The sequence below is a fragment of the Nyctereutes procyonoides genome, unplaced genomic scaffold, assembly GCF_905146905.1.
Source record: "Nyctereutes procyonoides isolate TBG_1078 unplaced genomic scaffold, NYPRO_anot_genome, whole genome shotgun sequence".
NCBI classification, from domain to species: domain Eukaryota; kingdom Metazoa; phylum Chordata; class Mammalia; order Carnivora; family Canidae; genus Nyctereutes; species Nyctereutes procyonoides.
Genome location: NW_026575159.1, coordinates 34,310,765 through 34,382,853, shown reverse-complemented (window position 1 = coordinate 34,382,853; position 72,089 = coordinate 34,310,765). Strand labels below are relative to the sequence as shown.

The following is a 72,089-nucleotide window of genomic DNA, read 5'->3' as shown; positions in this document are numbered from 1 at the left end:
TCACCAGCCAGGGTGATTTCTCGGTTTACAATTATTTCTCCCATATTTGGGAATAGACCATCAATAAGCAAACGTGGGAGCTTAGTGACCATATGTGTCATATGTGTACTCTGAATATCTGGGGTTAGACATCTGACCAAATGGGCATACAGATTTGGTATCCTTGGAATCCAAACTTTAAAAGAGACAGACACAAAGGCTTCCTGGGCATTTTACCTTTGTGTGCTAATAAATGTCAACACCTGGAGGAAAAGGTGTTCCTTCAACTCTTTTAACAGTTGCTGTAGTCCCTGCTCTTTTGATAAAGTATACTGTTCAGTCCTTCATTAAAGGTATAATTTAAGGGACACCTCAACTCAGGGTGTGATCCCGGGGTCCTGGGATCAAGTCCCATATTGGGCTCCCTGCGGGGAGCCTGCTTCTCCTTCTGCCTGGGTCTCTGCCTCTCTGTCTCTCATGAATAAATAAAGTCTTTTTTTAAAGGTGTAATATAGTATTAAATACAGTATAGACCCATAGTGAGAATCTACCACGACCTGATCCCTCAACAGAAGATACAAAAATAAGTTGAGGATGTGTTTTCTCCTTTATTATCCCTTAAAGACTTTGGAATGAAACTTTTATTCACAAAATGTACATGATTTGGACTTTGGAATTTTACTTCATTTGGAATTTTATGCCAAAGTCCAAATCATGTACATTTTGGGAATAAAGTTAAGTTGTATGAAAATTTTGGTGTGTAAGCATCATTAGAAAATAATTTTTTAGAGATCCCTGGGTGGCGCAGCGGTTTGGCGCCTGCCTTTGGCCCAGGGCGCGATCCTGGAGACCCAGGATCGAATCCCACATCGGGCTCCCGGTGCATGGAGCCTGCTTCTCCCTCTGCCTATGTCTCTGCCCCTCTCTCTCTCTCTCTGTGACTATCATAAATAAATAAAAAAAAAAAGAAAACAACTTTTTAAATGAAGTTAAATGTGAGTCTCAGAATTTTATTGTAAAGTTCAACCCATTTGTTTTGTATCTCTTAACCATTTGTTTTCCTTATTATCAGAGCTCTAAGACTGATTGTATGTTCAGAGTTACTTTTTATTGTCTATTCTTTACAACACACCTGTGAGTTAGCGAAATATGATTATTCATACTGTACAGATGGTGGGACTAAGGTATTATGACATCTAAAAGCTGAACGGCAGAGTCAGAACCAGAATTTATGATTCCCCAAACCTTTACGTAGAGCCATATTTCCAGTGATAGCTCTGCCCTCTCTTCAGTGTTTGTGAACAAAAGGCTGCATATTATTGTAATCTCTAACAAAATGCCAACTACTTTTTTACTTTAAATGGAAATATAGTGTATTGAAATATAGATAATGGTTATTAGTAGCATTCAGATATCTCTAATCTGGTATAGATGTTACAGTTTTCCAAACTTGGTCACAAACATAGCATTAATTAATCTTTATATCATCTTAGTATTTTTTTTAGTTTGATATTTGTCTTTTCTAAAGAGTGTGTCAAAACATAAGGTTGCTTAATTCTTGTTTAGGGTATGTCTATTATCAAACAATGATCTCTGATGGAGAAAAAAAAATGTGTTGTTGAAAATAGCATGGGGCTAAGCATTTAACCCAATGTGCCATGTTTAGAAAATGCCAGCTTAGTCACCCAGAGAAAATCACATTTTGTGACAAAAACTATAAAAATTCAGATTAAATTTATCTTACTATAGGTGAAGAAAGGACGGAAGGAGAAAAATAATTTGGATGGACATACTTTTGTTCTTATAAAGAAGCTCTATGTCCATGTTAGTAAGAAGAGTTTTTTCCTCTTTAAAAAATAACTTCAGGAAGAAGACACATTGGCCTAACTTAGTACATGTTTTTCCCAGGGCCAATTCTGAAGTAACTGGATTAATCAAACACAGGATAATATCACAATTGATTTTCCATAATACTGAAATAAAAATAAATCTTTGCCAGTTGTATCATCCATATAATATCTAAATTAAGATCTCTTCCAGGGTTCCCAGAGTTTAGCTTCCATGTCATTCAGACATTTTTTCTGTCAGTTAATGAAGCGCAGGGGCTAACCTCATTCATAGGATTCCCATCTGTCATCACCACAGCAGTGATGAAACCCAAAATGAAATTCCATTCTTCATTTAATTCCTGTAGCTTGATATTAGTCAGGTAATCAAGCACAACTTCTGGGCTCTTGTGTTTTCAGATGAAGAAACTAAGGTCAAGTGACTTGCTCTGTGTCACACAGCAAGACATTGTAAGAACAGGGAAAAGATCCAATAGCCCTGGACTTTTTTCAGGCGTTACCAAGACCACTGAACCATATTACCTTCTCAGGTAATTGCCTTCTTTGATATCAAGTGGGTCACATGTATTAGCTCTTTTTTTTTTCTTTTTAAATGGAATACTGTGGGTTTTTTTTTTTTTTTCTCCTTTCTTTCTTTCTTCCTTCTTCTTTTAAATGGCTATTTAGAAATGCTGTTCTCTGCTTAGTCTTTCTGGTAATTATCTTCAAGGAAACCAGAATACAAATTTAAAGTACTCATTAACATGCTGATTAGAAATTTCTCGCAAAGACTCAAAAGGCTGGAAGAGACCCCCAGAGATCATCTGATCCAGCCCCTGACTTCAGGCATGTTTCACCTAAACAGTCTCCAGCAGATGGAAAACTATATTTATGACCCCCAAGGAGAGAGTCTCCAACCTCCTTTGGTAACACAACCCCTTCCTTAGATCTGCTTTACTATGTAATGGATTATAGGCAAAATGTAAAAAAACAAAAACAAGAAAGCTGCCATCTCTTATAATGTCAAATATTATTAGCCAGAATTTATATTTGTATTCATATAATGTAATTGACCAATATTTCTGATTCTATTTTGGAAAAGTCTAGTTTGTCATTAGGCATTCTCTTGACATAAAACCTTTTGTAATTTATTTTTTAGTGTAAAAACATATCCTAAAATATGCTAAATCTTTGTAATTTTGGGTTAAAATGTAAGCCCATTTTATTTTTGTGCTTTTAGCTTCTACAATGCAGAATATGTGTTCCATGGAAATGCTAGCACTGTCTCTCAATCTTTACCTCACTGCCCCAACAAGCATTACCTTAGGCCGGGTTTGAGAAAACTGTGAGAATTAAGAATGGCCTTTGATGGCTTAGAAATTAAATGGTGAGTATATGTGTACATCCTGACTTGTTCATGAGAATTGCCTCCACCACTTTCAAATTTCCTTAGCAGATTGTGGATAGGGCTTTAAAAATTCCCATCTCCATAATCCCAATCCCATTTCTGCATCATTCCTTTTACGGACCAATCTCATCTCTGCCCATATATGCTTCTGACCTAGAATAATTTTGTCTTCATTAAAATTAGAATATTTTTATAAAAATATTAATGAGTATTCTCCTGAATCTACATATTGAATGGCAGAAATTATTTGTTGAAAGAAAAAAATCCTAGCTCAAATGTACCAAAGAGAATGAGAAGTTTATCCAAAGGTCTGGCCCCTCATATCTACACAACCGGCCTTAATGAATTATATTCTGGGCACTGATGTTGGGTGGGACATCCTGTCATTTCCTCATAAATTAAGATGTTTAAATGTACCAACAACTGCAGATTTCTCATATTGCCTCCCAGGATCTTCTCTGTTCTTGTGTCTTTCTTACTAAGACAGATCTGTGAGACAGGTCACGCATTGGCTTAAGATTTGGGTCATCTGGGTTTCTAGCTATAAATCTCTCACTGGCCAACAGTGAGGTTCAGAAATTCTTTGCTATGGGTCCCTGATACTCCAGGATCACGCCCTGAGCTGAAGGTAGATGCTCAACTGCTGAGCCACCCAGGTGCCCCAAGAAGCAGAGACTTTAGAACAAAGTATTAAACCAAGTTTGTTTTAATGGAAAATTTCATGTCAGGATATACCCAAATATCTTTTACTCCCTTTTCTAAAAATCTGTTAGGGCTGATATGAGAAAGCATCAAAAATACTCCTGTCCAATGAAGGCTATATAGATGACCATTTTGTACGCATCTAACCGTGGCACAGTAGTAGCAAAGAATAGCATATGCATGTCAGTAAGCTCAACAGTGCTTTTTATAATGATATGGGAGGTGTTAGGTACCATTGAAAAAAACTGTACAACTAAAAGAGCCCAAAGAATGTTATGCAGAACCAATAATTCACACTTTATTTAAAAATTAGTCTCACCTGTGGCAGGTAGAATGCTTTCCCTTCAAGATATCCACATCCCAAAACCTGGTACCTGTGAAAGTGTTATGTTAAATGGCAAAGAGGAATTAAAATTGCAGATGGAAAATAGTCAACTGATTTTAAAATAAGGAGGCAATGTTGGAATATCTGGGTAGGCTCAATGTAATTACAAGTAACCTTAAATGTGGATAAAGGGCAGAAGAGTCAGAGACAGAGACAGATTTAAAGATATGACATTGCTGGATTTGAAGATGGAGGAAGGTACAAGAAGCCGAAGAATTCCGGCAGCTCTAAAAATTGGAAAGGCAAAACAGAAGAAAAAATTTTTAAAAATTAAAAAAATTAAAAATCGGAAAGGCAGAAAGCAGATTTGCCCTTCAAGCTTACAGAAGGAACACAGTCTGATAAAACTTTGATTTTAGTCCAGTGTGATAATTTTGGACTTCTTGCCTCCATAAGAGTAAAATAATACAATTGAGTTGTTTTAAACTACTAAATTTATGGTAATTTGTGACAGCAACAATAGCAAACTCATACCACATCCTTCTGGTAGTAAAACAAAAAGGTGGACATTCCATAGAGAGACCAGGAGAAAATAGTTAATCTCTGAATTGTACCTGAGACTCTCTGCACCTCCAGAGGCAACAACTATTGTCATAAAAACTCTCGTAATCTATAGTCTGTTTTTTTTTTTAATTTTTTAATTCATAGAGGCACAGAGAGAAAGAGAGAGAGAGGCAGAGGGAGAAGCAGGCACCATGCAGAGAGCCTGATGTGGGACTCGATTCAGAGTCTCCAGGATCACGTCCTAGGCTTACAGGCGGCGCTAAACCGCTGCGCCACCGGGCTGCCCTGTAGTCTGTTCTGATGTGACTGATCAACTTGCTCTTGTGAACTACAAATTTAATCCTCCTACTACAAGTCATTTGCTTGAGGGTTGGTTGTCATCATTCAAAATGGATTATTCTTTCTTAGTCAGAGATCCTATCTTTTTAAAAAATGTGTTTTATTTATTTATTCATGAGAGACACACAGAGAGGCAGAGACACAGGCAGAGGGAGAAGCAGGCTCCACACAGGGAGCCCGATGTGGGACTCAATCCTGGGACTCCAGGATCACACGCCCTGAGCTGAAGGCAGATGCTCAACCACTGAGCCACCCAGGCATCCTGGCAAAGACCCTATCTTAATACTTCTCTATATCTCTTTAGGCTGTACCTAGAGTAGGCCATTACTAAATATGATTATTGATTATGTGATCATAAGAACCATGTAAAAGTTAGTCTCTGGTAGAGAGTAATCCCAAAACTGGGTATAAATACATATTAACAAGAAGATTCCAACAAACAATGTCCAGGTCTTTGTTTATGAATGATTATCTGAAAATTTTATAATACAAATGTAATATTAAAATTTTAATGTTTATTTTCTGTTTTGAAATGGTAGCCTAAATTATAATTCTTGTAGTCTATAATTATAATTGTCTTATAGCCTAAATTATAATTCTCACAATTCCAGTAGAAGTAGGAGGGTAAAGATAAGCAATCCTCCTACTAAACCATGTAAATACAATGCAGTATTCTTTAGGAGTCTGAACATTGTATACATTCAAGTATTATTTATCATTGATATTGTGTCTACCAACAATTTCAGACTTCTGCCTTTGGACTTTCTTATATTTCTTTGCATCAAGAATGTCTAAAATTATTTTCAAAATTGCTTTAATGTTTCATCTGCTCTTAGGCATCTTTGAACTTCTGAATCATCTCCTTGAATGTAAGAGAAACAAATTTAAAAGAAAATATATATTTAATTTATTTTTAAAATGAAGACAAATTCTAAATTCAATACATTAATTATAGTCCAGCTATCTGAATGATTTCCAAACATCAAATTTATAGTTATAAATTCAATTAATTGCATAGTTTTGTTAGTGTCCCCAAGTTTTACAGCCACATATTTTTCCTTGTCATCTAATTCTTGATGTATCTTTAATATTTTTACTGGACTTTTAACTTCTTTAGAACAAAATTCATATCTACTTCCTTTTTACATCCCTCAGAGTTACTAACAAGTATTACATATTTTCTATAGTAGCTGCTCTATAAGTCTTTGTTACAAGACTGAACAAAACAATGATGAGAAGACCATTTAAATGTAGCTTGAAATGGGCCTTATTAAAAGGCTACCTTATCTGTATAGAAAACACAATGCCTTTGTTTTAGTAAATTATTTATACTTACTAATTTACCAAGATCTTTTTGTTTAATTTACCAAGATCTAACATTCAGAGCCTCTCTTAATTTCTATTCATTTGAAATAGAAAGTGAGATAGCTATTAAGGTTTACTTTATTGAAGATTCAAATCCATTACGCATATATTGAAGTTATTTTCTATTTTGTGTGTAGTAGTACTTCTGCACTCTAGAGTCCTTATTGGATTGAAGAGCAAATATATACATATGTTCCGTTGTGCCAGGGGGCACAAATTCTGTCTTGATTTACTCATGTGCAACTACTATTAACACTGTGAGGAATTCAGGGCAAAGTTTATTTTATTTTTCAAAAAGGATCATGTTATTACATATTCCAAATAACACATGAACTCTCATAGACTATAAAACCAATGATGTGCAGCCATACACATTTAGGGTACTCATTTAGCTTTTTCATTGACTAAATGTCTGACTAGTTTGACTCATTCTTTATGACATATATTTTTAAAAGCAAGACTTGACAAAGAGAGAAGTGAGGTGAATTTCTGTAACTATAAAGCATGGATTCAGAAATTATAGAAAAAAATCCTTTAATGTTAAAACATACTGAACATGCTGAAGCATAGGACAATGTTGCATATTTTATTTGTCTTTAAAAACAAAAATTATCCATATGTTTGAGATAATCTCATTTGAGTGTTGTTCTTTAGTCAAATAGAGTAAGTGCTGCCTAACTTCTGGATTTGGAGAGGTTGAGAGAGGGGCATCCATATGGGGATGTTGAGAAGAGATGGGAGCTAGCATGGGAGGTAAAACAGGAGATCCTTCTGTTAGCTTACCTATCAACTCTTGTATTCCTCTGTGAGTAAATGTTGGAAGTAGCAACCTTTGTTAGTCCACACTCTTGGCTCTTCTGCCCCACTGAGCACACACAACCTGTCTAGTCACAGTCACAAGAGAACTGAAAAACAGACCCTCGTTGGCTAGGAAGCATAAACACACTAAAAGAGTCTGTCCTCACATATTCTAACTCAACAGTTTACTAGCTATTGATATTTCAAAAGCCATTTCGTTTCTGTTGGTTTTTTACCTTTTATAGAAATAAGATTTTGGGACACCTGGTGGCTCAGTGGTTGAGTGTTTGCCTTCAGCTCAGGTCGTGATCCTGGGGTCCCAGAATTGGGTCCCGCATCAGGCTCTTCACAGGGAGCCTGCTTCTCCCTTTGCCTGTGTCTCTGCCTCTCTGTGTGTCTCTCATGAATAAATAAAGTCTTTAAAAAAAAAGAAATGAGATTTTTAGACTTTGCCAATGACTGTTTCTGTCCTATACTATGTCTCTGAATTTTTAATTGCTATGTAAGTTGACATGTTAGTCATAATTTTGTTTATAAAAAGTCATACTTTGTATTGTAGCATTATTGAATGTAAAACAAAATACAGTGTAAGGTAGTGAATGAAATAATAAAATATTTTACAGTATGACCAAATTTAAACCAAGGCATTTAAAACAAAGTATAAACCAAAAAAGAGGATATCCACACAAAATCCTTACCTAGAGCTATGACAGAATTATTTATTGATTTTGAACTAGAAACTCTAGACCTACATTATTTACAGAGATGGATACTGTTGGATGCCCTTCACGTCTGGGGAGGCTTGAAATTATGTCAAATCAATATAAATATACTAAATAGATATGTCATTTGGCATTAAAAATATTAAAACATAGCCATATAAAGATGTTATCAAGTTAAGTTTTAAAAATTTATGTATCTTTCAAGAGGGAAAATCATTGAAGAATAATAACAACACATCCTTTCTGAACTCAAGGAGCTTAGGAGCTGATGCCAAGGAGAAAAAAACAATACATAGAAACCTGTAATGAATCTTCTTAAGATAATAAAAAACATGGGGCACCAGGGTGGCTCAGTCCATCAAGCACCCGAATCTGGATTTGGCTCAGGTCATGATCTCAGGGTTGTGAAATGGAGCCTCATTTTGAGTTCATACGCTGGGCATGGAGTTTGCCTAAGAATCTCTCAATTCCACTCTCCCTCCCTCTCCCCCTGCCTTGCCCCCTCCCTCTCTCTCTTTCTCAAAAAAAAAAAAAAAAAGATAATAAAAACCAATGTTAGACATACAAGTCAACTCCTTAAAAATAATAGAACCAGGGACAAGAAAAACCAGATTTCTTTTCTAAATTAAGGAGAAAGAAATAGACTAATGGGGAAGTGGTAGCTGACAGAATGAAAGTATCTAGGACTAAGTGAATTTCCAAGTAAAGAGATGATTCTTGATAAAACATGTAAAGGTAAGTTGGGAACAATAATACCTTGTTAGTGCTTATTATGTGCCATGCCCAGTTGGGGAATTTTATATGTATTAACTTATTTTATTCTTTCAACAGTCATTTGAAGGTGATATCCCAATTTTATATAGATGAAATGGACATGGAGAGATTCAGTGATTTGCCCCAGGTCTAATTAGCTGGAAAGTGGCAGGGCTGGTATTAGACCTAGGCAGTTTGTGTCAGCACTCTCCACCTTGACAAGATACACCTCAAGAGCCAATAGACTAGAAGAGGGCATCCATTCAAATTATAACCTAAGATACAAACAGCCAATGAATGGCAAATATCTGATATTCAAAGAAGAGGAAACTATTTTATGAAATACTGTACAAAACAATTTTAAACAGGTTATGAAATTATGTTTTATTAATCTTTGGAAAAGATATCATTGATCACATGGAATGAATATTTTTTCTTCAGGTATGAACTCATCTCTCTTACCTTAATGGTTGCTATAACTGATAAAGTGTGAATGAAAAATAGGCATAATATACCTTTATTTTAGCAGAAATGTCTGTCTCATTAAAAATTACGAAAATCTTCAAAATGGTCTTAAAACTGAAAGTTAAAATTCTTGATTATTTAGTATAAATGAATTCAGAGATAACTACAATGCCTCAAACGTGCTTGTATAAGTGAATAAATACAAAGATGAATCATGTTGCAGGATTTCTTCTTTGGTGCCCGAGGTTCTTGGTCACACTGCTTTGAAGAATGAAGAGCTACACTATACAGAGTGCTAGGCAGCAAAGCAAGGTTTATTGAGGGGTAATAAAGTTTATTTAATGATAGAGTACAAAGCTCCCAGAGAAGGAAGGGACCCAAGAGGGTTGCCATTGGAAATATCCTAGTCTAGATTTTTTATGGGCTTTGTTGGAGGGCTGCTTTAATCTAATTAACCTTCCCAGCACCTGTCATCCAATCAGCTTTTTGTCATTGATCTTTCATGTGGAAAAGGATGGAGGGCCCCTTCCAGGGTAGTGTAAAATCCTTTTAAGGTGGTTTCCTCTGGGTGGGGGGAACCCTGTCCCTGTCCACCTCTCTTCCATTGTCCTTCATCAAATAGATGTCTGTCTCTAGTGATGTATGAAAAGTCTTGTTTTTAAAAGGTTTTTAGGTTAAAATTATCCATCAAATAGAGGATGGGGAGGACTAAGCAGAAAGTTGCATTTTAAAAAAAAAAATGCTAAAGTTTAACTTGACAAAAAGTTTGATATAATTCACAGAATTGTAGCCAAAAACGCTGATGCACTCAAATGGAGTGTTGTCAAAATCAGTATAGAGTACTAGGGAAGTAGTGGATGGTAAAATTCTAAGATTACATCTAAATAGTTATGTTCCACCTGTGTGACACATAATGAGGGGAAATAATGAGGAAGGCAACCTGGATGGTCTGGATGGTAAAAATTTGGACATTTAATGAATAAACAATGGAAATTTAGTCTGTAGAATAGATTGTGTGTGTGTGTGTCCTTGAGTGTGCACGCATGTGTGTGTTCCAGGCATAAGTATTGGGAGTATGTTGTTCTCTTTTTGAGAAACAGAACAGCATGAGCTCATTCATATTTTAGCAGGAACACTGTCATTGATGAAGGACAGTTAGAGGAAAGGCAGGAAGGGACAAGGAGCCCCCATCCCTAAGAGGAAATCACCCTTGAAAAGATATTGCACCACCCTGGAAAGAGCCCTCCACCCTTTCCCATGTGATAGGTAGAAGACAAAAACTCAATTGGATGACAGGCACAGGGAAGGTTACTCACATTAAAACAGCCCTCCAACAGGCCCTTAAAAACAGAAATTCCATTGGCAACCCTCTCGGGTCTCCTCCCTCTTTGGGAGATTTGTCTATTACTCTGTGAAGGTTACTATGACTCAGTAAACTTTGTTTTATGTTTTACTATCACTCAATAAGCCTTACTTTGCTGCCCACCACTCTGTCTGGTCTACCTCTTCATTCTTCAAAGTGATGGGACCAAGAACCTCGGGCACAGAAGGAAGAAGGAAAAGAAATCCTGCAACACTATGTTGAGACAAAAGTGGAATGAGGTAAGGATAGAAGCAAGGAAATAGCACAGGTGGTAATGATCCAGATGAGACCTTAAGCTTACCTTAATCAGGATGATTCAAAATGATGAAATACTACATCTTTTTGGCTTCATCATAACTTTATAGGTAAAGCCAACAGGATTTGGTAGTACTAACTGTAGGGTGTGAAATACCATACACCAAAATATTTGGCCTGGACACTATGTTATTCAAATAAAATTCCAGATTTTATTTTATTTATTTATTTATTTATTTATTTATTTTTATTTACGATAGTCACACACAGAGAGAGAGAGATAGAGAGAGGCAGAGACACAGGCAGAGGGATAAGCAGGCTCCACGCACCGGGAGCCCGACGTGGGATTCGATCCCGGGTCTCCAGGATCGCGCCCTGGGCCAAAGGCAGGCGCCAAACCACTGCGCCACCCAGGGATCCCCAAAATTCCAGATTTTAAAGAAAACTTAGAAACTTTCTACTCAAGCCTTTGATTCTTTAAAGGAATCCTGTCTACAATAATATCCTCATGGAACAATTCCTTGATGACAAGGAACGTAACTCATCCCATTTTAGAATAGCTCTGGTTTTAAGAGCCCTTCTTCTTATAGTGAGCCAAAACCTGCTTCTATGTGATGGACAAATGTGATATCGTGGTTTATAATAAATATATATTTGATCTTTGTTCCTGTTTTTGGCAGAGCTCCTAAAACCCTTGGAATTTCCTAAGTGATAAGGTATTTTGATAGCTGTGACATCCTTTTCAAACATACTTGACTTTATGTTAATAAGGTGACTTTTAGAAAGCCCTTAAGGATGAGAGTCACTAGGGGAACCAATAATAATGTGATTCAAGGCTTGGAAAGTCCAGAGCCAGCCCTTCAACCTCTGGGGAATGGAGAGGGGTCTGAGATGGAGTTCAGTCACCACTGGCTGGTGATTTAATCAGTCATGCAAAGTAATGAAGCATCCATGAAAACCTTAAAGGACAGGGTTGAGGGAGCTTCCAGGTTGGTGAAATCAGACTGCCTCTATATGCCATGGTGCTGGGGCCTCAAACTCCAAGAGAACAAAAACTCCTGCATTCAGAATCTTGCCCTGAGTATCTCTTCCTTGTGGCTGTTAATTTGTGTCCTCTATATATTCTGCAATGAACCAGCAATCTAGTAAAGAAATAGGGTTTCTGAGTTCTGTGAGCCCACCTAACAAATTCATCAAACCCAAGGTGGGAGATAGAGAAGTACAGTATGGAAATCTCTGATTTACAACTGGTCCATCAGAATCACAAGTAACAACCTGGATTTGTGATTGACATCTGAAGTGGGGACAATTCTTAAACTGAACCTTTGACCAGTGGAATCTGACACTCCACTCCATGTAGAGAGTGGCGAGTCTAGTTGAATTATGTATGGAATACATAGATGGTGTCTGAGAATTGCTTGGTGTGTGTGTGGGGGGGAGAAAGACACACATACTGGAATTGGTGTCAGAACTGTAACAAGTGAATGAGAAAAGATGGAAAACCTGATAGCAAGGTAGGTAAGAGAAAAATGCTATCTGAGCAATTTGGAAGAAGAGCATCGAGTCACAATTATTTGACCATGGGATATGAGTTCATCATTTCTTAATGATATTTTTAAAAAACAAAATAATTTCTCTATCCACCATGCTTACATAGGCGTCTTATTGATTCAGTGTTTGTGATGATGGTGGGTTTTTTTGTTTGTGCTTTGTTTTATGATGATGGTGTTAAACAAATGAAAAATACTGATGTATTCTAGTTTTTGGCTCCTTGGTGTCCTAAGTCTCAGCTTCTCAGCTATATTTAAGTGTGCATGCCCTTTAAATAAGGAGTGAGATATGAAACATGTACAAGTACAGTTTGTTCGCCAACTAATTAGAATGAATGCCAACCAGTCTGGTGCATTTCAGCTAATATCTGACTGCTTCAAACTACGGGAGAATCAAGCTATTAGAGTGCTGAGTTTAAATACTACATATTTTTATTTTGTCTTTATTGTAATGAACAAGCCTATCTTTAGCTCCTGCTGTGCACTTTTGGAGGGTCTTCCATATGGTTGCTGCTAAGTATTTTGGCATTTTTCCCAACTGTTACAATTGGGTCAGTGGGGGGGACTGTATAGGAGTAATAAAACAAGGGTGACTGCAGCAGGGAGGAGTACCATTACTACGCACATAACAGCTTATTGCCTCGCATGCACTCAAGCACAGCTCAACACCATTCATTACAACAGGCAGCCAGGGTAAACTGCCTTTTTGCCATATAGTTTACACAGAAAGGCCAGGTCTTGGGTTCAGAGACTAGAGTTCTTATTTCTAGTTTTTCTTGTTTCCTTACTCATTGTCCCATAATATCTAGAATAATTTGCATATCACTATATCATTCTGAGAAAGTTTTCATGAGCAGTCTCAGCTAAATTTTAGCAACAGCAGGATTATCAGTGTCCCTGAGGACTTTGATAAGAGAGAGGAAAAAAAAAAATGAGGAAGCAAAGTCTGACTCCTACAAACACAAAAAAATCTTTGAGACATGATTCATAAAGCCAGAGGTGACTAACAGTATTGACACTATAACTGCAGTGTTTCCCCTGGCAGGAATGACGTGAAACAAAGGCTACTACTATTTTTATCCCGTGGAAGACAGTGTGGCTTAAAGCACTAGTAGACTGGAAGGGGAAAAGTTCGCAGCAAAATTAATAAGATTCTAAACAGTGAAATAATACATTCAACTGAGATATGCGTACACACATACACACACTGAGTAAAACAATGAACTTAAGGTCTTGATTCAAAGATTGTGTTTTCCGTATTTATGCTTATACGCACAGGTATTCTTTAAATAATTTATTACGCTTTTCCTTTAGGGGCTCCTCCCCCAACACACATTAAGCATCAAGATGCAGTCACATAGCATTGTAACAGGTTCACAGCATATTCATGAATTTTTCTCGAGCAATTACAAGAAATAGAGATTTTAAGAAATAGAGAGACCTTTAAATCCGTATGCAAAGATGTGGGTTTTTTTGTTTGTGTTTTTCACATTCCCGGCCAAGAATAGTAAATAAAAAGTGTTGCATTACGTTGCTCCCTACTCCCTTCCTCCCGCCATCCCCAAGCCCAGGAACAGGATTCCCGGAAACACGCCCGGCGGTCGAGCCCCGGGCCAGCGAGGCAGGTGCACGCCTCTCAGGACCCCCGAGGGGGCTGCACCCGCCGGCGCCCGGGAGGTCGTCGGCCAGGCAGGGCGGGACACCCGTGAACTTCGGAGACGCGGCCCGGCCCACCGTCCGCAGCCAGCCCCGAACTTAGGGAAGTCCTGATGCAGCAACGGGATGTCGGTGACCAGCTGGCTCCGGGACGACCCACACTTGTCCTGACACGCTGGAGACCCCCACCCAGCCGCCCCCGATCAAGGAGGCGAGGGCGAACACACGCTCACCCCGTCTGCAGGCCTGACGAAGCCCCCGCACAAACGCTGCCTACGCCGCCGCGGCCCGCCACGCCCGCTCCCCAAGCGAGCCCGCGCCGCACCGCCGCGGCCGGGAAGGGCGGGCAGCCGCCGAGGTGAGGGCAGCGGCAGCGGCAGCGGCTTCAGGCGCCGCAGTGCGCAGGCGCGCGCGCCTCCTACGCAGGCGCCGCCTACAAGTGACTTCTCCAAAAAGTGTCTTAGTTGTCGGTCACCTGAGCTCGGGCGACTCGGCTGCGGTAGGCGTCGCGACGCCCGCCCTCCGCGGGTCCCGCCGGGAGACCTGCCCTCGCCGCTTGCCCCTCGCTCCGCCGCAGCGGACCGTCTACGGGCCCGTCTCTTCCCTCCTGTCCTCTCCCGGCCGCGGGCGGGACCGGGCGGAGCCGGCGGCCCGGGCGCGGCCCCTGACCATGGCGTCGCTATTCAAGAAGAAAACCGTGGACGGTGAGTCGGGGCCGGGCGGAAGGGGCGCCGCTCTGCACTTCTCTGGCGTGTCTCGGGGGCTTCCGGCCACGGTTCTTTCTGCTCCCGGAGGCGGGGTCGCAGCCGGTGGCCCCACAGGTGACCGCCCTCGTGCGTCACTTGTCTGCTCCCCGAGTCTTCTGACGCGCCGCGCCTCAGCCTCACCTGCGCGTTGAGGCCGCCCCGGCCCTACGGGTCCGTCCCCCGCCTTCCCCCCCCCCCCCCCTTAGCGAGACCTTGAGCCTTTCGGGGAGACTGGATGCGGCTGGCTCTGGAGTGACGAATTTCTTGCTGGTTGCATCTGTTGGTTGGTTGCGCCTGCATCTTGGAGCTCTTCTACTTACTGGGGTGCAGACAGCAAACCTGAGTTGAGCTGGAGGAGGGGATAACAGGCTCCAGGTACAAAATGAACCTGGGTCTGGGTCGTCTTGCCTTTAAGAATACCCCACCAATAGAGACGTGAAACAAATGCTTCTTTACTGACTCCAATAGAAATATAAAAGAAGACTTGGGTTTGCCTTTTTTTTTTTTTTTTTTTATTTACGATAGTCACACAGAGAGAGAGCTAGAGAGAGAGGCAGAGACACAGGCAGAGGGAGAAGCAGGCTCCACGCACCGGGAGCCCGACGTGGGATTCGATCCCGGGTCTCCAGCATCGCGCCCTGGGCCAAAGGCAGGCGCCAAACTGCTGCGCCACCCAGGGATCCCGGGTTTGCTTTTTTATAATGTATTTTTCCTTCCCTATGATTATCTTTTGCTATCTAAGTAAAAGATGTGATACGTATTTTCTGCATAGAAGTTTATATTTTCAGATACTTGCATTGGTTCAGACATTTGGCTCAATGTCATCTTAAGAAGAAAAAAGAATGTACAAAAATATATAAATTGTTTATAAGCGGTTACTGTAGTGTATATTATATGACACTAATGAATTATTCTTGATATTTTCATTGACTGCCACCAGGAATCAGATTCATTCAAGTTATTTAAAAATTGTGTTTCCTACTACATGTTGAGTCTAGGTTGCTGTTGGTTCAGCCAAAGAATCACTTCTTTGTAAGGGTCCAACCCTGCCGCAAAAGGAGCAGTGGTAGCTAGACGGCGATTGGTACAAACAGTGCTGAGTCCAGACCTGGGGTAATTCTTTATTCCTTTGTATGGACTATCCCAGTGCCAGCAACATTATTTTGGGGAGGATAACAAAGACATCACTTTTACTTTGCCACTCTATCCTTCACTTCAACACATAATGTAATTTTAGTCCTAATTTAGTGCACAGCATAATACATTTTTGCCTGCCCTGAATGGGCGACAAAAAAAAATTTTTTTTTTCTGATTTATGGACTTTTTATTAACTAAGAAGTACCATTAACAGTACCTGGAATACCTTCCGAGTTGGTATAGGATGTAGTACAATTATTTGAGATGGATTTTATTTGAGAATGCCATCTAATTTTGAATGTGGCACTTTCTTCACTGTTTCAGTACCAATATCGTGGTTTTCTGTACTCATGGGCAGGTGGGGAGGGGCAGAAAGGTTTATTTTTTTGTTTCAGTGTTATTTAGTGAGAATTTACTAAAGAGAGGAAAAGAGACCTTTGTTACTGGGATGTTACAGATTGTTTTTAAAAAACATCTTAACATTAAAGGCCAAACAGCTTTAATTGCTTAATATCTGTCAAATATTTTCACAGACATAAGTGTTAGTTCTGTATTCTCATTGGTGTGCTTCTTGGTGAATTTGGCAGGCTAGTGACTATTGTATTGTACTTGAAGTACAGACCAGAGAAAGAGAAAAGAGAAAAAACAGTGAGGATGTTTAATTGTATACTAATTTGCAGTTGGGTTAATTCATCCAAGAAATAATGTTTTTTGCTAAATAGGTTTATTTGTGAAAATAAAGTCTTAAGGACTTTGGCTAGGAACTATACTACTGATTTAAAAGATCTATGTGTGAAATTTCTGAATATAAACTTGGCCACTGTGTGCATTTACTATAACTACTAAACTGCATACTTGAATTTTTTTTTACATTATCATGTCAATTCAGATCACTTAATGACATTTTAATTATAGATTTGTACTTTCATTTTTCTGATATAGAGCTTTATTGGTGTTTTTACTGTTTTATTAAAAAGAGGGTGTTTTGTTGAAAAGGTGACAGCATTCTTCTTAGCAGTAATGAGGCTGTATATTATGAAATGTAATGTATTTTTATGCATTTCTCCCAGATCCTTAGACTCGTTGATTATTGATCATAAGATATTTTGCTGTATTTTGCCTTTTTATCTGTTTCAGCAGTAATGAAATTCTGATATATAAGGAAATATGTAACTGCATATAGATCTGGAAAATGAATCTTTTTGTCTCTTTGGATTGGCTGGAAGAGTTGCATGCTATATCATTAAAGACTACGGCACTTGTAAATTAAAAAGGGAGACAACATTACAGCACTTATTACTATTCAGAGTTATGTTTAATTCATTTTTGACACAAAGATGAACAAGACTGCAGTGTATACTTTGTTAGAGAAATTAATGAGAATTGTACTTCAATGCCACAGAAGAGAAAAATTCCTTTGAATTTGAAATTACAGTGGAGTATTTGGTTTCCCTTTTACTGATTTTTTAAGGTATATACATGTACATGTGGTAATGTGTTTACAGTGCTTCTCCCCCCACCCCAAGTGGACTAATGGTGACCTATTTATTGAAACTAATTATGAACCTGTAAATCAGGTTGCCATGAGGATTTATCATAAATGCACAACTAAAATAGGTCTTTTAAAAAGTGAAAATTTTTAAGAACTATATAATTTTTTTGTCCTTGTTAAAGGCAAATTTGAGGTCCTGCTCTAAGCCAGCACTGTGGTAGCATTTTGTGTGCAGCATCTTATTTTTCACAAAACTTAGGTGATAAGTGCTATTACTGTCCTCACTTTATAGGTGAGGAAATTGAGATACAGAGAACTAAGTAATTTGCCCAAGGTGACACAACTTAGTAGCAAAACCAGAACCTCATCCCTTGAGTATTATCATTGATAATATTTTTGTATAAGAGATCCTGTGGCACATTTTAATTTTGCTATTCTTCTAGTATATGGAATTCCCAACCTTGGTAACTGTTTGTCTGTGAGCCAGGCTATTTTCCTCTTGGAATCAGTGGTAGAGCTTTAATTTCCCATAGTGGTAGAACTGGAAGAAAAAAAAAAAAAAAACTCCTTTTTCTGACTCTCCACTGACCCAAGGGTTTCTTAGGAAGTATTGTCCCGTCTTTTTGCTCTTCATGTAAACTTCTTGAAGGAGTAGTGTTGTCTTCCATTCCTTCCCCCTTTATTTCTCAGGCCACCCCCCAATTCTACAGCAGTTTGCTTTACATCTTAAGTAATGAGATCTTGCTAAGATCATCAGTGACTCCTAGATTGCCAAAATGGCCATTTTTTAGTGATCATTTCTTGGGCGTATGTTTTGCATTTGATCCTAATAATTTCTTTATTGAAATTCTCTTTTGGCTTCCATGAAACTCTGTAATATATTCTCTGACCACTCTTACTTTCTCCCTTCAGATTCATCTTTTCTTTTTTTCCTTCCTCTTTTCCTCCCTCCCTTCCTTCCCCTTTTTTCCCCCTGCTCCTTAAATGGTAGTGTTCTTGGTTCCATGTTGGGCTACCACCTTTCTAACTGTACAGTCTCTCCCTACATGATCTTACCCAAAGTCTTATTATTGTGGTTACTACCTAAATGCTGAAGGATACCAAATTTGTGTTTCTAGTTTCTTCTGAGTTTCAGACCTGACTTCCTGAGTATCTCTACCTAGAAGTCCCAAAGTACCCCAAATGGAGATTCCAAACAGAATTTATCACCATCTCCTTAAGTTAGTTCCTTTCCTGAGTCTCCTTTCCAGTGTTGGCAGGTCTTAATTTTGTCTCCTACCTTTAACTAATTACCAAGTTTTGCTCCTTTTGCCTCTTACGTATTTGGCACACATAATTTTTGACTGTGAGCCTGCAACTCCTGCTCTAATTCAGATCCCATTTACCTTGCTCTCTATTACATCATCTTTCTGCCTTTTTTTTCCCCCTATAGTTTCATAGCCCTTAAACTGTTCATCTACAGAGTTGCCTTGTGATTTGATCTACCTGAAACCCAAATCAGACTATGCTGGTCCTCAGTTTAAACCCCTTTATTATATCCATGATACCAACAGAATCCGTGAGAGCTCTTTAATAAGGCATATATGGCCCTCCATGATCTGATCCTTGACTTTCTTGTCATGTCTCTGAACATTTTACTGTCCAACAGTATTGTTTTTATATTCATCAGTACATACCATGGTCTTTTCTCTCTCTGACATATTTTTGCTTGTGATATCTTTATGCATAGAATCCTCTTTTTCCTTCTGCTGGCTAACCTGCACTATGTCAGGTGTTTTTCTTCTCTGATGCAGTCTCAAATTGCGTTAAGGATCTCACTCCTGTATTGTAATTTTTTTAGCCTCTGTTTCCTGACTTGCATTCACTGGAACTAAAGTAGATCCTTGTATACTTCCAAGGTTGGACTATGTCTGTTCTAAGTTTTTCCTATATTCTGTTTATGCAAGGTCGCAGTCTCTTTAGGATTCCTGAAAGTATCTCTGCATTGATTTATAATTTAGAAACAAAATTTCAAAATAATAGCGCTTGTTAACCAAAAGTAGTTTCCATATCCAGAGCTGTTTATAAACTACATCCATATATCATTGCCACCCACTTGCAAGCTTAGACATAATTTGAGGAGCCTTACTGGCATAAAAGCAAGGTTCTTGGTTTTTGCCTTACTGGGGATTGTATCCATGTATGCTATTAGTCGGAGTTCAGAATCTGTGAAGTTTTGACTAACTTGGAATAAATCTCCTGTCAAAAGGTAGGTTGACACATTTGTGATATATTAAGAAAGGATAAAATACTATCCATATGGGAAGCCCAGGTGGTTCAGCCGTTTAGAGCCGCCTTCAGCCCAGGGCGTGATCCTGGAGACCCGAATCGAGTCCCATGTCGGGCTCCCTGCATGGAGCCGGCTTCTCCCTCTGCCTGTCTCTCTCTCTCTCTGTGTCTCTCATGAATAAATAAATAGAATCGTAAAAAAAAAATACCATCTATTTAAACTGAATCCCCTCCAGAACTTTTCTGCTTTCTTCCAACTGAGATACAACCTTCTACTTGCTCCAAAGCAAGTTAATAAAAATGGTAAGGCAGGATGTGCTTTATTTCTTCTGTGCTCCTATTTCAATCCATGTAGTGAGCAGATTTAGGACAACTGAGAGGCAGTACAACTGCATGAACCAAAATGATTGTTTTTTCCTTTAAAGAAATACATTTAAAAGCAGAAAATATGCTGTATTAGATTAAAATTTCTGTCCTGACCTTATGGTAAAGCACAAAACCCAGTATATGGTAGAGTGGATGTTGTCAAGTAGACCAGCTGGAATCCCACTGAGTGGTACCATTTGCATGTTGTGCCTCAGGGCTCCTGGGGCAATGATCCTGAACTACCCTTGAGACAGGCCACCTCCTTTCCCCAAGAAGAAAGGCACTTTAATTTAAATACATTTAAAATATAACTCACAAATTAATGAATGCCTGTATTTAGAGTTGATAATTACTTTTTGCTTTAATCCTCAAATGTTCAAATTGTATGTAAATAAGCAAGGTCTGGAAGGACAGCGATAATTCAAGTTGGGGCCTCACCTCAAACCCCAGTTGAGAATCCTAGTAAGCTAGGTTGGACCCTTTTGTTTTGTTTTGTTACTTACTCCCCCCTCCCCCCCCCCCCAGGCAGATAGACCTTATTGATTCAGAACCAAGGAAAGCAGAATGGCTTTTTCTGTCTGTAACTTCTGAAATCCAGAATTTAAGTCTTCAGTCACTAGTGCACATATGTGTATTTCATTCAGTAAAAAGAGCCCAAAAGGCTTGAATAGCTTTTTAATGCCTACAGTGGAGCTGGCTTGGGTGGCCTTCTTTAAGTGTTGTGCTGGGTATGGATGAGAAAGAGGGTAGTGGTTGGGGTGGCCTCCAGACCCATTTTCCTTCAGGGAGTGGTACCAAAGAGAACATACCACAGTCACAGCCATGCTACCATTGCCATTTGCACAATGCGAACGTTTTTTATTGCCACCTTGCTTTTCAGCAGCCCCACAAGGTAGATGAAATGTTGAAATATAAAAATTTGGGCATATCCTTTTGCATGGACAGGAGCCGAGCACTTTATGTCCTAGATGTCCGCAATACCCAGTATGTGTTTCTGTCCCTGTCTTGGCTCGGAATGAAAAAAAGGGGGAAAGCAGAAAATTGTAAGGGAAATATCTGGCTATTTCAGTGCTCTGTTTTTCCACTGTATAAAGAGATTTATCATAGCTCAGGTTCTGTTATTATTAAATTATCAACCATCTTGCTTGGTAACTGATACAGTTTATTATATATTTTAAAGAAATGTATTGACTATGTCTATTAAGCATTTCTTTTACATTTCAATATATGTTTGTACTCCCGTAGATCATGGCTAAGTATACTATATTGGGGTAATGGTTGGCATGAAGTGTAGTGGGAATACAAATAGATAAATAAAATACTTGCTCCTTGCTCTTAAAGAGCTTGTAATCTTGGGAGGAAATCAAATCTACTAAAAAAATGAATATAATGGAAAATAAGGTTGAAACAAACAATAATTTGTTTTATAGGATATACTTATCATCTCATATGAAGAAAATGTTTTACTATCTTTTCTTACCGTAATATGTTTTAAAGTGTTATGACTGTATTTTAATATGCAACATTAGATGCCCTCATTTTATAGCTTAGAACTGTTTAAATATTAATAGGTCTATTAACTATGGGGCTATGCAGTAGTTAATTTTCTTTATTTTTCTTTAATATACAGTGACACATAAAATTAAGAAAAGTGAAGTAAAACTTTTGATTAAGGTATGTTTTGGTAAAAATTTCATGTCATGTTATGTGTTTTCCCAACAAAGATGGCTATACCTATTTTCTGCACTCTGGTTCTCTGACATCAACTGGGTACCTCCAAAAAGTCAGTCCTAACACTATGTAGAGTTAGCAGAGACTCCACAGGGTTAGGGCTCAGTCCTACAAGACTGTCCTCATCTTAGATGCAGTCACAGGTCCCAGTTTGCCACCAGTACTTCTGACTAACCAGCTGTTAGTTCATCTACATTTGTTTCATTGTTCATGTAGATGAACCCCATTAAGTTCATCTACAGTTTGATAATTTGCTAGAAAAACTCTTAAAACTCAAGAAAGTGTTTTACTTAGGAGTAGCCAATGGAAGGAAAATTTTGGGTGCTGTAAGCAGCACAGAGCTTTCATCCTTTTCAGGAATGCTGCCCTCCCAGTATGCATAATAGGATGTTTACCAACCCAGAAGCTCTCCTCATCTTATTAGTCAGGAGTTTTTTTAGCCCAATCTTTTTTTTTAGCCCAATCTTTAGCCTCACTCCCTTCTTCTGAGGTCAGGTTGGTGGGGCTGAACTTCCTACCCGCTAATCAAGCATTTGTTCTTTCTAGTAACCAGCTTCCTATAAAAACTATCTAGGGGTTCCCTTTCTTGAGTTAAAAGATATTCCTATTGCTAAGGAAATTCCAAGGGTTTTAGGAGCTCTGTGCCAGGAATTCAAGACAAAGATCAAATATTAACTTGTTACTATATATTATAGCACTCTCATAATGAAAAAGTATGTATTGATAGAATTCTAGATCTTAGTAGTCAAAGCTTTCAGCAATTGCTTTGCATCTGTGTCAGTTGTCTGTCCACAATTTAACTTGTCAATATGGTGGCTTCTCTTTCACCTCTGTACTCTAATGGCTTTAGAAGACCCTCATCACTATCCCAGTATTACCTTTTCATTTTATACTAGTTGGGTTTAGGGAGTTGTCAGTACACAAAGATGTCATATTCCAGGGCAGCCCTGGTGGCTCAGTCGTTCAGCACCGCCTTCAGCCCAGGGAGTGATCCTGGAGACCCAGGATTGAGTCCCATGTCGGGCTCTCTGTATGGAGCCTGCTTCTCCCTCTGCCTGTGTCTCTGCCTTTCTCTCTCTCTCTTTCTCATGAATAAATAAATAAAATCTTTAAAAAAAAGCAATACTCCAAGAGTTTATTTGTAATTTCATACTTTTGTATATAGAACACTTTCTGTTAAAATAGTAGGGTGAGTGCATAATTTTTTTATACCAGTTCATTGGCTTTGGCAAGTAGCGTTCTAAGTTCAAAAGAAGAAAATTGGGAGTGTTTGAGTATTGAGGATGAAAATGACTGATGACTGCTTTTAAAGCTAGGGAAAACAGCTTTGCTGTTTATTGTCTATCTACAGTTGTCAGAGGAAAGATACTGTGGACTGAATTGTATGCCCACAAAATTCATATGTTAAAGTCTTAACCCCTAATGTGACCGTATTTGGATATAGGGTGTGTAGAGAGGTAACTGAGGTTAAATGAGGTTATGAGGGTATGGCCCTAATCCAATAGAGGATGACCTTAAAGAAGAGGAAGAGACACCCAGAGAAAAGGCCATGTGAAGATGCAGCAAGAAGGCAGCCGTCTGCATGCTAAAGAGAGAAGCCTCAGGAAAAACCAAACCTGCCAACACCTTGATCTTGGACGTTCAGCTTCCAGATCTGTAAGAAAATTAGTTTGTTGTTTACCCAGTCTATGGTATTTGTTATAGCAGCCCTAGGAAACTAAAAAACCGCGTTATTTTAAAATAGCATGCCAACCAGTGCTCCATGGAACACTGGATCTAGGAAATGTTAATAGAAATTTCTTAAAGGAGATCCTTGGATTAATAAATTTTGGATATAAAGGTATTTGGGTGGCTCAGTCTGGTTAAGCGTCTGACACTTGATTTTAGCTCAGGCCATGATCTCAGGGTCCTGGGATCAAGCCCCATGTTGGGCTCCCCACTCAGTGGGGAGTCTGTCTGTCTTCCTCTCCCTCTGCTCCTCCCCCTGCTTGTGCATGTGTTCTTTCCCTCTTAAGTAAGTAAATAAATAAACAAATCTTTTAAAAAATAAATAATTTTGGGAAATAATCTACCATATATTCCTCCCCTTAAGAATTGACTGCATTTTTTTTTTCCCAATTTTATCCAGGGATGCCTGGGTGGCTCAGCGGTTGAGCGACTGCCTTTAGCTCAGGGCATGATCCTGGAGTCCCAGGATTGAGTCCCACATTCAGCTCCCCGCAGGGAGCCTGCTTCTCCCTCTGCCTGTGTCTCTGCCTCTCTATCTCTCTGTCTCTCATGAATAAACAGGTAAAATCTTTAAAAACAACAACAAAACTTTAACACTTCCTAAATATATTTATCTATGGAACATTTCTTTCTCTTTTTTAAGTGAAATGTGTTGCCCATCCAGAATAAAGTAGGTGGCAGGAGAGACAGGCGCCCCCCTCCATTTCCCTTATACATATGATATGATTTTCTGTATCTAAGGAACTTACAAAATGACATCCCTAGAAAATCCTGAGCATGAGATGTCCACCAATATAACTTCATTGAGAAATAGTATGCAAAGGAGGTGAAATAGATGTAAGGAGGAGCTCTGGCATCTTATTTTACCTTTTATTCAGAAAGTCATTGTAGTTGATTAGTTATACTTTATATAATGACTTGAAATGTTTTTCATCCTGTACAATTTTATTAATACAGGTCTATATTTATAAGAATTATGTTTCTGATAACTTTATTTCTTGTTTTTCTAAAAGGTTCATTCACAGCATAATATAGTAGTTACAATCAGAGGCCCTGGAATCAGACCACCTGTACAAGAATCCTAGCACTGTTTCTTCCTTGGGCAGATTTCCTCACCAAATATCAATTCCCTCCTCTGAAAAAAAAAAGTGAGATAATAGTACTTACCTTTGTGGTTGTTGTGAACCACGTAGTATAGTGCCTATTCCTCAATATAGTTTTTATTCTGACTCAGTAAAGTTATATGTTATACAAAGAAATGTGTAGAACATAAATTGTGATGTTCCATTAGTAAAAGGATAATGGGTGTTGGCTCTTGTTTTATTTGAGGTAAAATCCACATAACATTGACCATTTTAAAGTGAACAACAATTTAGTGGCATTTCGTGGTTATATACCACTGTTGAAGTACCACCATTCTACTTCCAAAACATTATCACCTCACAGTAAAATCCTATACAAGTGAAGCAATGACTCTGCATTCTTTTTCTCCAACCCCTGGCAACTACCAGTCTGCTTTCTATCTTCATGGATTTATCTTTTCTCATATGTCATATGAGCATAATCATAAAATGTGACCATTTATATCTGGCTTCTTTTGCTTAGTATAATATTTTTGAGATTTATTAATGTAGTATCAGTACTACTGATACTAGTTTTTTTTTTTTTTTATAAAACTTCTTATACCTAGAAGTGGAATTACTGGGTCATATGATCATTTTATATTTATCTTTTTGAGGAGCCACCAAATTGTTATCCAAAGTGGCTGAAACCATTTACATTTCTACCAGCAAAATATAAGGGTACCGATCTTCACATCTTCAATAACACATGTTGTTTTCCACTTTTGTTTTTGAATATAGCCATTCTGGTGGATGTGAAGTATTTCTCATTTCCCTTATGACTAATGATGTTGAGCATCTTTATGTGTTTATTGGCCATTGCTGTATCTCCTTGGGATAAGTTCTATTCAGATCCTTCAACCATTTTTAATGAGATTGTCTTGTTTTTGAGTTTTAGTAGTTCCATATAATATTCTGGATATTAGACTATTAACACATATATAGTTTGTATATATTTTCTCCCTTTCTGTACAATGTCTTTCCAAAAATTGATAATGTCCTTTGGGACATAGCCTTTAAGTTTCATGAAGTCCACCTTATCTATTTTTCTTTTGTTGCCCATGCTTTTAAGAATTTATTGCCAAATCCCAGATCATGCAGATTTATTCTTATGTTTTCTTCTAAGAATTCTATTATTTCATTTCTTATATTTTGGGTATTAATCCTTTATTCAGTTAATTTTTTAAAAAATAAATATTTATTTAGAGAGAGCATGTGCATGTGAGCAGCAGAAGGGGATAGAGGAAGGGAGAGACTTTAAAGCAGACTCAAAAAATAAATAAATAAAGCAGACTCCATGCCAAGCCTGGAGCCCAGTGTGGACTCAATCTCACGATCATGACTTGAGCCAATTAAGAGTTGGACCTTAACCAACTGAGTCCCCCAGATGCCCCTAATTTTATGTACATTGTGATGTAGGGGTTCGGTTTCATTCTTTTTCATGTGGGCATTCTGTTGTCTCAATGCCATTTGATGAAGAGACCATTTTCTCTGTTACAGTTGTTCTTAAATCTACCTCTTGACTGGAAAGGTACTCTAATGAAGTGACTAAGATTAGGAGACAGAACACTTGGATCTAAATCTGGCATTACTACTTACTACCTTGTGACCTTGGACAAGTTATTTAAACTTCCTAACACTCAATTTTCTTCGAATATAGAAAAAGCAACTCCATAGCATTGTTGTGAATATTATATACTAGGTATACACCACTTAGCAAGATTCCTGATAATGAGAGATCCGTTTTGGCAAGAATTACCATCCATATCTGTGATTTGTGAAGAAATTACTATTTAGTAACAATTAACCCAATTTATGGTCCATCAGGCCTAGACTAATACTTTAATTCTTCAAAAGATGGGACTAATGAATCCATAATGAATCCAAATGAATTGAGATAAGTTAAAAAAACATTAAGATCAAGTGGAAATTTAAAAGTATATCAGGACATTATGCTGCTTACACCTTCATAATATCCTTATTTTATGAATAAGAACCCTGAAGTTTAGAATATTAAATAATTTTGCCAAGATATCATCATATAATGACCCAGTGGCAGAGGGAGGATTCAAATCCAGGTCTGCCTCATTGGAAGGTCTGCTGCTTCACTGTAGAGTAGAAAAAGGATTTAATAAACACATGATCTATCTTCCTTCCTGGAATTTAATTAATACTGGCAGAGGAAAAGATGAGAAATTGTATGTGTGTGTGTGAGGAAGAGTGAGAGACACACATGATATGTGCCACATAAAGCATTGCATACTATCAGTTCTCTAAAGGAATATTTTATTGTGATTTATATACACTTTTGGTTAAATCTCAGACTATAGCATATCTGTAAGTATCTTGTAATTCTTTATATAATTAATATTTATAATCCAAGTATTAGTATTTGACAATTTTTTAGTGTATTGAATGAAAAGTTTTAACATCTAGTGAATCAAGGTTTCTTTTTTTATTAAGGTCTCCAAGTCTAATATTTCAACTGGTATTGAAGAAAATTTTAGAATTCATACATTTAGGTTTTTTTTGTGGTTCTCTTAGATGTAATAAAAGAACAGAATCGAGAATTACGAGGTACGCAGAGAGCTATAATCAGAGATCGAGCAGCTTTAGAGAAACAAGAAAAACAGCTGGTAAGTAGAACATTAAATTTCAGTTTAACTTTTCAAAAAAATTCAGAAATTAATGTTAGAATAATTAGCTAAGACAAAGACACATGGCAGGTGGTGATTTACTAAGAAATGGCATTTAATGCCTTCCTGCCTTTTCTGCTTACCTTTGTTTATTGTGTCATTCTGATGATTTTTATCAGGATTCTGTGTATCCTGCTGATTATAAAATCAGATTATTCTTCAGTTTGTAGAAGTCATGAATGCTTATGAGGAAATACTGCTCAAAATGCAGCTACCTTATTCTTGGTTAAAAACAAAGGCAGAATAATCCTGAATTACAAGAAATAATTACATTAACTCATTGGTGTCTTATTTGATATTTTAGTGATCATTGTGCCTGTGGTAATCAATGTACTTTTTAAAAAATAGATATCTTGCCCACCTTAAAAATTTTTATATTTTTAAATGTATGTTGCTTAAAATCTTTAAACAGCATGATTGAGGTAATGTCGACATGCAGTAAACTAAACATTTAAAACATATGATTTCATGCATTTTGGCATATGGATAAACTCATGAAACCATTACAGCCATCAAGGTAACGGACATAGCCTGAAAAATTTCCTTACTCCCTTTGTAATGTCTTTCTTCTTTTTTTTTTTTTTTTTGCTTCCACTTATAAAAAAAAGATTATTTAAATTCAATTAACATATAATGTATTATTGGTTTCAGAGGTAGAGATCAGTGATTCATCAGTTTCGAATAACACCCGTGGTCATTACATCACGTGTCTTCCTTAATGCCCATCCCCCCAGCTACCCCATTCCCCCCCCCCCCTCTAGCAGCCCGTTTGTTTCCTCTGATTAAGAGTCTCTTATGGTTTGTCTCCCTCTCTGATTTTACATTGTTTTATTTTTTCTTCTCTTCCCCAATGATCCTGTTTTGTTTCTTGAATTCCATATATGAATGAGATCATGTAATGTCTTTGACCTATCCCACCCTGATTCCCCCTCCCCAGCAAACACTGATCTGTTGCTGTAGATTAGTTCACATTTTCTAGACTTTATATAAATGGAATCATATAATATGAACTCTGTTTTTTTAACATGGCTTCCTTCACTCAACCCGGTTATTTTGAGATTAATTGATGTTATATAATCACTATTAGTTTTTAAAATTTACTTCATAGATGGATACTTCACAATTTATCTGTTAACCAGCTAGTGGACATTTGGGTTATTTCCAGGTTTGGGCTATTTTGAATAAAGTTGCTGTAAAGATGGAATTGAAGTCTTTGTGTGTACATATGTTTCGGTTTCTCTTGGGTATACTCCTAGGAGTGGGATTGCTGGATCATAGGGTAAGTGTATGTTTAACTGTGTAAGAAACTCCTAGACAATTTTGCAAACTGGCTGTAATGTTTTCTCTTCCTGCCAGCTATATATGAAAGTAAAGTTGTTGCACATCCTGGCCTATAGTTGGAGTTGACAGTCTTTTTGTCATTCTGGTGGTGTATAGTGGGTTGTCATTTTAAATTGTATTTTGCTAATTGCTAATGATGTTCAGTGTCTTTTCATGTGCCTGTCTTTTAAGAGCTTTTGTTTTTTTTACATATTTCAAATACAAGTATGTTGTTAAATATACATTTTGCAAATGTTTTTCTCCAGTTATTGGCCTTGTCTTTTAATCTCCTGATAGTGTTTTTTGTGAAACAGAAGATTTTTATTTTAATCAAGCGCAATATTCTTTTCTTCTATGAGTAGTACTTTTAGTGTCCCAAGAAATCTTTCCCTAACTGAAAGTCACTAATATTTTCTCTTAAGTTTTCTTCTAGAAGAATTACAGTTTTAATTCTTACATTTAGGACTGTGAACATATTGAATTGAGTTTTACTGTGTTAACCAGCTGAGGGTAGAGGTTCACTTTTGCATCTATTGAGATGCAGATTATGTAGTTTTTCTCCTTTGTTAGGTAGTGAATTACATTTATTGAGTCACTAAAGTTGAATCAAGCTTTTGCTCCTGGGATAAGCCTCTTTGGTAATGACATGTTTTTTTGAAATGTTTTTTTTCAGTATGCTGGAATTTTGTTAAGAGTATTTGCACCCATGTTGGTTGAAAGATACTGATTTGTATGTTTTCGTGCAGTGTCTTTATTTGTCTTTGACATCTGAGTGAGGCTGACTTTAAAGTATAATTTGATTTCTCTTACTCTTTCTTTACTGGAAGAGTTTGTGTATTCTTCCTTTAAATGTTTGATAGGACTCATCAGTAAAGCTTTTGAGAGTGAACATCTGTCAAGTGATGTGTCCATGTCTACTAAATTTTAAAATGTGATGACCTATTATTCATAATATTCTCGTATTATCCTTTAACATCTTTAGGATATGAAGTGATGCCCTCCTTTGCCTTCCTAATCTTTGCAATTTGTGTGTTCTCTTTGTCTCATTTATTCCCCTTATCTATCTAGCTGATGGCCTGTCAATTTGATCAATCTCTTGTTTAAAAAAACAGAGGGGTAGGGCTTTTTATCATTAATTTTCTATATTTTTTTCTTACTACACAGATTTCTTTCATTGTTGTTTTTTTTCTTTGTATTTACTAAGTGTGCCACTTACTTTTCTTTTTTCTACCTTTTCAATTTCAAAGCTTTGAGATACCTTTTTTCTAATAAGAGCTTTAATGCTATAAATTTCCCTCTAGGAACTATTTTAATGGTAGCCCACACATTTTCATGTGTTGCATTTTCATTTTTTTAAGTTCAAAATATTCTCTTATTTCTCCTGAGATTTTTTCCAACTGATAACTTATTTAGAACCATGTTGTTTAATTTCTGCTTATTTATGATATTCCTTTCTTTTCCTTACTGATTTTCAGTTTAATTTCATTGTGGTTAGGGAACGACATGATTTGTATGATTTCAGTCCTCTTAAATTTACTGAGTCTTGTTTTCTGATGGAAAATATATTTGGTGATTTTCTTTTTTAGTGTACACTTACAAAAAACAAGTATTCTGTTTTTAGTGATGAAGTTTTTATAAATGTTGGTTAGGTCAAGTTGATGATAGTATTTTTTGCAACTCTGTCTCATTGCAGATTCTCTGTCCACTTGTTCTAACAGTTATAGCAATGTCCTTCAGAGGGGAGTTGTTGATATTTCTCCTGCTAATTGTGTATTTGTTTCTCTTTCCAGTTCTGTCAGTTATGCTTCACATATTTTGAAGCACTGTTCTTAGGTACATGCTCATATAGGGTTGCTTTAACATCTTTATTGATTCCTTTATAATTATGAAATGCCCTTTTTTATTTCTGGTAATATTCCTTGTTCTCAAGCTTGTTTGTGTGTTTGATCTGTTGTTCATGTACCCACTCCTGATTTTCAGATTTTAGTAATTGTATGGGATATATCTTCTATCCTTTTACTTAGCTGTGTTTTTGTAATTAGTTTTCTTGATACAGAATATAGCACAGCTTATGTCCTTATCTAAAATGACAACCTGCTTTTACTGAGGTGGTAGGTGAACCTTCTCACTTAGCTTTAAACCTACCACTGTGCTCTTTTTGCTCCGTCCCACCAACTCTCTTTTTTTTTCTTTTTCCTACTGACTTTTGATTTGAGCTTTTTCATTTTCTTTTGGGCTCTTTGTAAATATTGTTTTATATAAACTTTGCTTTGCATTTGTGGATGAAGGTACTAGTTCTGTCTTTCCTGTGTAAACATGTGGAATGAATTACCCTCTCAGATTACTCTTTATCTCTGTGACTTTATGACTGCCTCTTCCTCTCTTCATGATCAGGGAAAAAAAAGGTATATGATGTGTCTTTGATTTTCTTCTAAAATAAATCACTGGGGACTACCTATCAATGATTTTATTCTCTGCTTTTTATTTCCTTTCTTAGGAATTAGAAATTAAGAAAATGGCTAAGATTGGTAATAAAGAAGCTTGCAGAGTTTTAGCCAAGCAGCTTGTACATCTACGGAAACAGAAAACAAGAACTTTTGCTGTAAGTTCAAAAGTCACTTCTATGTCGACACAAACAAAAGTGATGAATTCCCAGATGAAGATGGCAGGAGCAATGTCTACTACAGCCAAAGTAAGTGGGGACCTTTATATCCATACATTTGTAATTTTATCTAAGACATTTAAATGTCAGTATTCAAATCAGATTTAAAAGTACCTCCTGATGTATATGTGGTACAGAATCTGTGAAATATTTAATAAAAGGAGTTATAATACTACATAATCCAAATAACTACGTCTAGATTTTTTAAGTATAGTTAACTTACATTATTATATTAGTTACAGTTGTGTATAGATTTTTTATTAATTTGTTATATTGTAAAATCTCTTGTTTCAGGACATTTTGATTGTCCCAAGGTCATGTGTAGCCTCTAAATTTTTTAAACTGACTTAAAATATTGTTTGCTTTTTTCCCTTACATTGTCAGAAGATTTTTGGTCTTAGTTCATTAAGCTATAAGTTTTGATTACTTTTGAGTAATAATTTGCTCTTGATTCATTTTCATGTGTCAGAGAGATACATGATTTCTGTCAGGAGGATTTATCAATTTTTATCAGGAACTTATGTTTAACTTCTGGCCTTTTTTTTTTAAAGATTTTGTTTATTCATTCATGACAGACTGAGAGAGAGAGAGGCAGACACAGGCAGGGGAGAGGGAGAGAAGCAGGCTCCATGCAGGGAGCCTGACGTGGGACTTGATCCCAGGTCTCCAGGATCACACCCCAGGCCGAAGGTGGCGCCAAACTACTGGGCCACCAGGGCTGCCCAACTTCTGGCCTTTATATAAAAAAATGTTTTTACTATAGAGTTTAAAGGACTCTGAGCTTTTTTTAGAGAGAGAGAGTGCGGTGGGGTGGAGGGTAGAGGGAATAGGAGAGAGAATCTTAAGTAGGCTCCATGCTCAGCACAGAGCCTGACGCAGGGCTTGACCTCATGACCTTGAGATCATGACCTCAGCCAAAATCAAGTTGGACAGTTAACTGGCTGAGCCATCCAGGCGCCCCTAAGCTTTTTCATTTTTAATAAATAATGGACCCCCTTGATATATATGAAGTACTCTAAAGACTAAGAAGACATTTTAGACAAAGGCCCTGCCCTCACAGATTTTATAGTTCATTTGGGGATGAGGTTGGGGAGCAGGGAGGTTAAGCTATATCTAACAGGGAAACTACCTACAATATATATCAGTTTGCATTAAGTTTCAATGAATTGCACAAATCTTTAAATTGAATGATCTGAAAGACTTTGCAGAAGACCTAGGTCTTAAAAATACCACTAGGTATTAAATATAAAGAAGTAGGCATATGAAGACCAAAAGAAAAGAAAGCCACAGAGGAGAGAAAGTAGGAGGTTTATATTAGAAAAATGGTATGTACAGTTGATTCTCATTATTTGAAGTAGTTAATGTTCTGTAAAGTTCACTGTACTGAATTAGTGAATATCAAACCATTGCTACTAGGGGAAATACAGGGTTCGTTCCTCTGAGCCTTTGGTCACAACATTTTTGTCAACCAGCTTATACTTAACGTTTTATGTGTTTCTATTGAAAGACACTGTACTTAATAAATTCTGTTGATTCATTAACATTGAACTCATGCCTAATCAAAGCTGTTAACGTGTATTTTCTCCAGGAACACGTCATAGTTTCATGCACTTAGGAACACTATACAACAGTTTGGTACTATGGTTGGGGCCATTTTAAATGGAAAAATCAACAAAGGGTACAAAAATGTGGCACTAAGTAGACCACAGTAAGGCAGAGTGTCACCTTGTTCAACCTCAGCTAGAAATAAGCATGTTGGGTAACACATTTTTTTGCTGTTCTCTGTGTGTCTAGAGAGGAACACAAAAGTTCTGTGTGTATTGGTTTGAGGTTACAAATAAATTTTAGTGAGGAGGCAGATCCACAAACATGGAATCCAAAAATAATGAGGAGCAACTATAATTGTGTTTTAGGTTACAGAGCACATGAAAATAGAATTTATCCATCTTTGGTGCAGTAAGTATAGTGACACATTATGTTCTTTAAAAAAAATAGAGGAAGTTTCAATACAAGTTTTGTTTTGTCAGTTAACTAACTCTTGGTGGATCTTTTACAGATCCATTTTCTACAGTGAAAATTACACAGTTAAGGGCAAAAACTTTTGTTTTCCTTTGGTCTTTTACAATTGGACAGAACCAAACATCTAATTTGGGAAAAGATCGTATGTGTTGATCACACACTTGAGATGGGTAACCTTTCAATTATAGTAAGGGGAAAACTGCTTATTTTGTATTTTGTATTTTTTTTTTTTGGCAGGTATTAGGCTAGGAAAAGGTACCAAATACGGTCCTGCCATATAGAAGTAATTGTATAGAGATATCTGAACTAGAATTTTCACTTATTTTTTTTAAGAAATGTATTAACTCAGCAAATATTTGTTTAAACTTTATAGGTAGGAAGTATAACAAATGATGGGGATAAAGTGGAAAGCAAAACTAGGCAAGGGTTTGAACTGTACAGTCTATTTCAGATTTTATTTATGTATTTATTTGAGAGAGTGAGTGGGAAGAGGAACAGGAGGAGAAGGACAAGGAGATTCTGTGCTGAGCTTGGAGTCCAACCCTGGGCTCAATCCCAGGGTCCTGATGAAATGACTTGAAATCAAGAGGTGGACACTCAACCAACTGAATCACTCTGGTACCTCCCTACGATCTGTTTCAAAAACAGCCTATTTGAGAAGTAGTTTAGTGTGGCAATTAGTAACATACATTCTATTCTGGACCAGATTACTTGAGTTTGAATCTTATTTCTATTCATTTAGCTTTGTGTCTTTTGGCAAGTTATTTGCCCTCTGTGCCTTCATTCTCCATTTTTAATACAGGGAAAATGGGGGCAACTAGTACATAAAAGATTTGTCAGGTTTAAATAAATGTCTTTTAACTTTAAACGTTATACACAAAGTACTTTGAACACTGTCTGGCACATAATTAAGACTATATTGACAGTTACTACTTTATTATTATTGTTGTTAGTAGTATTAGGTACAGCAGTACTTTAGGTTGCAAGTGAAGTAAAATAATACACATCAGTAAATAGGGAATTTCATCTACAGTGAAATAGAATTTAAGAGGGTTATCTATTCTAATCAAGGATGTCAGGGACTACTTCCCTAGGAAAATGGTGAAATCTGGAGTGTTGATAGTAAAAACAAATGTAGAGGAGCTTTCCAAGTGTGAGACAGTATATGCATAGGTCCTATGGCAAGAGAGAATATGGTACATTTAAGGAAGTGAAAGATCTGTGTGACTAGAGGGCAGTGGTGCACAGTAAGATTAGCTTGTTAAGCAGAATTCAGTGGTGTTGGGTCTCATAGTGAATTATGGAATTTGGCTTTTAATGCTAAGAACAATGGAAAACCACTTCAGAGGTGTGTGGGCTGGAGAGGGATGGGGAAAATCCAGTGTTATACCAAGGTTACTTTGGCTGTAGCATTGTATAGATTGAGAAAAGACTGCTTAGTATCTTTGAAACTGGTGTGTTTTTATATTGTATGGTGTCTTTTAATGCTTAACCTACTGAGCCACCTAGGCACCTATACTGAAAAATTTTATATGTATTATGTATAAAATGTTTTGGCCATATTAGATAGCTTTAATCCCTTTTAATGAAATAACTTTTGAAATTCTTGGCACATATTTTTTGTAAAATTTATGTAATGTTCATTTCTTGAAACTGTGGTTAAAAATTTGTTAATGTTAATGTCATGTTAACAAATGTTAATTTGTTAACTTTTTAATTTAGACCTCAAAAGCTTAATGAAAAATTTTGTAAAATTTAAATTGCAATTCTTTTCAATTTAGACATTACCTGCTTGCCACATAATAGGCAAATGTAGTTTTCTCACTTGAATAGCAATGGATTTTTTTTGTTGACAGTGTTTTTTAATTACTTTTTTTTTTGCCTACTGTTCATATGAGTTTTTTTCTCACCCTGTTTTTTATTGCATAAATGTTAAGCAGATGGTTTCATTTTTTTCTAGAATACTTAACAGTCTTATGTTTGATTATGGCAGGATGTATATCTTTAGAAAGCCTATATCTAATTTGATATGTTCTCTTTGGACTTATTTCATAGTAAAAATGTCACAATTATGTAGCCAACATGAATCTTTTCATCTATTTAAAGACAATGCAAGCAGTTAACAAGAAGATGGATCCACAGAAGACATTACAAACAATGCAGAATTTCCAGAAGGAAAACATGAAAATGGAAATGACTGAAGAAATGAGTAAGTTTAATAACTTGTAATGAAATTTATGTTTTTTTCACCTTTGAATCAGCCAGGTTTATTTACTAGCAACCTCATATTCTAATCCATAAAAGCACAAATGTTGAAAAAAGCAATGATACAGCACCCTTCTGAATGGATGTCTGTATTATAAACTCCAGTGTATTTTTATATTGGCAAAGTATGAGGCTCAAATCCTATCAAGCTTTACTGGAAGGAAAAATATAAAATAAGATATGCCATATTTCTTTGCTGTATTGGCCTCAGCAGTCCTTTGTCATTGATAAGTGGACCAAAAACAACTTGTGAATACGATAACTTCCTGGTATGAATTTGGCAGTTTCAGAGTTGTGTTGATTCTTTCATACTAGAGATCTCTATTTTTATTGGAGGTAGGCATAATGGAACTCTTTTGTTCTTATTTTTTCCTTTTCCTTCCCAGAGTTATTTAATATGTAGTTTTCTTCTTTTTAACTATAAACTAAGTGCATTTGTAGGAGAATACAAAGGAACAAAGTTTCTTTTAAAAATCTATTATTATACCCCCAGATATAGTTACTGTTAATGTTATATGCTTCTTTCCTGTATTTTCCCATATCTTTTAGTAGTTAAATCATATTACATGTGCAATTTTGAACCTTATCCTACTTTTAAAAATCATAAGAGTATGATATACGCATGTACTCTGAACCTTAAATCCTCTTTGAAGTCTTTTTTTAAATAGCAGTAATATTGCATAACATCAGTAGTAAATAACTTCAATCTTAATTTATTGAACCATGCTTACATTGCTTAGTAAGATTGTTTTAAAATTTATAGTGTATTAGGTAATCCTTTGAAAATTTTTATGTATTATTTTTGTCTAAATTTCTTAAATCTTTTTAAGAATATTTATTAAACTTTTTAAAGGCTTTTGGTTCATACTGCCAAATTCTTCCCAGAAAGACTATACCAATCTTTTTTTTGCCACTAATCAGTAAGACACCCTTTACAGAGTCCTGGTCAACACTGAATTGTTATGTAACTTATTGTTATGTTATGGTATTTCAAAACTGACATCATTATTTTACTAAGATATTTTCTAATTGTTTTGCAACTATATAGAGAGATGTGCTAGTTTAGCTCTGCTTAGCTGCCAGAATTTTAATTTAATGGCATTTAGTGTGTAAAATAGTATCTATTTTTGTTTTGTTTTGTTTAAAGATTTTATTTATTCATTCATGAGAGACAGAGAGGAGGGAGGCAGAGGGAGAAGCAGGCTTCCCACAGGGAGCCTGATGCAGGACTCCATCCCAGGACCCCTGGATCACAACCTGACCCAAAGGCAGATGATCAACCACTGAGCCACCCAGCTGCCCCTATAAAATAGTATCTCATTACATTACCAAGATTACTAAACTCAACACTGTTCAAGTATTCAATTTCAGAATATATGTTTTCCTTTTAGGAGTTAATGAAATTGTATGTGTATCTTGGATAGTTCAAAAATTCTGTAGTTTTGTGAATCTTTGAAAAATACAACTTTTTGAAACATCATTAGTGAATTTTTAATGACTGTGAGAAATGTCATTTATATAATGATCACAGTATCTAACATGTTTTTGTGATTTCCAGTGATGGCACAGGTGTAAACATATCTTAGAGGAATTAACTTTTCCATTAAGCTATAATGAAGAGAATCAATAAGCTCATACACTCATATCTATCATAGTTCTCATTTGTATTTTAGTACTTTGCAAATGGGTCTGAAAGAATAGTAATTGTCGGTAATTACTCATATCTTCTATGACCTAGTAAAGTACATTAACATTAGTATTTTCATCCAAATTAGTATTTCATCCAAGGTAAATTCAAGATTTGAATGGATATATATTTTTCCAGTTAAAGAACTTGTTCACGGTCAAATTTTGGAAACAGGATCTTTGAGAAATCTGTATTATTCATGCGTGTGCACACACACACACACATTTTATTTATATATATGTATTAGTTATTTTATATATGTAAATATATATATATGGTTAATTTTGTTACAGTTTTTCTGAAAGCATTCTTCTTTGTTAGTCCCTGATTATACCTCTCTGTTCTTTCTCATCTGTCTCTTTCATTTTTTTTTTGCGACTGCTTCTTCATTGAGTCCCTTATAGACTTTGTTTTTTGTTTTTGTTTTTTAATTTTTTTGTATTTATTTATGATAGTCACACACAGAGAGAGAGAGGCAGAGACATAGGCAGAGGGAGAAGCAGGCTCCATGCACTGGGAGCCTGACGTGGGATTCGATCCCGGGTCTCCAGGATCGCGCCCTGGGCCAAAGGCAGGCGCCAAACCACTGCACCACCCAGGGATCCCCCTTATAGACTTTGACTTAGACTTCCCACCCCCATTATTACTTCACTAGCATCAGAGTATTACAACTGCTAAATTATTTTTCAGAAACTTATCTCTGAGGATGCCAATGAGATTCCTTTAGTTACTTCTCGCGGACTACAAAATAAAGTCCCTAGATGTAAATCAAAAACAGTTTTCAAGTGAGGCCCCTTTATTTTGCCAGTGAGCATACCAAGGCTCAGAGAGGTAAAATGACTTTCTCCAACAAAAGTTGAATATGTACTGAATGGAAGAATTGAGACTCTACTTGAAGGCGTAACATTTGTTTTATTTTTTCAGAGATGATATTCTGTATTTTTGTCTCAGAACTTACATAGTGTTTTCCAAATATACTTTATGCTATTGAGCTAACACAAAAAATTAATTGTCAAATCATGCTCATACCAACCAGAGATCTTAACCAGTATCAAGGTTTATTAATAATATTAAGGATACAAGCAATAAGGATGTACATGTGAAACAGGGAGAGGGCTGGGGCATCCAAAATGATTTCCTAGATCTTTTTTCTCTTAGCAGACATATAAGCTCTTTGACCCAGATAAGAGATACTAAAGGTAAATTAAGGTAAATATTAAATAAGATTATTTAATGAAAAAGGTGTATCTATTTGCCTTAAATAATAACACAATGGAAGAACTTAATCTTCCTTTACTGTATCCCTGTTGTCTTCTACCAACTCTTTGCTCATTCTCTTCCCTTGATCTGTTTGGTCAAAACCTATGCATCCTTCAAGGACCACCTCACATGTACTTCCTCCTACTTGGGTGTAATCTCTTCCCTCTGTATGATCATTTACCTTTCTTATTTACCGTAATCTGGTTATTAATGTCTTCTGTACTTAAATGTAGACTACCTGAAGTCTTCATTTTTCTCCATCTATCCATTAATTGTATTTGTACGACATGCTAGGCACTTTGCTTTAGAAGTAAACAAGACGTAATCCTAATGTGGTACCACCTTCTGTACAAAAGCCTTGCCATAAATATTTTGGAAAGGGAAGAGAGGAAGAGAGGGATATAGCAGTAATAATCTTTGCGAAGTTAAATTGGATGTCCTTCTTAGACAAGTTTAATAGAATATGGAACCTCTGACTTTGTTAGAATAGTCTACCTATATGTTGAATGTAAATTTAAGTTGAAAATTAACTAAGAAGAGTAAACGGTCTCCCTATTACTTACAGGATATTTGATTCTTGCATATTATTCCATCGTCAGATTTAACAGCTGCTACCTAACTCACTGAATACAGTTTGTGGAATCATATTTAAATACTTTAAGCCTTTTGCTGTGAACTTTTTTGTTGTTCATTAAAGACACATTTTTTTAAAATCAGGGTAGACTAGTTTTATTAGAGGATAATTTGCATGGCAATGAAAATCACTCCAGACTTAGTAATTTAGAAATGTGTAAGTGAACTTCACTCACATTTGAAAATAACTTGTAGTTTGTTGGTTCTCGTAAGTTTGCCCTTGAGTAACATTTAAATGTATACACAGATTTGGGCCACCTTCTAAAAATGTTAATCTAACCTGAAATCTGTTTGAAAGTAATTGTAATTTTGTTTCTGCCCTTGCCCACAAGTCAATGACACACTGGATGACATCTTTGATGGCTCTGATGATGAAGAAGAAAGCCAAGATATTGTGAATCAAGTTCTTGATGAGATAGGAATTGAAATCTCTGGAAAGGTATGAATAGACCCTTCTTTTTTTTTTTTTTTTTTTTTTTTTTTTTTTGGTTGGAAATCATTTCTACCACTTTGGTCACTTAAGTTAGCCTTTATTCTTAGACCTATGTTTTTATATGTGTTGGAATGGTGTGTCCATTTGTGTACTTTTCCAAATGTTTGATAATGCACATTTTTTTTCTTTTCCTTTAATGTAGATGGCCAAAGCTCCATCAGCTGCCCGAAGCTTACCATCTGCCTCTACTTCAAAGGCTACAATCTCCGATGAAGAGATTGAACGGCAACTCAAAGCTTTAGGAGTAGACTAGTGAGAAAAACCATAATATTTTACTTACTTATGGTTATTTAGTATAAACCAGGCACAGTGCAGATTCCTTTTACAAAACACATTTATTTGCAAAAATGAAGACCATCAGCAATCAGTTGTTTCCTAACCCATGGCTGTTTTTGAGTCTTTTACCAAAGAATGACAAGGATGCAAAAATGGGAACAGTTTGGATTTTAATTAGAACTATTTAGGAGTGATGATGTGTAAAAAGTTGACTTCTTTTCTGCATGGCATAGAGAAATTATATTCATTACTTACTGTTTATGTTCTGTGTTTTTACACTGAAAAAAATCTCATTAAATGCCACTTAGCACCAACTAAAGAGACTTGTAAAAATATTAAAAATATATCATTAATTCTGTATCTGTTGCTTGTCCTTTGTAAAAGTGATATGTGTTATGACCTTAGGCAGTTCAGCTGCCAAATTATTTTTAAATGATCCAAAAGAAGAGTGCTATTTAAACATCTATCTTAAAAACTGTCATGAGCTTTTCTTTTCTTTTTTTTTTTTCCTTTGGGAGAACATTCTAGTTGGTAAGTTTATTACCTTTAAAAATGTACTTGGCACCTGCCTTAAACAGCACAAACCTATTGTACAAATCTTTAAATTATTTTAACTGACAGAAAAGAATTACATTTTAAACCAAAATTAAGGCCTCTTAGAAAAATTGTCCTGGTTTTCTTTTGTAAGGCTTGTAAAAGTGAATTGAATGAAATATAATTAGCAAAAATGGACACTGAATTAATAACATTTTATAGTAATAAGACTGTATTTTGGTCTTCCAAGAACTGAGAAAATATTTCCATATGAGGTATAATTTAATCTGTGTTTAATTTTGATCTTCAGTAATGTAAATATTGAACCCTGTAAATGGAAGCCTTCCTTCTTAGTTTAACACTACTATGACAATACTTGACCTAAATTTTAAAATAAAAACTAACATTTTTTTTCTTTGTAAATAAACTACAACTTTGTCAGAAATTACTGTCTAAATGTGTATTAATGTATTAGCAGTATTTCTTAAGGTGAAGTTGCTACGGTATTTAATGTTATGTATAGGAAGTGAGAAAAAATGAAATGGCAGATTAGTCAGAGATAGAATTTAGGATTAGGTTAGTTTTAAAAAGTTACGTCATAATACATGAGTTCTAGCATATGTCAACATAAAAACCATGCAGGAAATCAGATAGGTATAACCAGCTTCCGATGATGGACACATTCGTTCTGATATCGACAGTGTAAATGCATGTTAGGACTAGCATACACGTGGCACGTGGATCGGTGGGAGGAATGAAAAATTCAGTTACGTAGTTGATGATTTCTGAGCCACCATACGATGAAAGATGAGGTTGCACTGTCGATAGCATTAAACAGTTTCCTCATCATTGATAAGTCATAACATGTTCCTGGATTACGGAATGTTAACCCAGAACTTGTGTTGATTCTTGGATGTACATGATGATGCCAATTAACTTTATTTACTTTCTTGTTTACATGTGGGGGCTTTTGTTTTTAAAAATTATTTTGTTAGAAAAATTCCAATAAAGATTTATTGCTGTTATGCTTTTTTTCCGTATATTTTATTTTTGGCTTCTGCTAAAGTACCTGGTAATTTTTCAAAAGAATGATTTTTATTATTTTCCTGGAAAGAAAATTAGGTAGCTGCTCCTTATATTTTAACAAATGTCTTTTCTAAGAATTAGCTGTTGATACAGGACTGATGTTTGTGAATGGAGTAAGTCTAAGAATTGGTGGTTCACATGAATTTGGTCTGATGATTCCTTTTCTAGAACTTCCAGGGGATAAACATTCTTAAATATTTTGATACAATTAAGTCTTAGTGATTTATTTTCAATTAGAAATGGATACTACAGAAGGCTTTGGGACCTAAAGGAGAGAGTAGAGCTCTTCTGATGTGGCTATATTTGTAAAATGCTCTTGTAGCAATTATCACAATCCTTATAAATTTATGTTACACTGCCCTTTACTAAAAATAAAACTTTTCAACCCCTAAGATTAGGAAATAAGGATTCTTATACATTAATAAGTTTATTAAAATATAGTTGGCCTGTTAACACTGTGGGTGTTAGGGGCACGGAACCCATGCAGTTATGAAGCCACATACAACTTTTGACTTTCCAAAAACTTAATTACCTCTACTGTTGACCAGAAGCCTTACCAAAAACATAAGTCAATTAACATATTTCATATGTTGTCTGTATTATATATTGTGTCATACAATAAGGTAAGTTAAAGGAAAGAAAATGTTAAGAAAATCGTAAGAGGAAATACACTTATGGTACTGTACATTGAAAAAATCTGTATATAAGTGGACCACCTGCAAAGTTTAAACCCATGTATTCAGTGGTCAACTGCATTAACTTTTTTTTTTTTTTTTTTTTTTTGGCAAAAAGATTACTTCAGTAACTATATTTAAACAAGAGGTTGCCAATAGAGAGTGGAAGAGCATAGCAATGTCTGTGACCCAGAAGGATGTAACCCAATGTCACATTCTATTACTGGATGTAAAGGCTGGCTGGAGGACATTTCAGGAAATCAGAGAAGCAGAACGTAGTATGAAAATGCAGGACTGACGATAATAACAGCTAGTCTTAGAAAACATAAAATGACCATCTGTCAGATGACTGTGTTACATAGACTACCTTTGGTGCTCCAAGAGGAGTACCAAGCTATACCAGGCCCAGTGGGAAGGGGCTTGACACTGTGACCCTGTAAGACCAGAGGGAATCTGGCAACCAAGCTTGGGCTTTATTTTATTCTACCTGCACAGGGATGTATATTTCCTTTTGTGTGTGTTTGAGTGCCTTTAGGAGAAAAGTGCTCTCTCCCCTCAGCCACAAGTATATTCCTTACTAGCCCAGTAGCCCCACTTCCATCCTGATCCCTGTGGGCCTCATTTAAATATGTGCTCCTATTTTAGATATTCCCATGTTAAAACAGTGTGTCCAGAGATCTATGATGACTTTCTTCTTTGATGCCATTATTCTGCAGGAATAGGTTTTTGAAGCTGCAGAAAAGCTGATCAACTTTCTAATTTCCTCTCTGTAGAAATTGAATCCCATTAAGACCATTCTTCTAAACTTAGTTCAAGAGTCCATTGGATTGAATTCACCTTAGAGGAAGCCTGGGGATTGTGAAGTCTGATTGAAGACCCTCTCATTGTTGGAACACCACACAACATACACTACTCTTAGTCCACTTCCCCATCCTCCCCAGAGCTTGAGTGCAGCTGCACACAGACACACCGCTCCCATCCCCGAACATGCAAAATATTTTTTACTAGATTAATCTTTCCACCAAGAGATGGAAAGGTAAATGCGTGAATGAGTGTCAACCACCTCTACCAGATAAAACTGAATGTATCAATTGGTATAAGTGAGAAACAGGTCTTTCTGTTTTAATGAACTATACTGAATTCCGGAAGATTTACCACTGAACGGTTCACCAAGAACATAAGGTGGAAAGACTGTGGCTAAAGTCAACTTTACCATTTATTCCCAAGTTAGTCCCACATTTGCAGAGAAAATTACATTCGTCACTTGTTTAATTGCAGTTTAGGATTCTAAACAGTATTTTCTATTTTTATAAAAAGTTCAATCTATATCTATTAAAATATCTCAATATAGTTAGAATAAATAGTCTCAAAAAACTCCATACAAATAAGTTAATAGTAAATACTAGTGCATTTACAATTAAGTTGTAAATAACTAAAGATTTGCTATTTCAAAATTAAGGATTCAAAATAATTCCTTTTAGGGAGAAAAATAATTTCCTAATTTAGTTGTATCTAAACTGGAATGACCTTATGGAATGAATGATAGGATGATGATCGTGTCTATGTGATGATATTAGCATATGTACATGCTTATTTTTGTTGTAGAAAGTCAGATTAAATGTTCCTAGCAGATTCATATTTAAAGTAGAAAAAAGTCACTATTCAAATATTTATTGTGCATTATACTTTCTCTTTGCAACTTTCAGATATGCATATGTGCATTTTGCGTATGTAAATAAATGTATATCTGTACATCTACACATCCTATCCCTCCCTTTTGCAAACTGAAGGATCACTTCCCAAGTAGTGTATGTAGTAAGCAAGTGAATTAATTACAGAGAAGGAATTTATATATCTACATGGCTGAATAATTTGGAATTTACTCTTGGATAATAAAAGTCTTTGTATATATATTTTGTTCAACCTCTCCTGGGTGCTAGATGTGTACTTAAGCATAGGTGATTAAGCTACTGCAAATGATCTCTTTATATTAATATATCAAAGTTTCTAGCCATCCAATTAATGGTGATTATGCATGCATAAACACCTATGATCTATAGAGATTATGACCTGTATAATTCTTGGTCTTTATTAATCTCACAGAAAGCTAAAACAGGACAGTATAATTTATTTAGTAAGCATTCTAAATCAGTAATGAAATTTGGTCTAATTGTTTTCATTTCTGTTATGTAAAATAAGTTACAAACACAGTGCCAGCAAATTTATGTATTTTAAATGCAAAAAAAAAGTTCTCTTAGATTGATACCACGTTACAGTTTGCTTCTACTTGCAAATTTCAAAGAAATGCCTTATTAGTTAAATAAATATGTTCCCTGGATATAATTCTCCAAGTTTAAATACTCATAGTCAAACTTTTTCATCAACAATAAATCATAATCTAACCAATTAAACCAAAGTGATCATCCTTTTTGATAGGATCCTGGATGATTTTCTGGGTTGTGAGACTTATTAAGTTAGGCCCCCTTCAAGTATTAAGTAGCAATTGTTAACAGCGCAGTCCTTTGTTCATTTAACTTAAGACTGCATGCCCACCAGGAGCAAACACTTTCCCAGGCATAAACAACAGCAAACAGCAAACAGGCCAGATAATCATTCCTGCACTGTGGTAGTTTAGGGTTCAAGAATCCATAATACATATTGTCTGTCAATAAACATCAAAAAAGCTAAATCTGTGGGAAGAATAAAAGATAAAAATGTTGCCTCTAATTAAGATTTATTCCTAAATGCACTAATGAAATTCAAAGGCACCTCTTGCTCTTAAGTGCAAACTACTTAGTTCCAACAAACTATTATAGCTGATGGCAAGCAGGATGTCGGTTAAATCAGTTTTCTGATTGTATCTTCTACAGTGATATTCTTTATTTGGCATTATCAATGAAATGCTAAAAAGCTAATAAACAGCCTTTGGAAAAGAAACCTTAAACTAGAAGATCCATGTGCACACTGTGTATATGTGTGTGTGTGTCTGTAGATAGAGCAAGAGGAAGAGAGATTGAGAGGGAATCACTGTTTTAATCCTGTTGGTATCTTTGGCTTAAAAATGTACCGTTTGGCTTCTGAAAATAATTACTTTAATGAAAATAGTTTGTCAATATTTAAATTGTATTCTTTTTTTAAAAAAAGTAGAAAAACCTCTGCAAAAGTTACTGATATAAAAATGATTTTTGAAGCCAGCCAAATAACTAATTTCTGTCTTTTTGTTGGAGAAGAGAAAGGGATGAAAAATAGAAAAATTCGCTGCCACACAACAGTAAATTTTATCTGCATTCAAGATGCTCCTTAGAAATAGTAAATAAACTCTGATTCAGACTTGTTTTCACCCGTTTTTCTCTCTGCCTTCGATTGCAAAACCAAACTCTTACTACTTCTTTTTCAAGATTCAGTTCTTCAGCCATTCGCATGATCTCTTGAGAGGAAGGTTTATTCTGTTCTCCAAAGTGTCTCTCCAGAGCATCCTTAGCAGCAATACTGAGGGGAGGGGTACACGTACAGAAGGGTGAGATCATGGTGTTTTCATGATGTTTTAGCAGATCAAAATTAAACTAATATTAACATGAAAATATTGCTTAAAGATTCTGAAAACACCCCCAAAGCTTCAACAAAGATAAATGTGCAGTCAGTGGAATATTGAGACGCTTGTTTTATGCAGGGTATGGTTAGTGGATCCCAGGAAGAAAGGTGTTCTAGGCTTTCTATGTGTACCCCACTCTGTGCCACTAGAGGGCGCTGACTTCCTGAAAAGGAAATGAACACTTGTGCGGGCATTTCTGGGTCCCTCAGGAATCATTTGTGGTTGACAATAGAAGAAATATTCAGTGAACAGTGAACTCATCGACTGAAACAAAACCTGTATTTTAGCATTTCCTTCATAATTTTCACACAAATTACCAAAATATCACCCAACAATCTTTCCGGTTTGAAGTGCAAGAAATCACATTGGACTTTGACTGAAATACTGATAACTAGTTTTGCTATTTTTTAATAACCTAGATACCAAATTGCCAGAGCAAGACATATCTAAAAGGACAGCAGAAATGGTCACTCTTTGTAGAAGTGATTGCTTAATTTCTGTTTTATCTAAGACTTGTGGAGTGTTCCTGACTTAAATAACCTACTTTTCTATCAAATGTTAAAAATTACTAGCTCACCATTTCTCACTAACGAATTATTAAATTATGCTTTTTCACCAATCTTGTTTTTTCAGTTGGCTCTATTCACCATACATCTATGTGCTATGTTGTACCTCTATTACCCTCAAATGCTCTTCCATTTGTATATATGTATATATTGTATATATTCCATCTCCTCTGTACGTTTTGATATCGCAGAAGAATACCTTATAGTTGTTCTTCGCTTCCTTTTTCTTTCATTTGCTCCCACTTTTTCATTGTATAAAGCTGTAATGGGGAATAGAGAAGTAATTATGAAATCAAAGTGGTTTTAAAAAAAACTATCAGATTTGAGTTTCAAATTTTCTTTCTAAAACAATGCAAAATAAACTCGCTATACATTTTTCTTTTAAGTTTTTGCATTCTACATTATTTTACAGTATAAGACCAAGATAAAAATGTTAATGTGGAAATATTAATTTTGCAAAAAGCTGTCTATAGATGATATCCCGATCACACTTTTCCTGGAACACTTGATTTAAATGTTTTCATACCTTGTTCTTTATCCAGCCTTAACGTTAATATGAGTAGATGATTTTATTACGTTAGCAATTGCTTATGTACTTACTTGGAAGACTGGTGTGCACAAATGCTCTGGTTACAGTAATATCAGTTTATAAAAATTCATGTACATTTACTACAGTATGCACAAAGCCAGAAAATTTGGATGTGTTAAAATATTTCACCACTTAACGCCTCTGCCGCATTATCCAGAAAGCTGTCCTTATCCAGCTGCTTCTCTTACTATATTTAACTTCTCAGTAAACTTATTTCTATACTTGCATTAGCCTTCCTCTTTTCAGTATTATGAAACACATTTCTTTTTCATCTGAAAGAGAAAAACAAAACCCAACTAAACCTCAAACCTCTCTGCTTTAGCCTAAATCCTACCAGTGGAAGTCATTGCTTTCAAGTTAAAACATCACAGAACTTCAGAGCGACAACTTCAGTACCTCCCACTTGCTCAGCTTCCTCCAGCCATTTAGATAAGATTGCTTTTAGTTTGCATGCATTTTTAAAGCTGAGCTGCAGGTTTTCAAATCGGCAGATAGTCGTTTGACTGAATTCAGAGCCATGCACAGCTGCCAGGGCTTCCCCCACGTTGGTTTGGGTGTATCCTGTGAAAGGACAGGAAGGACCCGTTAGCTTCAGCTATTCAAGAAGCATTCATTGTGGCCTGTGATCACAGAAATCTTTGTGTCTTTCTTTGTTAACTATTAAATATTGCTTTTGAGCATATATTCATTGGCAATTTAGAATTATTTAGTAAGTTCAGTGTAGACTTGTCCAGTGCTTCAAAAAATACTGCTGGTTAATTTCTCCTAGAAGTCAAAAGAATTTAGACAGGAACAGCCACCATTCACAATATGCAGTGAAATTGGATAGATGTGTCGTAAACACTTTATAAGACACAAATTCTTGCTCTCTTTATTATTATTAAATATCTGATGATATATGCTAAACAATATGGTACATTAACTATGATGCATGTTATATGATGATATAAATATTTTTATCTCAACTGTAAGAGTACAAAATCAACTATATTGTTAAATGGCACCAAATAAAATAAAACTAGGAATCATGCTGACTTTCCCTAAAAACATGTTTATTACGAGACTGATCACCCAATATTTTACGTGTATTTCTGAGCACATTCATTATATCATTTGGTAATGCTTCTGTCTTCAGGCCAGAGATCCTCATTGATTGTCCTAAAACGTTTTTAGAGTACAAGCTGATATTGACCGTCAACGTGGAATTTGAAATATAGCAATATAAATAGCAAACTGAAAATAGTTGTTATAAAGATGTCTACCGCTGTGTTTATTACAAATAGTAACCTCATATTAATTCAGGGCCTAAAGCTATATATGTGTCTGTATGCATAAAGTGGTCACATATGATGCCTATCAATAAATATCATTACAAAATTACCTGTGGTTCATTCCACAAGTGCAGAGGATAGAACTACATTTTCAGTCCATTTAAAAGATATGCTACTTCATGAATTTAAATCCAGGTTAATTATTATAGTCATTTTATGTTAAAAACACTACTGAATAGAAAGTGTGCCCAGGTTTTGAGCAGACAGTTCACAGAGAATTACAATGACTATAAAACACACGAAGTAACACTTTTCAGTCTTCACTCATAAATTTAAAATGAAGTCACTGAGGCACCTGGGTGGCTCAGTTAAACTTCAGACTCTTGATTTCTTTTTCTTTTTTTTTTATTTTAGAAATTTTATTTATTTATTCACGAGACACACACTCAGAGCACAGAGGCAGAGACACGGGCAGAGGGAGAAGCAAGCCCCCTCCGAGGAGCCCCATGTGGGACTCGATCCCAGGACCAGGGGAAATGACCTGAGTCACAGGCAGACCCTCAACCACTGAGCCACCCAGGGGCCCCAAGGACTCTTGATTTGGGCACAAGTCACGATCTCAGGGTCATGCGATGGAGCCCTGTGTGGGGGTTGGCCCTGAGTGTGGAGCCTTAAGATTCCCTCTCTTCCCCTTCCTCTGCCCCTCCCCCGACCACGCTCTTTTACTCTTCCCCTCTTTTAAAAACAAAAATTCCACGGGGACCACTTTCACCTATGTGATTTGCAAAGATCCAAAGCATTAATCCATAGTTTCCTTTCAAGTATTTACTTATTCTATGCGCTTCCAGGGTTCTAAGGGCTGAGGATATGCCTTTAAGGAAAAATAAAAACAGATAAAGAACAAACTGCTTTCGTTAAAGATAATATTCTAAGGAGTTTGCCAAAAGACACCTGAGGTAAAATTTGGCACCTCTATATAGACCAATTTGACAAAATTATAAATACACATGCACTTTAATTAAGAAACTGTGCTTTTAACATGTGTCCTACGTAGGTGTTTACATAGGTACGAGATGACGTTTGAAAAGTGCATCGTTGTAAGATTATTTTTAACCGTGTGAGATTGGAAGGCGCCTGGGGGGCTCCACTGGTTGAGCGTCCGCCTGTGGCTCAGGTCGTGACCCGGGTCCTGGGATCGAGCCCCGCATCGGGCTCCCCGCGCAGCGCGGAGCCTGCATCTCCCTGGGCCTCTGCCTCTCCCGTCACTGTGCTCTCTCGCTCACTCTCCCTCTCAAATAAAAAAACAAAACCTGACAAAACCCACGAGGGTTGGTGATAACCTGAATTCAGTGGGGGGCTAAACAATATATTCATAAATTGGAGTTGGATAGACTCATTTACAGAAAGCGGGAGAAAGCAGAGCTCTCTAAAAGTCAGAACGGAAAGCTCTCTAGAACAGTCACACCAAGTCTGTACCAAGGCGTACACGGGGTTGCCTAAACGCGCAGGAGGCGTCTCCAGCGGGGCACAGGGCGGGGCCTGCGGGGGGGGGGGGCGCGCCTCCGCCCTTTAGGCCTTCGCAGCGCACCAAGGGCCCAGCTATTCCAAAGGCCAAATCGAGACGGGCAGCTAGTGCAGGACTGATGTCGAGGCAGGCGAGCCGAGGCAAGGAAGGCCCGCGTCGGGGAAGCAACGAGCAAACAGGCGGCGCGTACCTAGCTTAATCCTTCGCACTTTGAATTCATGGGCGAACTTCTCGAGCTCTCGGATTTCCGGAGACTCCGTGTCTATGGGCTCTTCAACCAGCTTGCTCCTCCGCCTGAGCTCCTGCTTGAAGTCAGCGACCGCCGGGCCCTCGGCGAGGAGCGGCTGGTGCACGGCGGGGAAGCCGGGGCCCAGGCCGTGCTCCGGGAACTTGTAAAGACACGGGGTCAAGCCACCTGTGAGCAACCGGGAAAGCAAAGGACAAGGCTGTCGTGGTCGCCCGCCGGGCCGCGGAGCAGTGGAAACAAAAATAAAGCCGGAGGGGAAAAGCGGGGAATTGCAACAACTTCAAAACAAATAAGCAAATCCTCCCAGAAGTGTGTTTTCCGTGATTTCGCTTTTCTCTTAAAAGACACACTTTTCTGTGAATCACCTCCCGGTCCAACTAAAACCAGGAGGTGTATTTCCGTCTCTGTTTTCGTGATTCCGTTAAGCAATCGATGACGTTTATTATAATCAAGGCATATGGTTAAATGCTATGCCGGCAAGTTTTCTTAGGGGCGGAAAACTGACTTTACGATACTAAGAAGCCCCACTACTTCATCAGCGAAATAAAATTGGCTTCAAAGGGGAAATAATCAGGTCTTTTTTATTATTATTATTTAACAAAGGCAAGTAAAAAGAAAATTGTGAGAACATAAAATACGTTAATATGATTACATAGATTTAAGGAGTGAGTAGACCAAAGATAATTTTTAAAGTTCTATGAAAAGTCAGCATCGAGGGACGCCTGGGTGGCTCAGTGGTTGAGTCTCTGCCTTCGGCCCAGGGCGTGACCCCGGGGTCGCAGGATCGAGTCCCGCATGGGGCTTCCTGCAGGGAGCCTGCTTCTCCCTCTGTCTGTGCCTCTACCTCTCTCTCTCTCTCTCTCTCTCTCTCTCTCTCTCTCTCTCTCTCCCTGTCTTTCATGAATAAATAAATAAAATCTAGAAAACAACAACAACAACAACAACAACAACAAAAAAGCCAAAAAGCCAAAGTGGGCCTTGCTGGCTCTGGGGGTAAGCACAGGCTTGAACCTAAGAGGGAAGGAGGAGCACTGAAGATTAAAAAAAAAAAAAAAAAAAAAAAAAAAGTCAGCATCAAAATTTCTTGAAAAGTATACGATATAATACAATAATTTCTTGATTATTATTTAAGAAGAAAAATAAGTGGCAAGGAAGGGTGCAATTCCAGATATGATGGGCATTCACCTGTAAATGTTAAAGCATTAGATCAATTGAGTTAAATGAAAAATCACACAAAAAACTAAAAGATCTGTTTTTTAAAAAACTGTGACCAGATTTCATTCTTTACTAGGAAAGGAGAGTGCCTCAGTTGGGGAGCATGGGTGAGAGGGTAGCATAAGCCAAATTTCCACACATTACTTCTGTTTTCCTCGTCAGTACGTCACGTTTTTATTGGTAGAGATTTCACTCTGATTTATATTAACTGACACTTGTATAACCAAGACATTTTGATATAAATAAAATATTTGGTGATCAATCATTTTTCTTATGATTATAAATAAATATTTAAACTAAAAATAAATTGCTATTGAATGTTTGCAATAATCATTCTTGAAAACACTGGAAAAATATATCAAGTTTATGCTTCCTATTATTTCTCTATAAATACATTCACAAATCAAAGACATGAGTAATAATATAGTTTTCCAGAATATATAAATCTTACATTAATATATCAATATGTAATGACTAAAGAATAGTATTAAGTCAGCAAATTGTTGACTTGTATTACTTATATGACAATATGTAATTATAAAGTCTACCCCTCTCCAGTGGGCTATATTCTTTTTGAAGCAAAACAAAAAAGTTAGCTGCTTTGAAAAATATTTGAAAGAAATTGTTCCTGTCTAAAAAAAAATCCGTGCTACTTTTATAAACCAAAATTATCCAGTTTTACTTTTTAAAGTTAATCATCCATTTTATGCTTTAGTGGGTTATATATTGATCAGACCAGATAAGATGTTTAAAAGCAGTCGTATCAATTTTTAATTTACTACATAGTTCATTTTTAAAAAGGTTTATTAGTTTGGGGTGTTATTTTTAGCTTTCTATTAGTTTTGGATTTCTGTGAGTTGAAGTAAAAGAAAAGACTCACCTACAGTGAAAGAATACTGATCACGTTTATTTTAGCATTTACTTAGTATTTATCTCAAGACTTTATTTTCACTCAGGCTTTCAGAGTTGGATGCTAGATAAATGAAAAATGTTTCATCATCCAAAAATATCAAATGTCCCTTAAGACACTTAAAGATGAAATACTCTAAGAGTAAAAGCAGTGAGAAAAAAAAAAAAATAGGCTGCTGGGTTTTTTTTTTCTCTTACCATGTATTTTTTAACTGAAGTATAATAGATACACAATGTCACATTAGTTTCAGGTGCACGGCACAGTGATTGGACACCTTTAGACATTATGCTGTTCTTGCTCTAAGTACAGCCACCATCCATCACCACAGGATGCTCTTAAGATACCAATGACTGTGGTCCCCATGCTGTACCTTTCATCCCTGTGACTTATCCATTCCATAACCGGAGCCTGTATCTCCCTCTCCCTTTCGCCCATTTTGCCTATTTCTCTACCCACTTTCCTTTGGCAACCATCAGTGCTTTGTATTAATGGGTCTGTTTCTACTTCATTCATGGTTTTGTTTTTTAGATTCTACATATTCACAAACTCGTATGGTATTTGCCTTTCTCTGATTTATTTCACTCAGCATAACACCCTCTAGCTCCATTCATGTTGTCACAAATGGCCTTCTCAGTTTTCTTTTTTTAGAGATGGGGAGGAGGGGCAAAGGGAGAGGGAGAGAGAGAATCTTAAGCAGGCTGCATGTCCAGTGAGGAGCCCAATGTGGGGCTTGATCTCCCAACCCTGAAATCATGACCTGAGCTGAAATCAAGAGTTGAACACTTAACCCACTGAGCCACCCAGACACCCCCATTTCATTATTTAAGGCTGAGTAATACCTCACTGTATATGTATGTGTAGGCTGCTATTTGATTTTGCACCTTTAATGTATGGCACGTTAACCTATGTCAGATTTTTATTTTCCATGAGTAATTTGTTACATATCTTTTATATGATAAACCATAAGTTCTGAATTTGTTAGCAATCTTGGTCATTATTTTCAATTTTTCTTGCTGGCCATAGTCACACATCAGTACAAATCTTCCATGTCATACTTTGTGTTGTGTTCCATTCACATTTGTCATCTTCTTAGCCTTATGTAAGTGAGGTAGAAAGAATATTTTTTATTCACAATTTAAAATTTAGAAAATTGAAGTAAAAGGAAATAACCTCCCTTGGGTGCTACATGAATCAACTATACAGTTAAAATTAAAGTCCAGGGCAGCCCAGGACTGGCTCAGTGGTTTGGCGCCGCCTTCAGCCCAGGATGTGATCCTGAAGACCTGGGATCGAGTCCCACGTCAGGTTCCCTGCATGGAGCCTGCTTCTCCCTCTGCCCATGTCTCTGCCTCTCTCTGTGTCTTTCATGAATAAATAAATAAAATCTTAAAAAAAATTGAAGTCCAATGAACATTGCAATAAACCCCATGAACACCTTGTACACTTTTTAGGCAGTCTGTTCTCTGGTAAAGTAGACGACTTTCCTTTAAAGACATCTGTAGTTAGTCATGATCTGAGGATTCTGGGATGGAGCTCATGTCAGGTACCCAGCTCAGCAGGGAGTCTGCTTCTCTGCCTCTCTCTGGCCCTCCCCCTAGCTCAGGCATGCTCTCTCTTTCTCTCTAAAATAAATAAAAATACATCTTTAAAGACATCTGTAGTTTAAACACATTTGGCTACATTAACCAGATGCTTTTAGACAAAAATATTATAATTATTAAAATATTAGAAGAGAGCCACTTCTATTTCTGGAAAATTATAAAGGTAGCTTACATGTTATAAATATGTAACATTTAAGCTGGGAAAAATCAACATTTAAAAAATAAATTTGGGGTCCACGTGGGTGGCTCAGTGGTTGAGCATCTGCCTTTGGCTCAAGGTGTGGACGGGGGCCTGGGATCAGTCCCGCATCGGGCTCCCCAAGGGGAACCTGCTTCTCCCTCTGCCTGTGTCTCTGCCTGTCTCTGTGTCTCTCAGGAATAAATAAAATCTTAAAAAAAAAATTGAACATGAGTCTATGAAAAGAGCACAGGGGATATCATAGTCAAAGGTTCGGCATCCAAAGCAAAAAGGAAAGCACAATGTGTGATAATGTTTGCATTTTTCATTGTGTGACTACATCCAGAGGTACCCACTCAGACACGGTTTTCCTGGAGCGAACCTGAAACAGGAATTCATGACAGTCACAGGTACGCCCGACAACCTACCCCTACCGTGGGGTCCTGTAACTGGGGGAGGGTGGAGAGTGACTGGTATACATAGCAAGATATTTTTAAAATCTTTCCAAAGCACTGATTATGGGGGGGGGGGGGGAGAAAGGAAGGAGGAGGAAGACAGGAAGGAGCCGGGAGGAAGGAGGAGGCAAAAGAAGCATGTAGAGGAAGGAGACAAAGGAGGAGGAGCAGGGGGAGGAGGAGAAGGGGAAGAAGAAAGAAAATAGTTTAAGAATACGTGATGGGGGGCGCCGGGAGACTCAGGTGGTTAAGCATCCACCTTCGTGATCCTGGGGTCCTGGGTTCCAGTCCCACATCGGGCTCCCTGCTCAGACAGGAGTCAACTTCCCCCTCTGCCTCTGCTCTTCCCCCTGTTCTTTCTCTCTCAAATGAATAAATAAGATCTTAAATAATAATAATAACAAAAGAATAAGGGATGGGCTCCAAAGTCAACCCGCAAACTGATTTCTGTTGCCTTGTGCATAAGAGCGGTGGAGAGGGCACTTTGGGTTATAATTATCTTTTCTCTTCTTATCCACTTCTCACTAAAATCAACCACCACCACACGTTCATCTTCACAGTTAAATCTCAAATCTCAGCTATTTTGCTTGTCTTTTCGGATTACTTTTTATTTTTATTTATTTTTACTTTTTAAAGATTTTATTTATTCATGAGAGGGAGAGAGAGAGAGAGAGAGAGAGAGAGAGAGAGAGAGAGAGAGGCAGAGACACAGGCAGAGGGAGAAGCAGGCTCCTTTTGGGGAGCCCGATGCGGGACTTGATCCCAGGACTCCGGGATCACACCCTGACCCAAAGGCAGACGCTCAAATGTTGAGGCACCCGGGCATCCCTCAAATTAATTTTTAAACAGGGACTTTCACACCTCATCTGGGTTTGGCCGTCATATAATATGACCTTCTTGAGTCTAACACTCATTGCTGCTGAGTGGCTGCTGTGCTGTCCCCAGGCCTGGTGGGCAGCGGGGGCAGCCTGTGGAACATGTTTCCTGGCTTCACACAGCCTCAGAAGCTTGGGAACAGGAACAATTTCAGATACTCAAGAATTAGAGGTTTGAGGGGTTTTGGTTGTTATTGTTTTTTTTTTATGTCATGTTTTTCTAGAAGAGATTTTGAACGGCATTTTTAATTTGCTGTAGGCTGTTGAATTATCTGAATTCTCAGGAAGGAAGGATAGAAGGCATTTAGGTACAAGTGTATCTCAAGAGAAGATCATAGGAAAAACAAGTCGAGTTGGTACAAATCTACCACAATTGAACAGTGCTAGCACTCACCCCAACCCAGATACGAGGAGACAGAAACTAGGATGGGTTAAGTGACTGGAACAAGGTTTGTAATTAGTTCATGGCATGGCTGATTCATTGCTCTCTGTCAGTCATTCTTTTTGGTGTGCCTACATCTGGCACCATGGATTCATCTGGTAATTACCAAGTCCTCTCCACCAATCTTAACAAAGTAGTAGCTACAGCTCTTCCCTTCCAGTGGGTTATTAATTTAATGAAATGCTCAAACTAAAGGTAAGCATCAGAGTATGAGCTACAAGATTGCCACATTAAAATAAAACAATTTTGTATGCTTTGAAATATAGGTCTTTCTCCATCTTTCCTTTCATGTGGCATATATGACAATGAACCTGTCTTTGTTGTAGATGATAAGATGCTCCTGTGAATTGTGTGGAAGTGGCTGATTTGATGAATGCCTTGAGATTTCTCAGAAAATTCTGACATAACCAGTTTCTCTTGTGTATTTTATGCCTTTGCTCTCTTATATTTGAATTCCTGTGTTTTATAACTCAATTTATGTAGCTTCTCTGGGGATAAAGACAGGAGAGTTCAGATTCTCTGAGGTTTAATTTGCTATGATGCAAATACTCATACTAAACATATGTCAAAATAGTGACATTCTAACAATAAAGCATATCACTCTCAAAAAATACTCAAATATAATGTTTATGCTGGCTATGGTGAGTTTTTCTTTCAGTGGCAACATATATTTACTATTTACTTTTAAGACTATGGTGATACATTCAAATCATGATATCATTTTGCTCCTCATGTGACTCACCCAGGCTTTGGATCATTTTAAGGGGCTTTTCTGGGGGACACTCCTTTTCAACTACAGCTGAGGGCAATAGGCAACACAGCCTGAGCTGCCTATGGACTCCCATTTTGAACCTGGGCCCGGAAATGAGAAACACGTTAGAATTGTCAGGCCAGCCGCAGATCCACTAGGCCAGTAGCCAGTGGCCTCGATCTGGTGGGGAGGGAGGTGGTAGCAAAAACCATCTTGAAGTATTTGGGTTGGGGGCAACTAGGTGGTTCAGTCAGTTATGCATTCAACTCTTGATTTTGGCTCAAGTTATGATCTCAGAGTTGAGATAGAGCCTCATGTCAGGCTCCGCACTCGTGGGCATGGTTCCTGCTCAAGATTCTCTCTCTCTCACTCTCCCTCTGCCTCTACCCTACTTCTCTCTCTCTCTCTCTCTCTCTCTCTCTCTCTCTCTCTCTGTCTCTCCCTCTCTAAAAGAAAAAAAAAAAGGTATTTGGTCTGTGGCTGATGTTATCTTTGTGCTAACCTCAATCCATTGCTGCCTGTTGGTTATAGAAGATGCCTAAAGTTGGACCTGGGTTTGTGAGAATCGCTGTGAATGAACAGCAAGGACTCTCCTCCAAGAGACAGCAGCACATGGTCATGTGCTTGTCATTTCCTATCTTCATAATCAAAATGGGTGTGGGCCATGCAAAGCATACTGCCTGAACTCTAGTGGCTAAATGTACCTTTTACTATTTTTGTAATGAAAGTCATTTACCATCAACAAGGACTGTTTTCATTAACCATGAGTGCTGATTAACTTAAATATATGTATCATAAATGATCAGTTTTCAAAGGGGAAAATATGGTTGTCCCTCTTTTATAACTATTAAAGAGATATTAGAACATACAGGTAATCACTAAGGACACATCAGTCTTCATTTTACCGTAAATGTAAGGATTCTAGTTTATTCAGAATGCTGCTTGATAGATTCTAAGTGAAGCTAATTTGTTCTAGAATATTTTATTTTATTTTATTTTATTGGAATATTTTATTTTAAAATTTAAGTGTTAGTCTCAAACTGAAAATTATGGAGAAATTAAATAGCAGTGAACTAAATTTTTTGTTCAATTTTACTTCAAATTTATAGTCATAAATCCATGTTTTTTTTTCCATCACTTATGATGGATGACAAGAAGACACAGCAGTTAGAATATGATTCCTTTATTAAAGCTTCTCTCCCTCCACTCTGTCACTCTCTCTCTCTCTAACAAACACACACACTCATTTTCTCACACAGAGCCCCAGTAGTTTATTGTCATTTAAAAGATTTCTCTCCCTACTACAAAAATGAATATAAAAGATCAAAAATAGCTAAAAAATATGTGAACAAAATTGTGTACTTTATTAAACCATCAAAATCTTTTTTCTGGCCATATCCTAAAATTAAGTTGTAAGTTTCATTATGAAGATTAGGTCAGATTTTCCTCTTCCTTAAGGAATGTGTTATCACTGCTTTCATCCAAGCATCAATAAATAGTTAACCTTGATCTAGTGATGCTTTATTTATCCAGAGAAGAAACATAAGTAACTTCAACTCTTCAATCTCATTTAAGACTAACAATAGCTTAGAGATGCCAAAACTACAAATGACTATCACTAAAGCCACTACAACTTACTCTTGACTTTCAATGTCTTATTTATATTTATGGACCAAATGTCCAGAAGAAATATTGCAGTGAGGGGATGTTTTATAAATCTGTGATGTTTGCTTTGATAGCCACATGAGGCTATTAAGCACTTGAAATGGGGCTAGTGCAGCTGAAGAACTCAATTTTAAATCTGGCCTTATTTAGCTAATTTATGTTTAAATTTAAATTACCAAATGAGGTTAGTCACTACTGTACTATTACTGGATTGAGCCCACCAATAACATCAAGTGACAATCAGCAGTTTGGTAGTAGTCAATTAGAAGTAAAAATCATACAAAGCAAACAAAAGAGTTAAGCACAGAAGTTCAGGGTTATATAGAACAGGGACAATCAAGTTTTAACCATTATGGTCTCTGAAGGCACTCCGTATCAGGGAACACAGGGATTTACCAATGATTTCTAAGGTTAGGAGATGAGAATTTCGTGATACGCTCTGGTCAAGATTCCCTCAGATCCAAGAAATAGGTTCTAAGTGTCCCCATACTCAATCTCATATATGCAGACAATTTTTCTTACCTGCCATAACTCCATAGGTAGATGGCTGGTTTCCATAATGACAGGAAGGAACAGAATAATGAAGTCCTGTTGCTGTGTTTCCCATTGTCACCAAGAAATATGCATGCAAACATTTAGGAGTTTGGATCAAAGACAAAATAGACGGGACTGATAAGAAAATGTATGAGGATTCAAGACACATTCATTTCATTGCAAAAATACACATTTATGTGATTCTTAAAGTTATATGGCAGTAATTTGTTTTCATTTGGGGGAAATTCTCTGATGTATGTAGGTTAAAAGCAGAAATCAAAGTTTGTCTCAAGTAATCAGATCCTAAATCATCAGTGTGGATGATAGGATTCATTAACTATGCTGTGCTCTGTGAAGGGGTAACTGACCAGTTTGGCTGTTGGCCACTTGGGAGTTGCAAAATTCTTGTAGGTTCCATCCCATATAGATGTTACAATAAACTGACTGGAGGAATAATCAATTTAAATTCTTTTGTAATATGGTATTATATGTGGTCTTTCTCTGGAAGAATGAATACAGAAATCAACTCTTGAACAGTCTTTACTTCTGCTTATTCTAACAAATTTCTTCCATCAAAGAGAAAATGGCCAAGCAACTAGCCTATAAATGGATACAATCATAAAAATCCCACTAAATTCAGAGGTTTATGGAAAACCTGTGACAATGTATGATGCGTTAATGTTGATGCTGAAACCAAGAAGTGATAGGTTTTCTGCATGCAAACAATCAGTTCAACAATTCCAATAATAAAGCTGGTTAAAAATAAATGATTGCTGAGTGACTTGAAATCTATAAAGGTTGTACCTCATATATAAATATAACCATTCACAAATAGTTACTTGCCTTGTGGAATCAATTTCATAATAATGAAAGTAAATTTACATCACTAAATTTTTATCAGGCTTTAAACATGAATCACCAAGTTGAATAAGAGTTTAGGTGTTGACAATAAAAGGACTGTTTCTCTATGTATTTTACTTTCTCATTTGAGATATTATAAAATATAGAATTAGAATCCTTTGAAAATATTGAGATACAATCCAGTAATTAAAGACATGCGGTAAAAAAATAAAAAATAAAAAATAAAGACGTGGTCACTTCAGAAGCAAAATATTTTCTCTTACTATTGATAAATCTTCAATATTTTAGAATATCTGCACAATTTCCATTTTATAATTAACATGTAGAAAGAACTGAAGTCATTTTACATTATAATGATATTTTATATTATAATGATTACATGTAAAAATCTTACTATGCAATCTAAAATTAAACAAATAAACCCAAATGTTCTTCTCATTATAAACAATGATTATAGTTTCTTACCTAGTATAGTATCATTTGATGGAAAATTTATAAAATCAATGCTATTATCATATATTTAAATGCCTATTATTTAAATACATATTCAGAACAGAGAAATCTGTTATTTAAATATATAGTTAGTTATGTGATCATTGTTTAAGTTTATTTATAAGTATTTTTGGTTAAAATACTATATTATATTTTCTAAAAAATATGTTTGGGAAACTTCCACTATTGTCTTTTTATTTAAATTATGAGAATCTTTAATAGATGAAAAACAAAACAAAACCTCTATATTAATAATTTCACCAAAATCCAGATATACACTCTAGATTTTAAAAATTCAGCTGCAGATTAATCCCAAACTTACATATGAAAGAAATTTACTCAACTCATGGCTTTGTCTATTCATAAAGCTACTTTAAAAAACTTTGTTACCCTGTAACGGATGCATTAGCAACACATACCTATTTGATTGCATCTAAGACAACATATTCAAATTTTCAAGCTTAACTTATATGTTAGAAAGTCACATAAGAAAATATTAAAACTTGGCTAGAGAGATTGTACTCTCTTCAGAACTCGGTTTTAAGATATTTTCACCCAGTTTGTGGGTTCTAAATGCCACATACTGCTTCTAGCTTTGATTTTTGATTTTTGAATTATGCTAAAAATGTCTGTTAAAATCATTTAATTATATTATTCTTTGAAATCCCTTGTTGCTGGTATTGGGAATCATTCAGTTGTGTTTACTATGCGGTATATGGCTATTTTTAGGCGTGGTAATACAAATAAATCTTTAAAGAAGATAAAGAAGTAACACCTTTTAAACACTAAATTGCTCAGTCCATTTCTTTAGTTTTGTTCCTTATCCCTCCCTAAATGTCTACATAAAGATGGTTTTGGGATCAAAAACACTCAGACTCACGGTTTACCTTTGTAGAAAAGAGTGGTTTTATAATAAAATCAACATTTAAAATGTCCACACTTAATAATACTCTTCAAAAATTTCTTAGGTTGCCTGGCTTTTTCAATATCCTTACTGTTTAACTTAAAACGAATTAAAATGAAGGGGAAAATAAAAGACGCAAAGGGATCCTACAGTAGCCAGATTCCAGGCATCAGCTCTGCAATCTGTAGGCCCCTGACCGCGCAGACAGGTGTGGCCCCGGTACCTGTGGACACCACGTTGGTGGCGTGGTTGGAGCCTGGGAGGCACTCGGCCGCGCTGGGGTGCATGATCAGAGGCAGGGCTGCAGAAGCCTCAGAATTCAGGGGTAGAAAGGTGTCGGCCGAAGTAAAGGGTTGGCAGCTCATTCCCACGAGAGAGCTGAGGAGAACTGCTGCTGCCCGGGTCAGTGTTACTCTATCCCCGCTTCAAAGGGCCGGTCCAGCGCTACCTGCGCAGACACATCAGGAGGGCCCGCCGCCCGGGAGCGCGTGCTGGCGCTTATACTGCGGGGAAATCCCTTTATACATGTTAATCGTCTTTTCCCAGGGGTATTGCTTTATCAATCCGAACTGCCTTCCTTCTCGCCCAAACATAATCCATGCCCAAGAGGGAACCTGGTTCTGGGGTGCAGGTGGAGGGAGAGGGAGAAATCCGAGACTTTGAGAACTTTAGAAAAGAGTCAGGAACTTTAGAAATAAATGTCCCACCAAGAAATAATCTCAAAATGAATTGAAAAGTGCTAGGTGTCTTTTTGTTACTAACACAATAACAGATTTTTATATAGGAGATTCTTTTTGATAACTTCTTATTAAGTCTGTAAAATAACAGAAACACTACAAAAACTTTTTAAAAACTGTAAGTTTAAATTGAAAGAGCATAGAAGACTAAATACGACAATGACTATATTGCCACCTATTGATTCAGACTCAACAATGCAATTTTGAAAAATTATGTAAACTAATTTGTATGTTCTAAATAGAAAATAGAAAAATATTGAATAAAATTGTAGTACTGTGTAGAGAAGACAGACATGAATGACAGTCTCTTTCCCTTGATTTCAATTTACTCATTAAGCATGAACACTTAATTCATTCTAACTATGGGCTTGGTAAGAAGCCCTTATTGGACACTGTTCTAGGCACTTTCTACAGTTCATGTCATGCAAATCTCACATCTGTGTGTTATTTACCATCCCATCCTCACTATGCTTGTTCCAGAGCCCCTGATCTTAACCATTCTGCTCCAGAGCCTGCAGTAACCACAGTAGCACTGGGGTTTGTAAACCTTCCACGTGAAAATACTGACATTATGTAAGCATGAAAAAATATATGTATACACACACACACACATATACCACAAACAGTTCATTCAAAGATAAATATATTAGCATGAAGTTCAATGATCATGATTTCTATAAATAAATGAGGGAATGCAATACCATTTTCAGAATGTATGCTAGGGATAATATAGCAGACAGAAGTAAACCAAGAGGCATAGAGATTATTGACATAAACAAGGCCATGCTTCATTAGATTTTTTGAAATTTTGTATTATGGAATGTTTCAAGATAATTTGAAGTTCGTTTTTTGTGCTAAACCTAATGTTTATATTGATAAGAATACTTTTTTAAAAAACTTGCAACTCAAGTGTTTTGCTAATAACCAGTTGATATTTTGTAGGAAGATGTAAGGTTACCCAAATCATTAGATACTGCTTGAAAAATATTTATTGTGAGAGTGACATATTTTTTCATTCTGAATTCTGCATCTTTTTTTTTAAAGATTTAATTTTATTTATTTATTCATAAGAGACACAGAGAAAGAGAGGCAGAGATACAGGCAGAGGGAGAAGCAGGCTTCTTGCAGGGAGCCGGAGTGGGACTCCATCCCAGGACCCCGGGGTCATGCCCTGAGCCAAAGGCAGACACTCAACTGCTGAGCCACCCAGGCGTCCCCTAAATCCTGTATCTTTTAAACTCTATTAATTTTCTCTAAATGAGAGAAGAAGGTTACAGGTAATCAAAAGTATTTATTTTATTCTGACAGAATTTATGAAATTTTCAGGCTACATAAGCAAAAAAAAGGGGGGGGCTTTAATGTCTTTATAAAGATAATTTATTAAGAAAATTAAATAAAAATAAACATATTGGGGATTGAATATTTCTAAAAATAAGCTAAATGATAGAGTCCTTGGAATATGCTGATAAAGTATATCAACACAATGGTAGATAATGAGGGGCACTGTAAAATCTCCCTGAACAAAACAAAAAGCTTTCCCAGCAGTTTGTCATACTATCTAAAATACTACAGTTGAATCTTTGACATCATCTCTTTAATAAAAGTTTTTAAATTTTTAACTGTTTGGGCTGTGAAATGCAAACCAGAATGCCCCAGTTAAAATTGCATGAAGCCAGAAAATAGACATTTCCACTACAGCCTTCTCACTTAGTACCATCAACTGTTAATTCATCAGGTTTTAAAGTCAGTTTTGTAAACAATTGTGATTTTGCATAATATTGAGTTGTATGGATCTATTACAATTTGACCATTTCTTTATTGTTGGGTGTTTATATCACCTTTTGCTTTTTACTTTTATAAATAACAATGCAATGAATGTTTTTCTCCAAAATTTTTACACAATGCATTTTTCACAATATAATCTGTATTTTACAATATAATCTAAATATCCTCCTGTAGGATAGATTCTTAGAAGTGAGATTACTGAATTTGTCTTATAAGACTTTTATTTTTTTATTTTTTTATACATATTTTTTTTATTGGAGTTCAATTTGCCAACATATAGTATGACACCCAGGGCTCATCCTGCCAAGTGCCCCCCTCAGTGCCCGTCACCCAGTCACCCCATCCCCCTGCCCACCTCCCCTTCCATTATCCCTTTGTTCATTTCCCAGAGTTAGGAGTCTCTCATGGCTTATCTCCCTCTCTAATTTTTCCCACTCATTTCCCCTCCTTTCCCCTATAATCCCTTTCACTATTTCTTATATTCCCCGTATGAGTGAAACTGTATAATGATTGTCCTACTCCAATTGACTTACTGAAGTTCCTAAAAAAAATTCCCAAATTGTTTTTTAAAAAAACTTTTGTTTTGAGAGTAGTTTTATGTTCATGGCAAAACTGGACAGAGTCCTGAGCATTCCCATAAACCCCCTGCCCCATGCACAGTCCTCCCCACTATCAAAATCACCCACCAGAGTGCTGCATTTGTTACAATTGATGAGTCTACCCTGACACAGAATTATCAGCTGAAGTCAGTTTATATTACAGTTCAGTCTTCTAATATATTCAATGGATTTTGACAAATGTATCACGACTTGATTCTACCATTGTAATAACAGAAAAGTACAGAAAAGTTTCACTGCCCTACAAATCTTCTGTGCTCCGCCTATTCGTAACCTCCCTTCTAACACCTGGTACTACCTGCACCCCCCTTTTTTAGATTTATTTATTTATTTGAGAGAGAGCAAGAGAGCACACAAATGGGGAAAGGAACAGAGGGAGAGGGAGAGAAATCCTCAAGCAGCCTTCCCATTGAGCACTCGATCCCAGGACCCTAGGATCATGACCTGAGCTTCTGGTACCACTTACCTTTTCATTGTCTACATAGTTTTGCCTTTTCCAGAGTGTCATATAGTTTGAACTTCATCATATGTAGCCTTTTCAGATTGGCATCTTTCACTTTGATAATAGGCATTTAAGAGTCCTCCAGGTCTGTCATGACTTGATAGCTCATTTCTTTTCAGTGCTGAATAATAATCCATTATCTGGACGCACCATAACTGACTTACCCATGCACTTACTGAAGGACATCTTGTTGCTTCCAAGTCTTGTCAATTATGAATAAGGATGCTAAGAACATTTGTGTGCAGATTTTTGTGTAGATGTTAAGTTTTCAATCCCTTTGGGTAAATACCAAGGCCTGTGACTATAAGATTGCATGATAGGTGTATGGTTAGTTTTGTAAGAAACTACCAGTTTTCTGGGATCCCTGGGTGGCTCAGCAATTGAGCATCTGCTTTTGGTTCAGGGTGTGATACCTGGATCCTGGGATTGAGTCCCACATCAAGTTCCCCATAGGGAGCCTGCTTCTCCCTCTGCCTATGTCTCTGCCTCTCTCTCTCTCTCTCTCTGTCTCTCATGAATAAATAAATAAAATCTTTAAAAACAAAAAAGGAAACTACCAGTTCTGCAATATGGCTATACCATTTCATATTCCCACTAGAAATGAATGAGAGTTTCTTTTGCTCCACATCCTTGTCAACATTTGGTGTTGTCACTATTTTGGTTCTATCTCTGCAAAGCAGCCTGGCAGATTCTCCATCTATCTCCAGATCATGCCTTAAGCTTTTAGCCAGGCAAAAAGATTATCTTGCTGCTACTCAGTCTATATTTATGAGAGAAATATTTTAATTGGCCATGGCTCTTAATGTGTCTCACCAGCTATTGTTCCTGGTGCACACACTTTTGACTGGATTGATTTGCACTGGAAGCAGTCAGACATTTGTAGACAATGAGAGATAGATTGTCATCTGTAAAGACATTCTTAAAATATGACTGATGCTATTCTACAATTTTACAAAAGCACCAGTAGAGCGAAACTGACAATTTTCTTGTATTCTCAATGTCAGTAATAAAGAGTAAATACTTAGGCTAAACATTAGTCGGTTAAGACAATGCCATCTTATTAATATAATTTGCATTTTATTCCTAATATGCTATTTTTTATACCTATAGGACCTATTTGTATTTATAATTTTGTGAATTAGCAAACAGTATATTTCACCCCCCTATTTAATATCTTTTTGTTTTATTATCAGTTTGTATTTCAAAATATATTAAGAATAATAACTTTTAGTGTTTTCATTTTATGATTAAAATTTTCCTAATTTCTTGTTTGTCTTTTAAATTTATATTGGACACTGACATACATAATATTTTAGGTATGAGCTAAATACATTGATCTTTTCTTTTGTGCATTTCTTAATAATTTTAAGTTTTTACTCTTTCTCTTGTCCAGAAATTTTTGGTTTTGAAAAATTTTTTATCTTCAAGATTATTACTTATTTATTTATTCGAGATAGAAAGTGAATGAGAGAGAGCGTGAGCTGGGGGTAGGGACAGAAGGAGAAGAAGCCGACTCCCTGCTAAGCAGGGGGCTAGAGGCAAGGCTTGATCCCAGGACCCCAGTATCATCACCTGAACCTGACGCTTAACTGACTGAGCCACCCAGGTGCCCCTTGTCCAGAAATTTTTGTTCGTTTTGTGTTTTGTTATTTTAGAACCTTAAAAATTCCTTTTGATGTTGTAAGCTGCCATGTTCACTATGTTTCTAGAGTTTCTTTATAACTGCTTAGATACTAGTGAATATAGTAGCATAATTTAAAAACTATCAAAAAAAAAGAAAAATCTAATCAGATTAAAGTAATAGAGGAAAACAGCGGAAGGCCAGGCCAGGATACTTGTTAGTCTCGTTCATTCATTGGACCTCCCCTTCACTTAAGCCAAGGATTTTTTTTTTTTTTTAGATATACTGTTTGATAGAATGTGTTTTAAGAATAAGATACAAATCTAGAAAACATGCTATTAAGAAATAATACTCAAATCTATTTATCTCCAGATAATAGAAAGCTTTATTTTTATTTTTTTTCTTATGTTTGTTGCTAATTTTTTAATATTTTTACTTGAGTTGAAAAGTACAGAATAATGATTCAGCATGTAGGTAGATTCTGGAGCCAAACTGTTTGGTCTTGAACTCAAGCTTTACACTTTAGCAGCTATGTGTAATGATTGACAATTACCTTCACCTTTTAATGTCTCAGTTTATCTTATCCATAAAATGAAGACATTGCTTGTTTCACTTAGAAAAATGCCAGGCATGCCATAAACTCTCAATAAATATTAGCAATTATTAATAAGTGACTTTTCATAAGAATTTTTATGCTTATAAAGTCTATTTTTTGGGTATTTCATTTAATCCTCACATGACTCCAAACAGGTAGGCGCCATTGTACAGACTGAGAAACTGTATCATAAAGAGACTATAACTTTACCAAAAGTCATACAGTAAATAGTGTAGCGGGGGTAGGAATTCAAGCCGTTTGAAGCCTGAGCAAGCTACATAATACTGCCCTTTATTATATAAGGAAAAGAGATGTTGATATTGAGATTTATCTAAATCCATTCCACATCTCTATTTACCTCCATATGAAGATTTTTTGTCACGTGGCTTCAGAGAGAAAACATAGGGAAAAAATACCTCCTTACAAGATGTAGCACTCTTTCTTTTCAGTGTCCGGATTGCTATGTAAACCTCTATGAGTAGGCAGGTATATTACATGAATAATATAGACATTACCTCTTGTAGGGCAAAGATCTAACACTGCTGAATAACTTAACCCTATTCAGTAATGAGTTTAATCGATGTTAATAATTCTCTCTTCACCAACTTGCAATTCAAAGAACTTCAAACTAATTTAAATTTGTAGTATTTTATTTTATTTTAAAGATTTTATTATTTATTTATTTATTTATTATTTATTTATTTGAGAAATCACAAGCGGAAGATCAGAGGGAGAATCAGACTCCTCTCTGATCAGGGAGCCTGATGCAGGGTTCAGTCCCAGGACCCTGAGATCACTCAGTGCCCCAAATTTGTGGATATTTAAATATATATTTTTATATATAAACATGTTTCTATAAATATATTTCTATCAATAATTATATATATGTGTGTATATATATATGTATACACAGAGAGAGGAGAGGAGAAAGAAAAGGAATTAAGATGAGGGATTCCCATCAGGATATGAAAATGAATCTCAATTAATTTATTCAGATAGTCTAAGTGGCAATAAAATACAGTATTCCCACAACTCGTAACTTTTGAAAAGATGATAAATTTTATTCAAAATAGTTTTTTAAGGAAAAGATTATACAGCCATATGGCTTGAAAAGGAACTCTGTCACATTGGAAATAGACATTATTTAAAGTGCACATCAGTTATGCATACCATGTTTGGCTCTTTATTGATTATGAAAACAGCGATGAATGTGTGCATTATTCAGTTCATTCTTACTTAAATCCTTTCATATCCAGAAATCAAGTTTCTTTATTGCCCAAGGAAGAGATAATGTCAATGGCTTGCAACCTTCCTGAAAATGAATGCTCTCTTAATGCTGTCTAAAGGGTAAACTCATTACTTATGGAAAATAAATGTCAAGGTGAGATATTGACTTAGGAGTGATGCTCACCCACACGGGCCAAATCCCCATTGTACTACAGTGCATGGGTAGATTTATCATTTGTCTCACTCACTTAAATAGACTAAGTCTTGTCTAAACAATGCATTGCCACACTTGAATTAATTTAGTCGGGAAACCTCTTTGCTCTGAGTTCAATAGACAGCATTAACACAGGATGCTTGGAGGTACATTTTGACGTGTATAAATCTTTCACGTGAGATGTTTCCTATTTGAACCTGAATTAGAAGTTATTTTTTTATTCCCTAAACTCATGATGGAAAAAAATGATTAGCTCCTTAGTAGCCTTACTGAGTGACACAAGCATATCATATGGTGTAACAAGAAATAAATACAGAGCACAGCAAATTAATTGATATTGTGCTGAGGGAGTCTGCCTCCTTTTTTCATTTAGGCATCTCTGAAGATGAAAGAAGTAGAATGCTTTCCTTAGTTACTGCAATGAGGTTATTTAATTATAATCATCTGGCTATGGCTTAGTCCATGATACAAGATAATCTAATGTACGGGTTGTAGAAGGGAGACAAGGTAAACAGAGGTGCGAGGTGGAAGAAAGAAAGGTATTTCATTTCCTCTGATAGAGATCAAAGGCTATATTTGATTATTTGAGATTGCCTCAGTGTTTTGTTCTTTTTGAGGGGGGCAAAATATGTCAACCAAAAAATTCAGTCATTTCTGTGTAATTCACAATATTCCATTAAAAAATTCATTAAAGTGAAGGTAAGCAAGAGTTACTACAGATCACAATGAAGAAATAGAAGGCTTTCAGAAGACAGTCATACTATGTTCTATTTAACACTACCTATTGTAAAATGTTATCTATACCATTTGTATCCTCTTTCACTTATCCTTTTTTTTTACTGCCGTGTTTAAAAGTATAATTTATGTAATTTATGCTACTTTTATATTTCCTACTTACATTGCAGGAATGTCATGAACAGATGAAGTCTTTGTAAATTTCTATGTGATCATTTGAGGAACAAATATTCTAATAACTTATATTTTCATAAATCTATACTACTCTGAATTAGATATGGCTAAATGTTTCCCAGTAATTCAAATGGGGAAAAAAATGAATGGCTTGATGGATGTTGGAGAACTAAGTGGCAGCATAACTAAATGCACTGAAAACTTCCAGTGTTGGGGAGACATTATTTAAAAATAACGCTGAGGACTGTTCTTGACACATAGGCACAAGGTACTATTTAGTGCTCAATTATTAGAAAAGAACGCTCTTTATATTTTTAATAATAAGACATTTCCTTCTCATATGAATTCAGGTTCATTTGATGTTTACTGACCATCTACTTGTGACTTATTTGTCTTAAGTGCTTTGAAGTATGTTATTAAAAGATGTTATTTAAATGAATATAATTCTAATGATCTCCAAGTGATTTTATGCTAATCGCTGTCCTATATTTTCCTGACATGTTAGATATGTGATTCATTAAACATAAACTTGTTATTAATATATCTTTACTTGAAAATATTTATTGTAGTGTGACTGTCACAGAAATATCCAAATATTTGCACTTTACTTTGAAAATAGTAATCTCTCCAAGTACTAGAATTCTTTTAATATAGTAATTGAACAAGTGGAGGAAAATTCAAGTTTAGTTCTTTAATAAACAAGTAGAATGTGTTTGTCTCTGCAGGGAAAAATGGAGAGAACAGATTAAGACAATTTGAGGAGAATGCTTCCTCACGCCCTGGATAATAATAATTAACCATATAAGTATGCTGTAATGTATCTGTGTATGTACATATGTGTTTGTGTGTATGTGTGTGTGTGTGTGTATTTATTTGTGATTAATCAACTGTCTAGGTCTTAAGTCTCCAAATTAAAAAAAAAACATAATTACATTACTCTTTTTTTTCTAAGATTTACTCATTTATTTATGATAGACGTAGAGAGAGAGAGAGAGAGAGAGAGAGAGGCAGAGACACAGAAGGAGGGAGAAGCAGGCTCCATGCCAGGAGCCCGACGCCCGACTCGATTCCGGGACTCCAGGATCGCGCCCTGGGCCAAAGGCAGGCGCCAAACCGCGGCGCCACCCAGGGATCCCCATAATTACATTACTCTACAGAACCTAGAAGTTTAAGAAAAAATGAAAAATTCAATAAAGGGTAAATAAAATTTGAATTTCTTTCACTGACATACCTGCCTTGCACTAGATTGATTCTGCAAATGAAAACCACTCTGTTGTACACTGAAGAAAGAAACTATCCCTGAGGATAAAGCTGCTCTTCCTGTGGTTCTCAGAGAACATGTAGGGTGTAAACAAAGTGTTTCAAAAACAGTTTTTAAAACTAGAAAACCAAAAAAACAAAAACATAAAAAGTGGAAAACCTAAATTCTGAATTATAAAAGATGATAATCTGAGTAAAACAATGGCTGAATGGCAAATGTTTATGATAAAAGTGAACATATAAAATAAATAAAACCAATAAGTGTCATAAAACCAATGGCACTGATATTTTTAAGATACCATGGATAAGTGAAAATGAAAAAGTGAGTTTTAATAACGTTTCCTTTATTAAAGGAAACTAATGAAATATAATGAAATATGATGTCATCTAATGAAATATAAAATTGAATCTGACCAGAATCACCTAATTACTTCATACTATGAAATAAGATCACTTAAAAATACATTATATATTAAATTGAATATAATTATATTTCTAAAGAAAAATCGAATCAGTGATTCAGAAGTCACAAATGATGAATAATTAAAATATTGATATTCACAAAATAGTAAAAAAATGACAATCATTTTTCCAAATACATTTCCCTTTAATAATACATGTATTGACTAGTTGATACCCAGTAAAATGGAGATGTTTCTTACTTGTTTTAGAGATCAAATAGATTGGAATTGGTGAGCGGAAAAGAGAAGAGGATAACTTAGAAAGGGTCAAGGGGAAGGGAGATGGAAGGATTGAAGAGGATTAATCATTTAACATGTGTTTAAAGACCATTGAGAATCCCATTTAATGGTAGGTAGGAACAGGTGCATGGAAGATATATAGCAGAGAATGTTGGTCATGTTTCACATGTGACAGAAAAGGAAACTATACCATCATATAATTCAATTCATTATGATAGAGATAGTAAGCACAATGTAAAATATTACAAGGAATTTTCCCTTCTTAAATTATTTTCTTAGTATTTCCTCTGCTTGTACTAGATACTTAAAACCTGGAGAGAAAATTTAGGGAAATAGGGATGAAAATGGGAGTAGAACAAGTTCCTAGAATTAGTTAATTACGCAAGTTTGTAAAGCTAACCTCAGAATTCCAGTTTACAAATGATTAGTAATGAGAACAAAAGTTCTTTGGAGTTCATGGGGGCCTTGTAATATTTTAATTGCTTCTTTTATATTGAAGAGCAAAGTACGAATCATAATGGTATTGAGAAATAATGACCTAATGGAGCTTAACATGTAAGCACCCAGAAAAGCCATTTGATTTTTATTCATACCTGAACTTTGGACACATACTTCTGTTTAATGAATATTGGTGTATTAGGCAGAAAAACATCATCTGTTCAAACTCAGTTGGTAGTTTAAGGTTTCATTTTTCTATCAAACATCTGGCAAGCCAAGTGATTTCATCAGCATATTCAAATCAATGCTGAGCACCTGTAAAAGGTCACTTGTAACACTTTGAAACATAAGACAGAGAAGACAAGACTTGAACCTAAGAATATTACAGTGGAATTGTTTTCTAACAAAGTGGTTTTCAATATTTCATATTTACGATTTGTCAAATTCTAATAATTTCAAAATCATTTCTACAAATATTGGTGTAAGAATTCCACTTTTGGTGAAGATGTTTTTAAGAATCCGTAGGAGAAGAAAGTGTTATTTAAT

At 36.3% G+C, this 72,089-nt stretch overlaps 2 protein-coding genes across 3 annotated transcripts; one reads left to right on the top strand and one right to left on the bottom strand.

Moving 5' to 3' along the window:
- Window positions 1–14,606: 14,606 nt before the first annotated feature.
- On the top strand, window positions 14,607–41,529 carry CHMP2B (charged multivesicular body protein 2B). Its single transcript, XM_055314113.1, has 6 exons — window positions 14,607–14,774; window positions 27,204–27,295; window positions 31,173–31,367; window positions 35,463–35,565; window positions 39,534–39,640; window positions 39,837–41,529. The coding sequence occupies exons 1-6, from the start codon at window positions 14,741–14,743 to the stop codon at window positions 39,945–39,947; spliced, it is 642 nt and encodes a 213-aa protein (XP_055170088.1). The 5' UTR covers window positions 14,607–14,740; the 3' UTR covers window positions 39,948–41,529.
- A 4,013-nt stretch (window positions 41,530–45,542) lies between these two features.
- On the bottom strand, window positions 45,543–61,302 carry POU1F1 (POU class 1 homeobox 1). 2 transcript variants are annotated; one of them, XM_055313870.1, is made up of 6 exons: window positions 61,161–61,302; window positions 58,669–58,815; window positions 49,998–50,222; window positions 47,408–47,572; window positions 46,622–46,682; window positions 45,543–45,753 (listed from the first exon to the last, which is right to left on the bottom strand). In XM_055313870.1, exons 1-6 carry the CDS (start codon window positions 61,300–61,302, stop codon window positions 45,543–45,545), a joined length of 951 nt encoding a protein of 316 aa, XP_055169845.1. The 2 variants fall into 2 exon arrangements, with proteins under 2 accessions (XP_055169845.1, XP_055169847.1); XM_055313872.1 differs by having other exon boundaries at window positions 58,669–58,740.
- Window positions 61,303–72,089: the final 10,787 nt, after the last annotated feature.

What these genes read in the sequence shown, in the direction of transcription:
- CHMP2B (XM_055314113.1), top strand. Translation starts at nt 14,741, where the DNA reads ATGGCGTCGCTATTCAAGAAGAAAACCGTGGACG. An exon ending in CAAGAAGAAAACCGTGGACG is followed by an intron (nt 14,775 to 27,203) that starts GTGAGTCGGGGC and finishes TGGTTCTCTTAG; the next exon opens with ATGTAATAAAAGAACAGAAT. An exon ending in GAATTGAAATCTCTGGAAAG is followed by an intron (nt 39,641 to 39,836) that starts GTATGAATAGAC and finishes CCTTTAATGTAG; the next exon opens with ATGGCCAAAGCTCCATCAGC.
- POU1F1 (XM_055313870.1), bottom strand. Translation starts at nt 61,302, where the DNA reads ATGAGCTGCCAACCCTTTACTTCGGCCGACACCTTTCTACCCCTGAAT. An exon ending in CACCAACGTGGTGTCCACAG is followed by an intron (nt 58,816 to 61,160) that starts GTACCGGGGCCA and finishes TTTTCTTATCAG; the next exon opens with TCCCGTCTATTTTGTCTTTG. An exon ending in AGTGCGAAGGATTAAGCTAG is followed by an intron (nt 47,573 to 49,997) that starts GTACGCGCCGCC and finishes GTCCTTTCACAG; the next exon opens with GATACACCCAAACCAACGTG.